General features: G+C 39.5%; 1 protein-coding gene across 4 annotated transcripts; it reads left to right on the plus strand.

The window, feature by feature from the left end:
- The first annotated feature begins 9,118 nt into the window (after nt 1–9,118).
- Nucleotides 9,119–57,532, plus strand: gabrg2 (gamma-aminobutyric acid type A receptor subunit gamma2). Of its 4 annotated transcripts, none has more exons than XM_068715694.1 (10): nt 9,119–9,665; nt 17,301–17,440; nt 23,615–23,682; nt 26,596–26,816; nt 28,395–28,477; nt 30,324–30,461; nt 45,507–45,659; nt 48,016–48,221; nt 49,689–49,712; nt 52,664–57,532. In XM_068715694.1, exons 1-10 carry the CDS (start codon nt 9,550–9,552, stop codon nt 52,943–52,945), a joined length of 1,431 nt encoding a protein of 476 aa, XP_068571795.1. In that variant the 5' UTR covers nt 9,119–9,549; the 3' UTR covers nt 52,946–57,532. The 4 variants fall into 4 exon arrangements, with proteins under 4 accessions (XP_068571795.1, XP_068571797.1, XP_068571798.1 ...); XM_068715696.1 differs by having other exon boundaries at nt 52,667–57,532; XM_068715697.1 differs by lacking the exon at nt 49,689–49,712.
- The last annotated feature ends 14,557 nt before the right edge of the window (nt 57,533–72,089 follow it).

A 72,089-nucleotide genomic window follows, 5' to 3' on the forward strand; every position in this document is an offset into this window, starting at 1 on the left:
TTACCATTGACTTCCATTGTAACTGTTGTGAATTCAAGCTGATCACAGATGCTATTCTCTTTGAAGAAATAGGCAACACATGTTTCAAGCCTACACTTTCAAGCCTACAGGGCAAGAGTGTTTCAGGTAGTCCATACAGATTGTGGACAATTTTGTTCTGTAATTTTTTATAGAGAATATGTTGAAAAAGTTATCGTCCATGGAGTTTAAGGTCCTAAACTCTATGGATGTGTCAACCCTGGCTGTTGTGTATCCTCTTAGTCAGAGACAAAATGTGAGGCCCCCTTCACCATGGCTGAGTAAATTACCAACTGTTGTTGTGAGTAACCAATATGCCAGCTATGCACAATGGGACGGAGTGCTATGGCCTTGGGTTGAACAAGATGTTATGCAAGCATTCTGACGGAGACGCAGAAAAGAGTAATGAGCTTTAGATACAGCCTTCTCCTACGCAATGAGTATTTCAATCCCAGGCATTAAAAACTACTGAGGTGTGTGCAGATGTACTGCACTGATTAGGTGAAGTAGGCCTCATGTTCATGAAAATAAAACTATTGTGCTGAATTATTTCTCCTCTAGTCCTTTCGAATGTCATTGTAGAGTGAAAGGGATGTGTTGCTCTACGCCAGGGGTGTCAAACTCATTTTAACTCTGGACCACATCAGCATCATGGTTGTCCTCAAAGGGTCGGTTGTAACTGTAAGATTGTATAAATGCAACTACTCCCTAACATATTGTTAAATAACTGTCTCTGCATTTGATTATTGTTTATTCAAGCGTAAAAAGATTGTACATCCAGTTATATAAATGTCAAATTATAGTTAAGCACATTTCTGTTATTATAACATAAATCCTTTTAATTTAGGGTTAAGAAGCCCACATTACTCTATCAAAGATCAAACTTTTAAAGAAAATAACACAGACAAAGATCATCAAACAAGTTATTACATTCACTTTGTTCAAAGTTATTTTTGTCCTCTCTCTGCATCACTAATGTCCCAGTCGTCGTCCCATTCATGCAGCTACATCCAAGAGCTCCTCACTGACGGTCAAGTCTGCCTTCAGCCTCTTATAAACACTGATAGATGATGTGTGATGTGTCCGTGTTGTCTGTGCTTTCATCAACAGCTAATGAAAAAGGCAAGTACCTGCTCGTCTCTTCAGCTAGCTGAGTTGTTAGATTGTCTGCTTGTTCCTGAACTCGGTCTGCGATGTTGTTTCTTCACAAACTGACATTTGTAAAAGTCTGAATCTGGTCGGAGCTCACCTGCTCACATACCTTTAGCATGCACTGCTTCAAAAATGCACCCATTTACCCATAGATTTCATGTGTTGTTAAGCCACGTTTAAAGTAATCTTCAATATACTCACAATCCATTTCTATGTCAAATGTAGAGTAACCTATAAAGAGCTGCTCCTATGACTGTTGTGTTTACATTTTTACTTTATATCTCATAATTTCGACCATGGAGATATTTTTATTATCAATTCAAACTTTTCATTTTTTTATTTTTTTTTGGTAATTCTTTTTATTTTTTTTGCTGGCATAAAACGAAGTAGCGGGCCGGATTCGACACCTGTGCTCTACGCCATGAAAATGATGTTTCCTGTGAAAGCCACAGTTACACTTCCATCTTTGTCTCTTACAGCTAATACTGTATGATGAATAGAATTTCATATTAAATGTTAGGCAGTCACTTAGCAGGTAATCTCTATAAACAGATTCTGCAAATGAATGCAGACTGTAGGCAACGGAACAAGATTTTAGTATCGAAAGCGTTCTGATTTCCATTGTCATATGAGTAATATTGACCAGTCATGTTTTAGCAAGCTTTGGTTGCATGCAGGTAAACAGTCCGTGTGGAGACCAGAAGAGGCAAAACAAATTGGCCGAGACGCAATCTCTGAACCCAGCAGCTGATTGAGGTATAAAAACCAACTCGTAAGTTGCTAATCGGACCGTAAACAATAACCTTTGCATGGAAGAAGAAGTCTTAGCTGATAGCCAATGAGTTCCCAGATTGCTTTGAAGGTTCAAAGATTTAATAGCTACTGGTTAAAATCATATTCTTGTATTAAAGGTGTTATATCATCCATATTATCCATACATATTTTTCCCACAGTTATAGTCCAATCAAGTCACCGTATTATCATGTTGATAAAGAATAATTAAAGATACAGTAATGTTCTGCACTCTTATCTGCAGTATTGTGAGCCACAGCCTTTGGCCACCATTACCGCTCCCTTTCGATATTACTATAGCGAAGTGAAACATAAAGAAATACATGACAAAAAAATGCCCTCTTTTCTTAATACCTTAGGTGACATGCTGTCCATCAGAATCAGAATCAGAATCAGAACCGTTTTCTTGCGGAATTTGACTTGGTGTATAACATTAATAGGGAAAAGAGTGCAAGGGTGTTTAGCTGTAAGATTAATCCTGGGGATGTAAGTGTCAGAGTCAGTAGGAGTCCCAGGCTTTGTTAATGACTCCAACTGAAGACGGGAAGAACGCAGCAAGCTACATTAGAGCTTTTTATTAGCTGGGATCAAAGTAAATATGAGTCTTTATAGCTATTTTAATCTCTTAAAAGAAAGAAAAAAATGGAAACTCAGGTCTATGATGAATGGGGGATGGTTGAGCATTAGTGTCCATCTGATGACAAAGTGGGCCTCTGCCACATTTTACAACTACAAAAAAAAGCAAATGGAAACAGAGAGTCCATCATGAAGGTGAAAATACCAGCAACACTTGCAATTTTATTTTGGTAAAAAATGTGGTGCAGTGAAGGCCACAGGCAGAAAGGCATTTGTATTTCACTGAAAAGTTATTCCCTACAGCACTAAAAGCATTGCTGTAATTTTCATGGCGTTAGCATTCTGCCAGGGGAACCGTTAATCTTGATGGCAACTGTTGTGTAATGATAGGGAGATTTACTTATGCTAGAATAATGTATCATACTGTAAGTACATCCCAAAGCAGATAAATATTTTGGCATGTGTGGAAGCATTTCTGTGATGCATCTTTCTCACGCTTCAGTTTTTTTTTCCTCACAAAGAGGCTTTAGAAAAAAAAGGAGACAAATTCCTGAGGGTTCAAGGCAGAAATGGCCTAAAATAACACTTCCCGTATTGCACTATCCCTCTGCTTTAACTTACTTGGCAATGCATGCTCTGCCTGTAACTTGCAGCACTCTCTTATTTTGGCATTTTCTCCCTCATATGTAATCTGTAGTATCTGCATCAGTGACTTTGGGCTCAATTGTGGTTTGTGCTTGATAAAGCCGTGACCCTGAAGAGAACACAAAAGCCTCAGAAATAATACCAAAGCTGAAAGCAGAAACTCCCTGTGATCTACCTTTGGGAGTGGAGATTATACCTGCTTAACGTCAAGCAGACCAAATACAGCCAGCTAAATTTCCCCCCAATCACAGTGGAGAGGTTAGATGCTGGCAGGCACCTCCCAGCCACAGTTCAGGAGCATGTGTGCAAGCCTCATGGAAATCAGAGAACTGAACTTGATTGTTACAGGCTTAGAGCAAATCCTTATGGTTTATTCAATCCATATACAATGGATGGTTTACTGAATCAAAACAATTTAGATAGAGCCAGATACATTGTCTTTTTGAACTTTGTTTCAACTCTGTAAAACAAAATAGAAAACTCCAATGGGACCTAAGATATGATATATATTTCATCACTTGGCTGATGAACTCTCACTTTGATTTTTCTACTCCCGTTGTTCTTTCAAGGCCATTTGTCCTGATCAAATAGAGTAGCTGGATTGGAAGGGAGCACACTGTTGTAGATTTACATTTTGTTAATTTCCACTGTTTTGGAGGCATTGTTTGGCTGTAAATATTTTGAATGAATGGTCTAAAATAGTCATATTGCATGTTACTTGAGACAAACTTTAAAAAGCCATCATGGTGTTAGACCATTGCAAACATTACTGTTTCTGTTATCCGTCAAAACAGCTTCTGAACCCTCCAAATATAGATCGGTTTACGGTAGTTTCACTGTTGATTAGATTGAACTTTATTGGCAGGTTCCTATGGAAACTGTCTAGTCTGCAAGCGGCTACAATGTATATTTCACTGCTTTACACTACGGCATCCTGCCTTACTGCATGTTGCCTGTGGCCCTATATATATATATATATATATATATATATATATATATATATATATATATATATATATATATATATACATACATCAATCATTCATCACATGGGCTTACTCAAGGAGTTTCCAGACACAGTCCACACACTTTACCAGGCTAAATGCAAACAGCGTGAGGGTAAAAGCTTGTTTAGTCTTGCCATTCTGACTGAGAGGTGATTGATTTGGTGGTTTGTGCCCCCTTCAGGTTGCAAGATCTGAGTGCCCACAAGTCTGAATCAGTTCACACCCTCTGCAGCTGCCTGTCCACAGTGAGTGGGCTGTTGGCGTCACATATCAAGCCAATTCTAGTGGTATTATCCCCCATGGTGATGACGTGGTTGTTATTCAACTGCAAACCTCCAGGCTCTGAAACGTAAGCATGAGCATTTTGAAAACAAATGTTGTTAGAATTGAAATGGTAAAAATGAGATTGGGGGAGGGCTAATGGTAGCATAGTAAGGCATGTTTGTGACCACATAGTTGTGTATTGGGAACAGCCAACAGTGAATGAAGCACATGTTCATATGCAGTTCTTATCCTAGGTCAAGGTGGTAAATTCCCCTAGGTTATGTGTTTCTAGTTGAAATGAAGAATAAAAGATGACAGAAACTGTGACAAGCTTGAAGATAAAAAAGCAAATCAAGAGATGCAGAGCTGTTACTCTTAACGGGGGCCCTCATTAAATCAGCAGAGAGAACCAAATGACTCAGCATGACATGTTGGATGAAGAAACAATTTCTAAATGGGATCTGATACGATTTTAAAGAAAGTTGTGCTATACAACAGTTATGGTAAATAAAAGGCTAGAGTCAATTGGACTGAAGATGAGCAAGGTGGAATCCAGTCTGGTAGCATTTCAAATGTGGTTTAAAAATGTTAGTAATGTCAGACCACAGAGAGTGCTTTCTCATGTTCACGTCCGAAAGCTCTCAGTGAGGAGGGATGTGTTTCTTGTGAATCTTTCAAAAGTTTCAAAAGTTGTTGTGTTTTTCTCCTACTGTTTTGGGTTTTTAGATTTGGATGTTACATCACAGTAGTCTGAACGCCAGACCAATATTCTTATATCCAATAGTGCTTACAGTAGATCATTCTGCTCCCACAGCTTGATGCTAACCGAGTGGGGCTGTGACAGCATATGTGTGGGTTGTAAAACTGGAATGATAGTGGAACTGGGCATCTGTGTGTTCAATGGTGCCATTATAGAAGACTATACCTCCACCAGCTCTTTTCTAAAGATGACACAACATATCATCATAGCCAGACTCACACATGCACCCTGTCTGCAGAGAGAATGTGTGCCATGAGAGATGAACTCATTATGGTTTGTTTTTTTTAAACAGGCATGTCACCAAACTAAGCCGTCACATGCCAGTACCGTCTCTGCCCACAATGTACCCAATCATTTTGATTACCCAAATGAAAACCTTGGGTGCTTTGTAACAGGCCGTTTTATATAGATACAGTATATATTATGCTGCATTGTAATAGATTTCATGCACTAAAGCCACTTGCTCAGTTTAACTTACTACAGATATTTGAATCAGGTTGGTGTAATATGTCTGTATAACACGCATTCCACGTGTACGCCAGGGGCCCTATAAGAATTATGAGTAAATGCCAGTAAAGGTAACTACATCCATGTACTTTCTCAATGTTATAAACACACACAAAAGAATAGGTTTCCTGAGGTAGGTCAATGCGTGAGAGCCCAGGTGCACCCGTGATATGGGGATGCTCCAATTTGGTTGAAATTTCTGCTGTGACTATTGGACCAAGTGGATCTAACCTGACATCTCTCATTCTCTCTCTCCCTCTTTTTCTCTCTGTTAGAGAGAGAGAGAGAGAGAGAGAGAGAGAGAGAGAGAGAGAGAGAGAGAGAGAGAGAGAAGAGAAAGAGAAAGAGAGAGAGAGAGAGAGAGAGAGTCTGAAAAAGAGGAACAGAGGTAGATTCTGCTGGGGATATTAACTGGCTGCCTTGTATCATCAGAATAAATGTTGGGTATGAGCCATATAGATTCAAATTAATCATCTAGTAACATGCTTCAATCTAATTATAACTCAACTGTGAAGGTCTACCACCAAAACAAAATACATCCGCATGGGTTAATTAACCGTAACAACTTAGTAGCCACTGGGTATAGCATTCTTCTAAATTACCTCTTCCATCATAGCTAGATCGATACCTCCTACTGCTAACCAGTATCTCTGATGTTGACGCTTGGGTCATGACCTGCATGGCTAGAGTCTCTGACAGCTGTGGTGATGTGGCTGCAGGGCAAAGAGTGATAGCTGGCCCTGGGGACTGAATGATATGGGACATGCATGTGTGTGTTTGTGTGTGTGTGTGTGTGTGTGTGTGTGTGTGTGTGTGTGTGTGTGTGTGTGTGTCTGTTTATACCAGTTTAATTTACAGAGTATGATGAGCAAAGCCTAAAATTCTATTTTTATTTCCAAAGTTGTAGATATGTAGAATATCTATACAGGGATGTCAAATTGAAAAAAAAAAGAAAAAATAGCATGCGAGGGCAAATAGAGGTTACTCTCCTCAGCTCAGAAGTGTTTTAACTGCAAAACTGTTAACTGTGTTTTAAGTATTATAGTCAGATTTATGAAACATAAAAAATGTCAAAACATGCCCCATATTACTATCTTGTTTTCGTTGTTTGGCTTGTGAAACCTATATCTTCAGTCAGAGATCTCTTGAGGTACACTATGGCCAGGTAATACACATTACAAACAGGTTTTAATAATATATTAAATATTACAAGACTTCCTTTCTTCATTGATACTGTTTTTGCGGCTGCTGGTTTACTCTCTTTTAAGGAGTGCTGCATGCCTGATGAAGCATCTGTCAATTTTCTTAAGATGATTAACCTACGCTGAGCCTCACTTGCCACAAATAAACACATGATGGTTATTTCAAATCAGACACAGCTCATCTTCCATGCATGTCACACTGAGGCGGCTACAATCAACTTTGATTGCCACAGTCAAATTTTAATAACTAATGTTTAAAAACAGAAACCAGACAATGGCCGGTTGTCATTCTGTGTGATTGAGTTTATCAGGCCTCAAACATGAAAAACAGTACAAAGGTTTAAGATGGCCGTCGCCTCATGAGACCATAAAAGTGATAATGCAGCATGTTCAACGCCTGTATGCCCATGGAATACATGTTTAGAGGGGAGTTTGGGCTAATGCACCATGACAAGACGATGTCTCGGCTAGCACCTGCTTGTTTCTACTGCGCCTGCTGCTTTCCTTGGTGGAAGCAAACTTGAAAATGGAAACTTGACAGATATGTCCTTGGGTCAGTCAAAACAGAAGACAGAACAATGCTGCTGAGGACATGTGATCTACTTTGCTCTTGTCATTTGCGTCACGCACACAGTCCTAACAAGCACCAAATTAAATCTTTGCATATGTTTGTGTTATTTATTTATCCTGATTTTCCTTCTCTCTTTTAAAGTAGCATTTAAAGACGCTAGACACTTGCCATTCAAGCATGTGTGTAAATAGATTGAGGGGGGGGGGGGGGTTGCAAACAGTTATTTATGAGACAGTGTGGGATTGGCTACCCGTCTGTACTTTAGATTATAAAGACATAGTTTGTTTCTCAAACATCCCCTCAAGGAGTCCTTGGAAAGAATTTACACCACACCAAAGCAGGAGCATTAGCATACTTATATAAGGATAATAAAATGGGTGAGAGCACCCTACGAAGGACTATGAAAACCTCAGTCAAAATATGTCAAAAGACTTGGAAAAGCTCATATATATCATTAAATAAATATGCATAATGACAAAATATAGATATGTCCTGTGGCAAAGGCTACTTAACGTCATTCAGTCACGCAATCAATTAAAGTGAACAATAAATATCAAAGTGAACTAATCAGCTCCTTTTTGGGGATGACAGTGTTTATTTATTTATTTATTGTCAAATCAACTGGGCCGTGGAAGGCTGTATCCTCTGATTTGAGCAGCAACAAACTGACGGAAGCTGTCCTTGGTGCTGAATGGTGGTTTGTTATACAGATGAAAACTAATAGAGCTGTCCAAGGTGCTGAAAGCGTGACTGGACTCGACTCAGGCCTGCGGCTCATTTAGGATTCTAAATAAATGTGTATGGCATAAAGGGACACACACACTCACACAGATATATACACACACACACACACACACACACACACACACACACACACACACACAATTATCCACCTAAAATGATTTGTCTAATTACTTATAGGGGAGTTTCTTTGAAAAAGTGTACTCTAAAAAGTCATTTTGGGTGTTCTTGCTCCTTATTAGTCTGCAACAAATCTAAGGACCCCAGGATGTCACTTAAGAACGTTTTCACATTATTTGGCAACAAGATTACTATCACCATTTTGATATTGTTAAAAATATGAAATATGAAACACCACATGAAACCTGAAGAAGGGTCATGGAAATTGGAGCAGAATGTGCCTTGTTCTTTCTGAGTGTCCGGCTTTCACTAGTTCTACCTTTTTATTCTAAGAGATCCCGTGGATAAATATAGATCTACTACAGTTACTCCAAAAGGGTCTGTGTGTTTCTATTTTAAGGACACAGGTACGCAGCAGGTGAAAGAGGATACTAGAGTAGAGAGAGGATACTGTTTAAACTAGTCCACTAATGTTTGGTTTCCCTCCATGGTAATGTATATGGCCTGAAATCACATGGTTGGAGGAGTTTATTACTAATCAGTCAATGTTGTATTGGAATTTGACTCACTGTATCCTCACTCATATGAAGTTCCAAACAGTTAAGTGATTTAAAAAAAGATATATATATATATATATATATATATATATATATATATATATATATATATATATATATATATATATATATATATATAGTACTGCTATGTAGCATTACAAAATAAAACCACCATTTTTTTCCCACTGTAGCACCAAGCTAATTATTTTTACCGTAGTCAGTGCTGCCCTGCTTCCGCTTGGTGAAACCACGCATGTGTTGATCCGTGCTGCAGCAACGTGCATCAGTTCCTCTCTGACCCCAGTGTTAATCTGCATTCAGGCTGAGTCTCCTGTTTTTTTTTTCAGCTGCTCGACATTAGAGTAGCATATTACTGGGGTTCGCAGTCTGTGGCAGTTTTTTAGGGCCCTGTTTAGACTTACGATTCGCCAACAGACACGCAAAAAAAAAAAAAACAAGCGACGCGAAATCAAGCTTTCTACTCGCATCGATTTTGTTTGGGCTGATTTCCTTTCACCGCACGTCCGCCTGGGGTCCAGGTTTGCAGACCCGCTACCGCTAACGTGCGTAATGTATCGTAGGGAGGAAACACAGTAAATAGACGGAGACGTCCATCTGCAATAAAGAGGAAACGAAGATGGTGATGATGGCTTCACCGAATTTTGCCTCCAAATGCTCGACAGCAATGGCGAAGCCTTCCCTTCCCCTGAAGCTGTTTCTCTGGGTGTTTATTGTCGTTAATCTTCCTACAAGGTAAGCCATCGATGCCGTCCTATGTCCTCTCTAAACCGTGATTCTATGTCGGCTTTTTTTGGTTTGCGTGTGCCTTATTTTAACAACACGTAATTCTGCGGCGCCTCCCATCTCATGCCAACACAACCCTGCTTTTAGTGGGATCCTGGCCGATTAGGTAGCTGATAGAATCTGATTTTATTAGAAAATACAAGGTATGTTGCGCGTATATAGCATCTTTAATCGTCGTTAGATAAGGGAGTGTGATAGACATGTTTTTAGATACCTACAGCGACACATGCACCGCATTACAGGGAGATTATTTATTTATTTATTTTTTATTTTTCTTTATAGAAAACAAAAGCGACGAACAGCTACAGTCTGACTTAAATATTCGGCTGTGGGAATCTGATGAATTAATACCGTGCAATTTTGCAGTTAAACATGTCTATTAACAGGCCAGCATCTCTCACAATATGTCCAGCGTTAGAAATAGCATAGTGGCAAGCTACTTTGCTTGAAGCTAAGGCTACATATAGTCCCTGCTAAGCTGTCTTTAAGGATCAAGTCTATTCTAAGGGCCAGAGCCTGGTTATTAAACGCCGGTGTCGGATGTGGCAGAACTCGAATAGCTTTATTACAAACAGTCGTTTGTAATAAGGACAACTTGAGTATGAATGAGGGTATGTTTCATCTCACGTATCTGAAATTAAAAAAAAAAAAGCATTTCAAAATGGCAGACATTCACACAGAGAATTCGAGTGTAAAGGCACAATAAGGACAAGGATAACACATATGGAGTCATCCTTGTCTTGAACACACACACACACACACACACACACACACACACAAAGGCAAAAGGACTGCCATTTCAGCTTGAACTGAGGTGCAGACTTGAGTTTGCTGAGAGAAGCTGTTTGGTCTTCCCCGTCAAGACATTATTCCTCGTGTGCTAAGATGAGAGAAGTCAAGAGGAAGGATGGCAAGGCTCCTCGCTTCGCTTTCGTCTTTTTGTGCTGCTGGAGGGTGAGAAATGGAGGCAGATAAATCGGACGACGTTCAATCACCGTCATGCTGATCGCAACCTCAATGCTCCCTGCCCCAGTGCCCAGGCTTCATTGTCAGGCCTTTGCATTTTTTTTTTTTTAATTCTATGCACAAGTAGTGTTCACGATAGGCTTGAGTTACCGCGACACCTTGCCCAATTGAATTACACCAACAATTAAGATATATGTGCAGGTTATGGATTTTATAAGTTGTGCATGTGTGATTGATACATTATGAATTGGGATGTGACAGTCTGGTGCTTTTTAGATAATCATACCAAGGCCAAATGAGAGAGCTATATGTGAACACCTGTACGAATGTATGTGGCTCAAAGCTAGTTACCCCCATCACAGCAAGATGTGTTCTCTTTCAAACAGTCCATATACAAGTCCTGTGTTCTGTATAGTTATTGAAAGACAGCTAATTGCTCGGAAAGTTGAATGAGACGTTATTTGCGATTCATGTATGAGACCTCTTACATAAGGCATCGCTCAAGGCCTCAGGCATGCTTTCAGTAATCTATGCTACATTGTGACTCATTGACAGTTACTATGTGTAGTGATGTCTGATTGCATCACCATACATGGACCCCAATGCACAGTCCTCCCTCATGTAAAAGTAGAAGATATGTATCAGCGAATGTTTTTGGCATATTGTTCCTTCAGTCAATAATTAGGCACCAGATGTAGGCCCAGGGTCCGCTAGGAGATTTAGTAAACCCGGACAGTATGGCCAATCGCAGGAGGAAGTGATGTCAGAGTGAGGAAGTGCTCTGCTCAGGTTTTTTTTTTATTATACCAAGTGATATTTGCTATTTGGTAAACTCACCTCCAGCATTTTAGGTTGCAGATGAAATGCATCATTTAATCATAATTTGGGACCCACTGCAATTTATTTTTGTATTAATTTTGTATTTTCTGTTTTTAACTGTTTTCTAACCATAACTGAACCAGAACTTATTTGAATACTAATGTATATTTCCCATGGATCAACAAGAGCCTCTATTGTTTTTGATGGACACGGACAATAAATATACGTACATGTGACATTACAGTAAATCAGATGTCAGGATTGTCGTTTCAAATTCCAATATGACATGCTAGTTTTTATTGGTGTCATTGAAGTCACATTAACTGTCAATAAATCCCATTTGATACATAATGTATACAGCTTCCTCTAATGCCTGACAAATAATACTTCAGTTCTTATAACCTGACATATATGAAAAATACAAAGCTTAGTAGGTTCAACAGAGTACTACTGGTGGTTAACAACATTATTTATTTATTTATTTTTCCATTTCAAGTGAAGAATAATCCTCAATATGGCATAGTTCCTCTAAATCTGTCAGGCTTTTATAACATCACTTCAGCATATTCCTCTGATGTAAAAATGTTGTGTTGTGAATTTATCTCTTGCCTCATCACCTACAATGTCAATGTTGTGTCAATGCAAGCAATGCAGGAATCCAATAAGGTAACAAAAGCATTACAATACCAAATGTAGTTGTGGCTTTAGATAAACATCAACAACAGATACCTTGCCAGCAACATAAACACCCACACAGTTATCTACAGTTGGCATAATTGTGTGTAAAACAAATAATGACAAAGTAATCTTTTTTTTTTTTTTTTTACATGAGACTTCTGGGTCTACAAAGTCAATTTTCTTACTAAAATTAGCTTGTGCTATGGACACATAGTACATTAAATGAAGATCTCAACTGATAAGAATGACTATAGGTTTGTAGTATTTGTTTGAGCTGCTGTAAGTGTAGATACATTGTGACAAATGTCATGGCACATCTGGTGCTAATTGAATAAATTGAACCTTGAGTAACTTGTAGCATTCCAGTTACCAAACCCAGTCATACTCGGTTATTAGTAAATGCAGTTCCATCGATTTAATTGGGAAAACTACAGCATATTAGGCTCAATCAAGCACTCATACACTGCTTCTTGTCACCACTTGGAAGGGGTTGAGGTGAAGATGACAGTCTAAGCTCATAGCTGCCTCTTGTCTTGTTTACAGTTAAGAAAGTCTGTCATATTAATCACCCAGGAGCATTAAGGTCGGAGTGATTTCAGATTCCTGGGATAGAGTTTTGTAAATTAACAGTGGTGATTACTCACATTTACTCAGTCCAGTAAGCACCACATGGAACCTGAAGAAGGGTCATGGATATTGGGGCATAGCGTGCCTTGTTTTTTCTGGGTGTCCTATCTAAAGTATTTTCACTATGGCTTTCACTAGTTCTACCTTTTTATTCTAAGAGATCCCGTGGATAAATATAGATCTACTACAGTTACTCCAAAAGGGTCTGTGTGTTTCTATTTTAAGGACACAGGTACGCAGCAGGTGAAAGAGGATACTAGAGTAGAGAGAGGATACTGTTTAAACTAGTCCACTAATGTTTGGTTTCCCTCCATGGTAATGTATATGGCCTGAATTCACATGGTTGGAGGAGTTTATTACTAATCAGTCAATGTTGTATTGGAATTTGACTCACTGTATCCTCACTCATATGAAGCTCCAAACAGTTAAGTGATTTAAATAGATTACAAACAGAAATGTCACCCCACCCAGAATTGGACCCTACTATCACTTCCTCTGATTGACAAGCATTTCAATCCACCACCCGTTAGACAGGATCTTAATCACGTATTCATATTTAATGTTGCTGCTGCTCAGAGTCTTTTTGTCAAACTTCCCATTTAAATGCTCTAAGGTATTACTGATTGGCCCTTTAACTTGATACACCACATTGGCAACAATACAAATTGACCTAATCTGCCTTACTGTACTTGATTGCTGAAAAAAAAAAAAACTCAACCTTGCATGCCAGCATCAACTTATTTACGGTATTCGGAGTTTAGCCTGTAAATACACTTGTTCTCACTACCTGAGGTCAGGTATAGTAAGCAGAGCAGGCTGACCATAACAGCTGATGTTAATTTTTTTGCAAATTGACAGCAAGATCTATTAATCAGAAGCACATATACATCAATTTTAAATAACTACATTGTGTTAATTAGTAAAAAAAAAAACAAGTGGCCAGTTCATTGTGTTATCTGGTTGTATTAATGGTAGCACCTGTGAGAGGAGGGTTGTGCTGTAGCAACAACGTGACGTGCACAAGTCGTTTATTGTGTCGTTGCCATAGGTGCAGAACCCATTTCACGTTGGTTGATAATTAGCCCGAGCGTTCCCTGCATTTGGTTCCTTTATTCGGTACAGTTGAAAACATGCAAAGACGATGGCTCAAGGGAACTTCATGTGTATGCTAATGAAAGGCACGAAGCTGTTTCTGTAGCTGGTATTGCTGTCATTACCCTACTTAGACCGTCTCATGAATGTGTAGAACTGCAGAAGATGGGGCACTTCACCGCTGCTTTACATGGAACCTGAGATGCGATTTTAATTAACATCTTTTTTGACCGCTCCATATAGAGTCGATGAGAGTGTTTATTGACGATGGCTCTAAATGTGAAGGGGTAGAATGTATGACGGTATCAGACGGTCCTCAATGAGATTTGGTGCGAACACAACAGTTAAGGCCAGTCCTCTCCATCATTACATACGCAGCCGCGAACATGGATATGCATGAAAAACAAACACTAATATCGGCGCAAAAATGCATAACAGCACGCACACATACATACACACTGGTGCAGACCTCTCTGTGGATCTTCAGGTACCGCATTAGTAGGCAAAACCTCAGATCTGCCTGCAGTGGAGAACACATGGCTCTTCCTTTGATCTATTTGTCTTTGGAGCATTTCCATATGCACAAAGTTACACTGCGAGATGAATGCAGCAACCTTTTAAAAAAAACAAACAAAAAACAGACGTTTCAAGTGCTTACACCCTTCTCTGCCCTGTTTATCTACCCATCTGTACAACTATACATCCAGTCTGTCAGTGCCAGAGACGGAGACTCTCTGGATTTATATTTTATGACATCCAGTAAGGCATGTCTAAAAGGATTCACCTGAGAAAAAATATTAAGATTTAATGTTTTAGGCACTAGTATTGTGGTGTGGATGGATGGCACTTAATGCAGTCTAAGGAAGAGTGCTGGTCAAAACATTATTCCTTGCACCCATCCTAAGAACACGAGAAAGCTATTAGAGCCTCTATCCTTGTGCTTTACCATTAAAACTGTCTTTTTCTTTTCTCCACGTCACCATTAATGATTCTTTATTATTTTATTCAGAAGTCCCCATTCTCCAAACCATTTGTTTCACCTTGTTTCTGATGCATTGTGTGCCTGTACACATGTGTGTGTTAATCATCAGTGTTTTCAGTCATCTGAGGCACAACGTCCATGTAATTAGTGTAGTAGGCCTCTCTTTAATGCGTAGGCATACAGGGAAGATCACGCACATAGGAGACAAGTATTGATTTGAATGAACTGAGATTTGAAGCAGACCATAAGTTAGCTCCTCCCTGTTTATTCAAGATATGAAGATACAAGTTATGTCTATACTTTTTTGAACAAGACATATTTTTTTTACATTTCAATCTGTCGTTTCAATCTTTTTCAATTCTTTTGACTCAACTGGTGCTTTTACAAACCTCTTGGAGTTGATATAGAGATTTTTTTCAATATCATTTGCACGTCATGTTCATGCTTTTCTGACTACTCCTCTCTTTCTGTCAGACACATAGCGTGCGTACACATCTCACCCCTGGCCTTCAGCCGTACACACCTTCCCTCTTACTGCAGACAACATCAAGTGTCCTTACACACTGTAGTCCTACTTGACAGCAGCATGTTGTTGCCAGCATTAATTGGCCCTAATGCATTGTCATACCTCCATCTTCTACTCAGGTCTCAGAGCTAAAAGAAAGATCTTTTGTAACGGAGAGACCAAACCATTTCAGACATATCATTTACCAAGATCACGCTTGTCTCTGGGAGAACAGGAAAAACAGCCCAGCCCTGGTGGTATTTGTGGTAGGGGTCTCTTGAGACGTCATTATCCTTTCAGTTTAAGACGTCTGAGGTGAGGAAGTAAACTTAGGAAAATTGGCTTGTGTTCTCCAGCTCTCACTGAAGCTTGTGGGGCCCTAAAAACCTAGTTACACTTTGATAAACAATTCTGCCATCAAGTTACCCAACTTTCCCATCTTAGAACTTTTTTTCACCAAGTTGGAAATTGAAGGAGAGCTTTTGCTGTTTTTAAAGATAATTGTGGAGGTTGTCGTTCAAACTCTGGACCTCACAGTAAAAGTTAATGCAATTCCTTTACATTTCTTTTGTCATGTTAATGAAATGAAGGACATTTTGAGAAGCAGTGGGTAGATTTTAGCTTTTACTTTTTGCAGTAGTGAAACCTAGCACTTTGAATGCTTGTCAAGCTATTAAGACTTACATTTACTTTCAAGCCTTTACTTGAAGAGATTACCACCTTTTTTTTTGTAAACAGTGTCACAGCTCAGTCAATCAATTCGTCACACTAGTCCTTTGTCACATACGTTTTTGGGAAAAGTTGGCCACCTGGATGGAAGCCTACAAATGTCGAAACATCTCACTTTTAAAGAGGGGTCATTATTGAACTTGTTTCAGTCTTGACAGATGAAGAAATAGATGCATCCTTGTGATGAATCTGTCCAGGTGGGCATCTAATGTTAAGAGTTGCTGACTACCTAACCACATTACTTAAATCAACCATTTGCAAGATCTCTCCATGGGGAAAAAGTTAGTACAAGGCTTCCGGGAGGACCAATTTAATGATGAAAGCAATGTGTCACATAGATGAGAGTGGCTCTCAGCTGGCTTGGTGGGGCACACTGATATGCAATACGATATGAAAATAAACCAGTGTAAAACTCAGATAATGAGTTATCTCCTTTAGATCAGCTAACTGCATGTCCCCTCAGACAAAGCATAATTCCCATCAGCAATAAACTCACTATATCTATTATATATCCTCTTAAATTAGCACATATTTACAAGCCTTGTGCCATTTCAGGCTGCGATTGCTTTGTGCTTTGGTATTTTCTGGATCTCTTAAGTGTTCTATGTGAGGAACCAGACTGAGAACCATGGGATTATGGGATGCTTTGCAAATTACAGTGTATGCACAAGATGGCATTGCTGCAAGAGCACACATCTCAGAGTGGAAAAAAACGATATATCTGGTACATAAAGGTGATAACGACTTTTAACGGGCGGTTCAACATGGATAATGGATTAACGATAACCTTATAGTGTGAAAAATGCATGTTCTGTATCACATGTGTTGCACTGAATGTGTATCATAGATCATTCATATATTAACCCTACAAAATGATTGCTTCATTTGACTCTTTTTTTTTTCTGTAACTCTTGTTAGCATTTTTCAGTAGTGCAACTACTTTGTTTCACAAGAAATCCCATAAAACAAAAATGGAAAGGGAAACTTAATCACACATATTTCAGTTTGTCTCTATTAGCTGTAGCGTGATGAAGAAAAGCCCTGAGAATATCCCTTCTGACCCTGTCTCTAAGCTCCTAATATTTATTTATAAAGAAAGCAGAGCACAGCGCAAAAAAACACAGCTTGCTCTTCTTTAAAAGAAATTATTGATTGAATGCATTTATTTTCTCTCTCCTCCTCGCAGCTCCTTCCAGACTGATGACGATGATGAGGTTACCAACAAGACGTGGGTGCTGACTCCCAAAGTGTACGAGAGTGACGTCACACACATCCTAAACAGCCTACTAGACGGATATGACAACAAGCTCAGACCTGACATCGGAGGTGGGTGCTGATTTTTCTCACAGATGATTCGATTAGTTGCAGAATCGCAAAGAAACACACCCACATTTACGGCCCAAATTTGCAGTCAGACACGTATATGCACTCATTATCTGACAAACATGCTCATACCCAAGCACTTTACACAATAACAGTAGAAAATATGGCGTATCATCTGTGATGTCACCTATGGATTTCTAAAAGGATCCTGGAGCCGGCCTTATTCTCACTTGTTGAAGATAATCCATGATTGTGCTGCAGTGTGTACCCAAACCCAAAATACACTCCTCTTACATCTTGCTCAAAATTGTCACTAAGAAATACATAAAATTAGCTAATAAATTAGCTTATTAACACTTTCTCCTTTTTTTTATTAGGCAGCAGTAAGGTGCACTCAGTATACTGCAGATCTCGCCACGGTTTGTCTGCAAAGAGCACTGCTGTATTGTGCGATTGAATGAATGCAACCCACAATTGTCTAACCCCTTGTCTAGACACCAAAAAAACACATCGTAAAACAAATTTCAATCAAACACAAAAACACATATGGGGATGAATTCAGTCAATTGGCTCGAAGTCGTTGTACAAGACATGTTATACAATCTACATTGAACTCATCGGCTGAGTGATGACAATGACACACCATCCAAAACAAGAGATCAAGTGAACCACAAAGTAGTGGCCAAGGACCGATCGATGACTTTCCTGGCGGATAATAATTAGAGGAATTGGATCTTAAAGGGGCAGTTCCACACAAAATCCATAATACATATTTTTCCTCTTACCCGTGGTGCAACGTATCAATCTAGATTGTTTTTGTGTGAGTTGCTGAGTGTTGGAGACATTGGCTGATGTTTTCTCTCAAACAATCCACACCTCCTAACCGTATCAACTCGAAGAAGTAATGCGCATCAGCTAGCTCAGTGGTGCTACATGAGCTAGCATTATTGAGGATGGATGCACAATTTCTTCTGTGCAGTGAAAAGTTTGGTATTGTACAAAGAAGATAGTTCCTACATGAAACGGCTCAAGGTCTGTGGATTATCTTGAGTAACTGGGTCATGATATCTGGAAAGAAACAAATACTTTTGTGGGGCTTTGAGCACCACAAGCCGAGTGCCACCTAGTTCCATTATTTTTCGAGAGAAGGCTGACATTTCTAGTTAGTCGGCATCTCTCACCAATGTAAATTAATAAACAGCACTAAAGGCTAGAGGAAAAATCATATTTTTTTCTGGAATTTGGGCACCCTTTTTTAATGAAAAAAAATCAGCCTTGAAGGAGCTGTGAACGCCTGTGATGCGTTACTTTGCTTGGCCTCTACCCTGATGGCCTGGAAGTACTTCATATCCTACCAAAGCCCAACAATTAAAAATCATGTTATACAAAGTAGTTGTCCCCGGGCGCCTGTCATGGACAGCCCACTGCTCCCTGATACGGGGATGGGTCAAATGCAGAGACAAATGCCCCCCTTAACGGGATAAATATAGTATAATAGACAACAGATACATTTTTTTAATTTAGCCAGTTTAAAAAAAAAAAACGCATCACTAGTGGCGGATTATATCACCTATAGCTATCTAGTTAACAATAATGCTGTGAGTTACTGGTCAAAAAGACAAAATTAAACTTGGCTGTTCCGCAACTGAATTTAGACCCGATAAAATACTATCAAACACCAACCCTAGTCACAGGAATAACATGCCAACACACACCAACTCAGATGGCTCTGACATGTTTATTGGACACTAGTAAATACACACTTTGAAAAGCATTCATTATTTCTTTAAGTCTACTCTACTATGACTCTGTTTTGAATTCTAAATGGCATTCAGTTTAAATCGACTCATGACTTGCTGAAGACTCAAAACAAAATGTTTAGGACTTGGACTCGACTTGGGACTTCATAGCTAAGTCTAGTGACCTACTTGTGACTTGCCTCACCTCTAGTGGTTGCTAGTAATGATGTTAGTCATGCCAACTGATACCCTATGAATATCTCTGCTGCAGATTGAAAAACAATTGGAATTAATGACTTTTTAAATTGCACTGCACTGGATGCTCTATTCACTGGCTGTATAAATTGAACATGGAGGATTGAATATGCACAGCATAGAGTTCATTGTTACGCCACGCTCGGTAGCACAAGGTGTCCTTGTGTGTTTTTTTCTGGTGTCCGTTCTATATGTGTGTTGACGGGCATCCGGGCTGACTATAAATAATGTCTACCTGTGACAATGTACTTGCACACATTACGGTCGGGGTAGCAAGCCTTGTCTTGTCGATGTGACAAAGAGACAAGTGGCTTACTCCCTACAGTTTGACAGACAGCTGGGCAGGGCTCCATTGTCTGCACAACTGCACGTATATCCTAAAGCCTGTCACGTCCATCTGCAAGAGCAGAATATATAGCTATTCAGTACCCTTGGATACTTGATGATTCATGGGTCAGTATTCCTGGTAAACTGGTTTAAGTCAGAACCTGTCACATACTCTTACAGAATAATAAAGACATGCCACTTTATATGCTAGCAGTGAATTGCTTCGCCATTTACTGTAGGGGCACCGGTTGGTGCTGTATTAAAGCAGCAACTGGTCAGAAGAGATTTGAATAAATGCCCTTGCAGGACTTTGCTGTTACGTTGCATGTGGTGTAGCCCCTCAGCTGCTAAGGCGCTCCAAACTTGCCTATTTTTTTTTTTTTAACACTTTAAGGAAATGTGCTGTGGTCTTTGTCACTGCTGCCTCCACTGTTAACCTAAGGAGGGACTATATGTGCTACCTCATCAGCTGCTTCTTCACACCTGCCACTGAGAGGTTCTTGCTATCCCACCCAGGCTTCAACTCCTACCTTGAAGGAGCACCAGTAGGCTTCTCTAGTGCGACAAAAAGAGTGCAATCCCTCACTGGCTTCCCCTCCACAAACATGGAAAATTATTTGAGGTGGAGAAAAACAACGACTAAGGCAGAGTACCACTGCCAAGAATTGACCCGATGCAGCTTTAAAGCGTGACTAATGAATTGTTCAAATTATGGCACAAGATGAAAGCAGCAGAGCAACATGGACGTATACAGTAAGTCTGTTACACTGCTTTCATGGTTTTCCCCTATACTGTACAAAATGTACAATGCTGCATATAATGTGTCACATTTCATGAAGTGCAGCATCTTTATTCTTAAGACTTTAGAAGTGGGCTTGTGCTTTAAATTGAAGAGCAGCTCAGATCTGCTTTGAGGTGCAGCATCAGCCCAGAGAGCCGCTGCGTAGCTGGGCGGCTGGCTGCCACCGTCTTAACCATCATCTTCAAACGCACTATGATCTCGCTCACTGGTGGTATTCCAGCTGCTGCCAAGTTACACAGCTACAGAGGGGTTATAATTAGCTGGCTATACTGTCATCTGATCCACCAACCAATCAACCAACCAACCATACCAAGGCAAAGCAAAGATTCTCCTCCACTCCTCAAAGCGCTGAAATGCTCTGGATTTAGATTCATTGCTGAATGTGCCACAGCCTCCCTTTGAAGTCCATTGTGATGCTCATTTAATTTTAATGCCCCTGGAGTCTACTGTACATATGAAAAGTGAAGCAAATAGGACACAGAGAGAGAGAGAGAGAGAGAGAGAGAGAGAGAGAGAGAGAGAGAGAGAGAGAGAGAGAGAGAGAGAGAGAGAGAGAGAGAGAGAGAGAGAGAGAGAGAGAGAGAGAGAGAGAGAGAGAGAGAGAGAATCCTTAATTCTTAAATCATAATACATCCACGGCTTTGATGGAAAGTCATTGCCTTCTAGAAAATAAATGCATTGCTTCATACAATTTACATATTTAGATATTTAGAGAGCAATGGAGAGGACATGAAGTTGTGCAGTGTATTTAATTAATAGGTCTAGATGATTGCTCATGCATGGAGCTATATTTGGTCATTCTGTGTGAGCTAATTTGATCAGCCATTCAGTAGGATGCCTGTGGTGGCTGTGTTGCATGAATTATGTCATCTCAGACAGCAAGTTAGAAATCTCAGCGCAGCCACTTAATGTTCACTGGCAACTTGGAATCATTTTTCCTTGGCATCTGTTTGTGCATTTATGAAAGACATCCACTTTCCAGTTGGCTATATAAAAGAATGAACCTTGTATTTATTTGGTAATATTTTATTTACGCCATGAATGTACATTTATATGGATTTCGTTTTTTACCAATAATCCAGTCGAGGGTTACATATTTTCTGCATCACATTTTCAGATTCACAATTCAGATTATGCAAACACAGTAATGCACTTATAGTCATAGCCGGTAGTGGAAGTCAACAATAGTGCATTGTGTGTGTGTGTGTGTGTGTGTGTGTGTGTGTGTGTGTGTGTGTGTGTGTGTGTGTGTGTGTGTGTGTGTGTGTGTGTGTGTGTGCACATGAGTTTGTTCAAAGATATGTGTGCAAAGGTGTGGGGGTGCAATGCACATGCATGTGTGCCTGTGTAACCCCCTTCTGTGTAACTATCTGTTACACTCACTCCTGCTCCCATATCTTAACCCAGACTCTCTTCTCAGACACAACGTCCAGTCATCCATAAAGATGCGCATTGTAGTGAAGTGCACGCAAGTGTAGTGATCCAGGGTGACTTGGAGGGTCTGACAGAGCATGGGTGTCTGTTTGACGGCAAGCTTTCAAGTTTCCTGAGCCAAACTGTTTCTGACGTCCGCCCATCTCACTAAGTGTAGGCAGCAGACACCAAGGTGTATTGCATGGCGGGCGGCGGTGCTCAAGCAAAGATAATTGATTTATACATGAAGATTGCAATATTCAATAGTTTAACAAAGGAAAGACTAGGACAGCTCTCCAATTTTCCTTTTTTTGATATTGCCACACCTTTCTTCAGCGTGTATTCTGGCAATTTCCAAACAATACACGCTAAAAAGGGCCGTCTTGCCCCAAACATCCATCTGTCAATATTAAAAAAAGTCAATTTGGAGTGCTGTCCTAGCCTTTTTATCATCTCCATTAAGGATCCAGCACCCAGTCTGAGTTTAGTGCTTGTGTCTTAACATTAAATAGATTACAATTTAACTGCTGCTTCTTTTTTTTCCGTCTCCATTGGGCTCAGAATTGTAGTGCTTCCTCAAACCTTTCAAGTCAAGATATTTACGAGGTACTTCTAACAGAAAAGTGCGTCACTGTGGGAGCGCCCGGCATCAGCAGGTCTGTGAGAAAAGACAGTAACTGATTGGCTATCAAGAGCAGCACACAGGCCTGAAGGATAGAAGGCTAGGAAAGGGATGGATGGGATGTTGCAGAGGGCATAAAGGTATTGTGGTAAATGGGATGGGGGTTTGGCAGTAAATACAGACGATGCATGTGGTTTTCTGACATTGGCAGGAGGCCTGTTTGAAGATGAAATTGTCCCTGCAGGCTCTGATGTCGTCTCCTTGCAGACAAAGGAACAAGGTTTTCTATTTCATTAGCGCTGTCTGACACATCTTACACCTGGTAAAACCCTGATAATGTAATACAGTGTCATTCAAGTAAAGTGGGATCATTTAATTTAAGTCATTTAATGTGAAGATTGTTTTCTACACTTTATGTACATATTGGCCCGATACGTTATAAAACATTAGACTATTTACTTGAAAGTTTTTGCTTGAAATATTAGCTTAATATGTTTGTTTAATATTATATAATGAAAGTCATATATAGTGTTTTTTTCATTTCCTCTATTGGATTTATTTTGATAAAAATCCCTTTTTTTTTTGCATTGCACATCTAGTTTTTTTTAATTCTGAATTGCATTTTCCCATTGTCTTTGATTGATTTTAACATGTGGCTTCAGTATAAAGATGCTGTCTCGTGTTGTGGATGTGATGCCTGATAAAGATCCATGACGAAATGTTGCATGTTCACTGAACTTGGTGCAATCTTTCAAAACTTTCTCATGATTTCATCATTTGCACCTGTCAATCAGGTGTGTATCAGATCAAACTTAACACGACAAAGCACTGAAAGCTAGCCGAGCAGTGATGCTGTCCAGCAGCTTCGCATTCACACTTTAACAACAAGGAGATTATTTCCCTTTTTTTTCTTCATTGATGAAGACAAAACTGAAAGAAAAAAAAATGTCCTAAAACTTGTTTGTGCATAATAAATAGTTGCTCATCTATAAAACTGACTTTCTTGTGCTTCTTTTCAGTGAAACCAACAGTGATCCACACAGACATGTTTGTCAACAGCATCGGCCCAGTAAATGCCATCAATATGGTGAGTAATACTAGAATGTTTTTTGTCAATAATCAGGCATAACTAATGGAGGATATTTATGAAGAAAATGTCTTCGGTCTACCTCCATCCTCGGAGCACACTTCAGCAGAGCAGATGCTTGCTGTCATGCTGGATTGGTTGGTCCATCTAATGACTATGTTGCCCTTCTGCCCTTGTAGTGTAGCAACACAATGCAGGTGTCAATCAGCTACTTAACTACTGCAGTGGCCTTTGCACCAGAGGGGATACATGCGATCCATTTCTTGCATCTGCGTTGCATTAAACACCTTCTTTTTTTTTTTTTTAAATTAGAAATACTGATAAGCAGGTGACCAATTGTGTTGCTCAACACACAAGCCAGATTTCAAAGCAGCATATTTGCAAATGGCTGTGCGAGTTGACAAATCCTAAGACGCTCACACTTTGCGGTTGCCAAGAATTACATCAGCGACAATCCGAGGTGTCACCTGTTCAAGCTCTTTGTGTATTCAAATCAATATACCAGCTTCTGATTTTCCTTAGATCTGGTTTGAAGATGAGGCTTTTTTTGGGGGGTTTTAATGGTGAAAGTGACACATTTGAATTGTGTACTGGTTGTGCTAAATGTAATTGTGTTCACCAACCGCAATGCTGTTTGTTTTTGATAAAGATTTCTTTAATGAAAGGTTGCATATAAAAACTTTTTCAGTTATCTACAAATGTATAACCTTACATTCTGGTGAAATACAGGTTAATAACCTTGCTATTATCAGGGACATGCATTAATATATTGCTATCCATTTTGTAAATCAGCATTGATGCAATAATAGTTTTTCTCATTATTGTTCTGCTAGTGTGTAGAGTACAAATGTTAAGGTAGCAATAGAATAAACCGAATAAAATCATGCTATTTTTTTAAACCGCTTTATTACTTTAAGATGCAAGAAGCTTTTTATGTCCACAAAGCCAAGTCTGTGTAGCATTTGTTTTATTACTCTTACAGCGATGCACAACGGTTTCAGCCAATATGAGTGGGAGCACTGCTTTTTTGTACAGCACCAGCTTCCAAAACTGATATGTATCAGTGTGGCCCTATTAATAAAAATAGCAATTTGACGAGTTGGAACTGAATTTCTGCTATCACTTTCAGATAGACACTTCGTACTCCATGTTTGTTCCTTGATTTCCATTGGTGATGTTGTAACAATGCACAGTAACTAATGAATTCGAAAAATTCAAAACTGAGGAATATTAATAGAATATATAGCTGTCATGCTGCAGTGACGACAAAGAGAACAGTTCATCTGATGGTGGAGAGGAAAGCATTTTTTTGTTGGATAGAAAGAAGGATTAGCAAATCAGAGTCTCTTGCAAATCTCACATCGGCGTTGTTTTATGTGTCATTGTTTTCTGTAGCACATCCCCGCTGAGAACCCACTTCCATTGTTATTCTGCAGAGCAGTCTGCTCTACATGGTGGTGGCGTTCCGTTTCACTTAGTCTTAGTTAAAACACCCACTCTCAATAACTGCAGTCACAGTGAAGTTGAAAGAAAAGCATTGATGGGATCAGTTAGAAAATGTGTTTTTGCACTCGCATAAGGGAGTCTGCGTGTGTGTGTGTGTGTGTGTGTGTGTGTGTGTGTGTGTGTGTGTGTGTGTGTGTGTGTGTGTGTGTGTGTGTGTGTGTGTGTGTGTGTGTGTGTGTGTGTGTGTGTGTGTGTGTGTGTGTGACGAGGGCGTCTCGCTGACATGAAACGATGACTGATTGCTTCACATTCATATGTGATCACTGTGGCTTGGCCGGTGCGGCCACACTTATGACATGACAAATGTGGTAGGTAGATTTTCTGAAGAGCACACGAGCGTGGACACAATTTTAAAATTCTTAATTATGCAGGACGAAGCTTTGAAATATGGCTAATTTGTAACAATAGCAGAACAAATAAAAATACAGTAGATGTTGAGTACACTATGCAGGGCACAGATCCTAAGGCATTCAATCGTTCTCTCATCATTGGATTCGAACTCTCTGCCTGTCCTTTGTGGGGAAAAAAAAGATGTTGAAAGGATGGGAACGTCGCCTGGTGAAAATGTTATTTTTCAAATCTCGTTTAGGACTCTTTGGCATGGATTTAGACTTTATTGTTGAGCTAAGCTTTGTCCGGAAGTTAATGCCTCTATGCCCTCTTGCACACAAATCCCCAGATTTTTTTTTTTTTTCTCTCCAGCTGTACTTCACTTTGAACGTCAGGGCTCAACCATTCCAAATAACAAAATAAATATGAAAGACACGATAAAGCCCTCTCACTCGCCGTGTCTCCTTTCCCTCTCACATTAGACCACATCTCACCGTAGCTTTTCAACTCTCCCCATGCCGCTTTTCATCCCTCATACGTATATTCTAACACAGCTCTTACAAGGACTGAATAGGAGACAGAAGGTTTTGTCAGGCTCAGGACAAAGTGCTGCCAAGGCAGCAGGTTATGAGGTTAGATAATACTTGAGCCAAACAAGGGGAATTATTAATTGCCCCGTTGAACATTTAATTTTCAGGTTGAGGGCTTCAAGATGGTCTTTTTCAACAGAACTCTTTGGGAGGGACAAAAGGACTTCTTGGCCTGAATAGAAACCCTCTTGTCTGAGGATAAAAAGTGCCTGCAAATGTGTTCCAGCATTAAGTTTTTGACTGCCATAGAAAAGTTCCCCTCAGACAGAAGAACCAGTGCTTTTGCAGCCCACAATTCGATTTGATCTCATTGTATATCACAGTTAAAAGCCACGCATTGGTGACAGCACTGGTTGTAAACAATGCTGTTTGCAAGGTTTTCCTGACGGAGACTTTTATCTAGTGTGTTATATAAAACACGTTCAGCTTTTAAACTGAAAGTTGAACAGAACAGTTGGGGTAAAAACCTTGTTTTGTCTGTCTTCAGGAATATACCATCGACATCTTTTTTGCTCAGACCTGGTACGACAGGAGGTTAAAATTCAACAGCACGATGAAGGTTCTACGTCTTAACAGCAACATGGTTGGGAAGATCTGGATCCCAGACACTTTTTTCCGCAACTCAAAGAAGGCCGACGCCCACTGGATCACCACACCCAATCGCATGCTTCGTATCTGGAACGATGGTCGGATACTCTACACCCTCAGGTAACATTTCAGGGATGTCTGCGATAACATATTAGTAATAGAACTGATTTGAGTATTGCTCATTCATCAGTCCAGCAGTTGGATTGATTGTGTGGCAGGATTATTTAATTTACTACTTATTACCATTTTATCCCATTGAAAGCTTAAATTATCAGTTATCATTATCCATACCATTTTGGATCCATTTAATGCTATTTTGTCTAAACCAAAAGATTAAAAAGTGCTTCTATTTTTAGATTTAGAGGATAATGGGGAGTTCAAAATCTGTTTACATAAACAATTAGTTCTAGTGCTCTCGGTTGAATAGAGCAGAAAACAATAGATAACAGTGTAAATGCATGGTAATTAGCCTCGATTCAACGATTTGAGCACTAAAACTGGACTAAGAACTAATGATAACTGTGCAGCATTTCATTTTTGATTTGGATTATTATCAATTTGTTGCCACCAAGGTGCTTCCATCTCTTCCTGGGATCCACCATAATCACTGTGTGTACTTTAGAAAGTATACTGCAGTACCCAACAATTGACGGCCTCTCTACACTACACTGATTCATCGTACTGATTATCCTGAACAGGCCTTGGGCAATTTTAAATTCCAGCATTTTAAATTTGACATTTATCAGCGAAAGTGAAATCTATCCTACTGAAATAGGCAGGAAGTTGTTAGTGGCAAGGGAACACTGTAACTACATTTCCATAAACTAATGTTTTTAGGCACTCTTACACAGCATATGGTTTGAAAATTTTTAATGTTCCAATTCTTTTTTTCAGTAATTTGAGTTTCAGAAATGTTTGGGAAGTTTCTAAAGAAAATATTAATATGTTGCTAAATATAGTAATTGCTTTATTGTTTAATGGCCCAATTTTGCCTGCAGAGCAATTGATTGGACAAATATAGTAGCCAGGAAATTACTGCTCTGATGGGTTGGAAGTACTACACAATGTTCAATGTTATTGGTTGCTCAATATTAAACTGACTGCATACTGGTTATGAGTGTGAAACTCATGAAGCCATCAAGAAACATGTGAAACGGGAGGATAGACTGAAGGGGAAAAATTAATTGTGCTTATTATCATGTTTTGCATGCCATCATAAATACACCGGACGTTTATACTGACACCACAATATATCATCAGTGATAATAAGAGAGAAAGTGAACCTTTCTGGAGTCAATCAAGCCGTGATGGATGTTCTGCTATGCAGAACACTACCCCTCCACTTCATTAATTTGTTAAGGAACTCTGAATTTAACCACTGGTTAATTAGGATGACCGCTGTGATTGGGAGGACAATGATACATGACAATAGCGGGTGCATGGATGGGTAAAGTCATTTAAGGTCATTCTCTCATTAAAGGGAAGTTTAATGACTTTGCCTTCAAACTCCCTCAAGTGTGAAAACGAAGAGACTCGTGTGTGTTGCTGTGAAAACCATCAATTTAGTTTGGTGAAATTCTAATTAATAATTCCTTGTGTTAATATTGATAAGGATAGGGGTGTGATTCTGACTTTAATGAATAAATAAAAAATGAATATATTAAATATATATATGATCCAAATATTGTGTATCTGCAGGTTGACCATCGATGCCGAGTGCCAGCTTAAACTGAACAACTTCCCGATGGATGAGCACTCGTGTCCCCTGGAGTTTTCAAGCTGTAAGTTTGGCCATATGCTGATCCCCTACTGTTTTACCTCTTCCTCTGTTTCATCTCAAACACACACGCTGTGCCCATGAACGAGCAACATATGAGCCTAGCGAAGACATAATTCAAGGAATCATTATGCAACAGGTTTAGGATTTCTTTCAGACCTCTCCAATCTCAAGTAAGACGAGTCACATGTGTATTTAGGGTTAACGTACTGTATGTATGCATGTACACTATTCACAGTATATATTGCACTCTTTGCCAGCTAAAATGCTTTCTTTGTCTTCAAAGAGTTCTTTAATAAATGAGGAAAATAAAACTATATGTAGTTATGTGTTACAGTATGACATATTTGAAGAAAAAACATTTGTTAAACCATTCATTCATTCATTTATAGTATATACATACAGTATATAGGCATTCATTAAGGGGATTTAATAATGGATGTCGCATTGCCAACTCGACCAAAGGCTGATTGATTTTCCCTGCACTTTGTCAATACTGTTCTAAAAGACATCTCAAAAAGTGACACAAATCCAAATGAGTCAGTCCCTCCGAATGATGAGCGGATGGGGGGTAAGTTATGCTAATGAGGCCGCTATGGATCTACAGAGAGATGCACCATGGGATATTCTCCAGAGAGAATGCTTTCTAAATAGCTCCAGAGCAACAAGAAAGAGAAAGCGGAGGGGTAGCAGGCCTAAAAATGGAACAGAAGCATTCATTTAAATTTGATGAAAGCCATGGATGTTTTCAGAACTTTGAAAAATCGCTTGATGTACAGTACATGAGCTCAATCAGAGGCAGGAGGCGGAGCACTGAGCAGTGTGCAGCAATGTATCACGCGGGCATATTTTCTCAACACGTGCCACACAGCATTGTAGATTTTTCCGGGTGCCTGAAGCTCTCTTGCAGCGGTTTTGGGAGAATGCTTTACAGATACAGATGATGCACCATATCATTTAAGTTTGCTCAAAGTGAATTCACAACATTGAGCTCATGGAGCATTGTTGTTCTAGCTTCCCAAAAGCACACTGAATCAATAATTTGTCCTGGATGCATTGCCTGCGAAGGAGCAAACTGCCCGCCTGCCTGGCTGTAATGTGGCAAATGGGCAGTTTCTTCCATCCCCTTCTCCTCTGAGGTTCAGCATTACTGGATGCCTGAGAGCACTTTAGTAATAAAGCCATTTAAAGTTCGAAGTGAGGAAGCTTCATGTGCATTATTCAAGCCACTCCGTTGTCGGCTGCACACAGCTCATATCTAGACTGACGACAACCTTTGCAGGATAGGGAGTTGCAGTTCCGAAATGTAACGTACTGTTAGTTTAAAGAAGCTTCAGTTTTTAATCCAAATTTGGATACCAGACATAAATTCAATAATAACAAATATCATTTGATTATGTTAATGCATCTGCATCGTCTAAGTGAAATGGCATTAGTAAGATTGTTATTGTAATTCTCACGACCAGAGAGCATCCTCTTGATGTAATACAATTACTGGAATCCAAGTCATAGACAGACGTGGATCAATTTTGAGTGTTTCAGCTTTCACTCCACAGATGGACTGCATATTTTGTCAGGAGTCTGTTATATGATGATTCTTTCATGAAACGGTTCCCCTCCAAGCTTACTGACTTTGTCTGTATGGCTCACTCTAAAATAGAACAGACTGCATCTATGCTTTTGTTTTATATTGAACAGTTTTCGAACACATTGTTTGTATAATGCAGAGAACTTCAAGTCTTAAGATATTTCCTTAAAGAAATGAATGTTTGTGTCATTTCTGCACCAAGCTTCTCTCCTCTCCTCTCCTTGTGATAAAGCTCAATGTAACTGTGTTCTCCCCTGTTCAGATGGCTACCCCAGGGAGGAGATTGTTTACAAGTGGAAAAGAAGCTCGGTTGAGGTTGGGGACATTCGCTCCTGGAGGCTCTACCAGTTCTCCTTCGTGGGCCTGAGAAACACCACTGAGATCGTCAGGACTGTCTCAGGTAAGAAAATGATCTATGCTCGTTTCTAACAAGCAGCTTCTTTAAGAAAATAAATTTAAAAAAAAAAATCATTCTTCAATAATTGTTCTTTGCCAGTGGCACATTGCTTGTGTGATAGAAATGATTTCTTGATCAGTGGGGGCTGCATGACACAACATTCATGTCGGGCATGATATATTTAATCTGATGGAGGCAGGAGCATGCAGGCAGCATCACCGTAATGTGATGATATGCTGAAATTTCATTCACGAAAATATGAGAGGCAGTATTATTATTATTATTATTATTATTATTATTATTATTATTATTATTATCAGGCTTAACCATGCATGCCAGTGACTCTGAACACGTTATGAAGTAAAGTCGATGTCTCTCTGACTCTCTCAAAAATTGCCATTCCTCTTCCAAGTCTGATCTGTAAACAATCACTGTTGATCCAGACTGATCTGATGCAAGGGGGTTACAACAAGAGAAACAAGAGACATGACTCTTGATGTTTTATCCACTTTTAGTTCACACTTCTTCAAGTTAAATCCATCATGGCTACCTACTGCATATAGCACTACCCTGTGGGATGGGCAGACAGATGGTGTTGGGTTTGGTGCACTTTTGGCGCACACAAAATGCAAGTTAAAGTTTTGATATGACTTGTCTTGACTATCTCTCCCCCCCGTTTTTTGTAAAAGACTCTCGGTGGCTTTTGATTATGTACTGTACCTTACGGTTCAATTGTGTTAATTTTGAGAAATCGTCTTAGTTTTGTAGCCACTTCTGTCATTAAGAGTATATATTTCATTCTTTCTGAGCCAGTGGGCAACATGACCTACAGTACAGTTTGTGGCCTCTACTCCAAAGATTTTTTTATATATATTTTAACAAAATTCAGTTGACCAGGATTGAATTCTGAGGGTGGGTGGGTTTAAGTGGTGCCTATGAAATAACACACAGACAGGGATAATGTGCATCATTCATTATGTTGTACTTGCTGGATTCCATTCCGAATGAATGCAGGAAGAGGAATGCTTGCTTGAGGAAAAACAGCTGCTTTTCCCTGACAGTGTTGATGTTTCAGAAGACGGCTACTGTGTTTGCATGCATGCTTGTTTGTTTATGTTTGTATTAATGAGATATCGGTATGTAACGCTCTGCAAGGGATTGTTTAGGCTTGTCTGTGGTGTGAATCAAAGAAATCCTTCCTGCAGAGATTAACTTTGGCCAGAGGTGAGTTCAAATCAGCTGCATTATCCGAAGGAACTGACGATGGACATTCAAAATAAGGGTTTATTATATCCCTCAAGTATCCTACTGTTTGATCGATTTGAAAGAAATACTGCCATTTCCGCATTCGTTTAAACCTGGACATTTTGAGATGACAAAGAAAGAAAGGCGTTTTCCCTATAAACACCAATGTAAAAAGTTTATTTTTTATTTTTTTTATTCTCCAACTCAATCTCCTTTTTATGAGATAGTCAATTCACCCTAGTCTTTCTGTTATGTGAGTATTGATTAGGGGGAATGGATGTTTTTTGGCCTTACTCCATCCGTTTAGAATGTGCTACAGGCTGGAAGGTTACAGAAAGTAAAGTCATTGTTTCAGACATGTGACAGAAGGGTCGTTATTCTTGCTTTCTTTTGCAGCTCAGCATCTAATCATTTAGTATACTGCTTACCTTTCACAATAAAAGCCAAGTCTGCCTTGTGAGAAGCACGTACGTTAGCTACACAGACGAGCAGCAAAGAGAAAAAAACAACTGTTTACAGTTTTGAGTTTGATCACAGTACAATTTTGATGCGTACACACAGGTAGATGATACGTTGGCCTCTGCAATGTAGTTTATTATTCCAAGTGTTTCAACAGAAATAGTCATATCACACACATGGACTCGCAGGCCCTGGTTACACTTGTCTTTTCAATGCGACTGCACTCGCGCACACAGTAGCCATGGGAATAACTGAATTCACCCAGTCGTTCTGTAATTCGCCACAGTTCAACAGAATGTCACTGACACATAGTGCTAACACACACACACACACACTTACACGGTGCATGTGTGTTGTAAAACCCGGGTGCAAGTTGATTTAAAAAATGTTTTTTTTTAAAAACATGCTCTTACATTTTCCTTCTGTTTCAACCACAACATGGTCAAGTGACAACATGAAAAGGCTATCTGTGTAGGAGGATGAGCTGTGGTGGAGAATTTGCAGCGTCCTCTGACTCTCCCTCTATCTGATCTGGTTTGTTATTTCCACAAACAGCCATCTGGTCTCTTGTCAGAGCAGAGAACCTTGGCTGTGGCGGAGAGACCTCTTGTCTCATTTTGCAGTCAGTTTGGGTATCTGACCTGCTTCAAGATTCACGAGCACAACATCTGTCTCAAAAAGCAGTCAGTTGGGGCCTTATAATTACCCCGTCATCTCAAGTACTCGCCATGCAGTGGGCAGCACTCCTGAAAGGTATGAAAATGTAGAAATATTCCATAATATGCTGTACCATCAGCAGCTACTTTTGTACATTTTTATTGCAGACAAACATTATTAAAAACATAGTTCCTGGTGATCTAGATATTTTCAAACTAAATGCTTTCAAACACTATTGCATTTATTTGTTCTTCAGTAAATTCATTCAAAATCCTCTTACCATTTTCAATTTTGTCTTGTCTTCTGCTATTACCGACAAATATATATAAATAAATATCTTAAATTACCTACATATAGCTTTGTTTCCTTATTTCCGGGCTTCTGCTTTCTGTGAAATGTACAAAAAATAGTTGTTTTGGTTTTTTATATAAAGGACAAATGATCTTTTTGGTTGTTGCATTTGCACTGAAGGGGTCTTGTTAGCGGGGGGGGGGGGGGGCTGTAGACCTATAGAGCAGTGAGAATGTCCTTCAACCAGACAGCCCTGGGCTCAGGCACTCATCTGATGGTGTGTACAATACTGCGTTGTCCACTAGCAAGACTCTCTCAGCTAAGAGTTCTTTGTCCAGCATGGAAGGTTGTAGTTGGTTATGGTTACAGATATTCTTTTTAAAAAAAACAACTTATTTTTCACAGTATTCCAGTCCAAGCACTCTCAGCAAAACTGAATTGAAATGGGTCAGGTGAGGTAACAGAGGGACATATAATGCTAAGCTAAGCAGACAGGCAGGCAGTGTGAATTGGCCCTATCCAGGCAATGAAGGCTGTAGCAAATAGTCAGAGGAAGAGATTCCTTCTCATTCTGTGAGACAAGCCAGTGTCTCCCAGGCTCAACTTGAACAAAAAGACTACTCCCACATTAATGTGTCTGTGCTCGTATTCTCTGAGTATCTTTTTTACATTTATTTTTTTATGAAAAGTGATGCATGATTAAAGAACGATTGAGTGATATTGTAATTAAAGGGGGTGGGGGCGATGACAAGGAATCTGCTGCTCTCATCCAGTTGTGTTGTAGCTGTTTGTAAAGGCTCTGTTGTTGTTGTTGTTGTTGTTGTTGTTGGGTTTTTTTTTTTGGGGGGGGGGTTCGCTTCCTTTTCACAGCTAGTGTCCAAAGACTTGGTCTCTCAGCATGTCACTTCACATCAGAGCCACCTGTACTGCCTGGAAGCTTATACCTGCATTTACAAACACAGACACACATGCACACATTTGGATGCACGTACACAATCGCATACAAAAAGAAAAAAAAGAAACATTCACTGCCGCTTGTGACAAGCAAGGACCCCTGAAAGGACGCCAGTGGACAGAATAGAGAGAAAAAGAGATGCAGACAATTTTGAAGGTAGGACAGCCAAGGCACTAGATACACTGAGTTAACCCCTCAGTGGCTGGGTTAAGCTTGACGCTGGGAGCTGTGTTCTCACCCATCTGCCAGGCTGGAGTTCAGGGATGAGCATCATAGTGCAGACAAGGACAGAGAGAAAAGAAAGATAACGCAGGGGAAGAGCAGGAGAGGAAAAATCACAGAGGGGTGACAGCAATAAAATGGAAAGGGATGGTAGTTGTGGCGTTTTATTGGTCCTGCAAAGGGAAATTGCAAAACAGAATCCGTTTTGCCAGTTTACAGAGGTCAAGTGTGTCACGATGTGCGGCTTTGGGCAAAATGTGTGGATTTACCGCAGCTTTATATAAACTTGTACTCCAGTTGGATTATTCTTTATTTCTCACACAGATTACCATCTAGTTGACGTTTGTGTATATATTGCATGAATATAAAGTAATGAAACCTCCATCGCTATTTATCAAATTTGATTGAATGTTTCAAAAAAACAGCACAGCTGTTTTCAAATGCTTTTCAAATTACTGTACTGTTACTCACCAAGGGTCTGCTCAAGGGGGCATTACCTGACCGGCCATTATTAATCCACTCGACGAGGGCAACTTCATCCACAGGTGCCTTGCCCGTGTGCATTTGTTTCCTGTCCCCATCACTGGCAGCCATGACTGTTTCTCATTATTTGAGTAGACTACACAGAGGAACACAGAGTTTCGTTGCTGCATCTCAATGGCTTGTTTTTGGCAGTTTGTCATAAGCCTTGAGGAGACTTCGTTTTTCATTGCGAGAAAATGATTTTCTTTGTCTCGCCATGATTTCAAAGTGGCACGCAGCATCAGCCTCAGGTAGCCAGCCGGTAGCAGATGGGTGCTTACAAGGCAAGGAATCATTGAAGTTTATTAAAAAAAAAAAAAAGAATTTCAGTCGACTCAAAATTAAAACTCTTACTGGAATTATTTAAACCCCATTTTGTTTAGGACAGACTCTGCCCCAAGCTTTTTGATCCATATAATTGGTTTAACACTAACCGTGATCAGTATAGGCGGTTCACACTGTATTTTAAATGTAGTGTTGGAGAGTAATATATACACTGTAGAATACATGTAGTGACTTGAATTTACTAACGCACATTCAGAGCTTGACAAAACTATTTTTTGATATTTTTATAGCACCTTGAACACCAATTTAGATCCAACAACAGCGGTGTGGTTGCATTAATACACTATAGTGTTTGATGGATAGAGAGGAGGTAAAAAGGAGAACCAAGATGAATGAGTGACTTGTTTTATCAAAAAATGGGCGATTAGTCATTTTGTCTGTTGTCTGATTAATACAGCCAGTGTGGTGCATTTACATTAACTATCAAGCACTGCCACAGGGATCTCTCCGAGGATGTTAACCATCTTCCCAGCACATTAGTGGAACAAATGAGCTTAGAAAAGCACTGATTAGATTGCAAAGAAGCTTTTCCTATCCAGCATAAAGGGAATCAATGCCATTTGCTGTCTTTCTTTATTGTTTTGTTACTAGCCTCACTTTTCTCAGCAGTGGATTTTGTAAGGGTTTAAACAGGACTTGTGCTTAATTTGTTGTTTCAGCTGAGCACAAATGTACGCTATGTGCATCAGCCAGCAGTCCTACATATCTGTGTGTTTGACAGTATTCAGAGTGCTTTGGTCCGCGCCCGTGTCCATGAATTAATGCATGCTTCTGTGTCCATTTGCCTGCATGCACATTTCAGTGTGCGCTCTCCACTGGATAGTGGAAGTCTTTTATTTTTTTTTTACATATTGAAAGCTATTCTTAGAGTGACCTTCCAAAAGCCATGCCGTGCTGCCCTGTTGTCTCTGTGCGGCCGCCTGTGTGATTCAGTTTGAGTGGAGAACGCCCAGGGATACATCAGTGGCCCTCTACAGATTACGGAGCTCCACAGTTTGCAGATGATTCGTTGATGGGGCGAATCTGGAGGCATTGTGGTTGAAAGGAAGTGGCCCGGCGAGAGGAGGACAGTCAGCCAAACAAACACATGAACGCCCATGCACACGGTATATATGTGTGTGTGTGTGTGTGTGTGTGTGTGTGTGTGTGTGTGTGTGTGTGTGTATATATATATATATATATATATATATATGCACACTCACTCTCTGACACGGCAAAGGATTTCCCTTATAGCATGGAAGACTGCATCTTTAGGCTCTATGCTGCAAATGGGGAACTAGACCATAATTGAATCCTCAGCTACACAAACACACTCTCACACACGACTAGAATAGATACAGTTCTGCTGCGATGCAGTTCTGCTGCAACACAATTTCCTCCATCTTCCTTTTCGATATCACATTTGGGTCCATATATTTTATTGAGGGTCAAGAAGAAAACCATTGTGTCCTTGGATAACATTTCAGTGTTGTGTCAGGAGTATGTAATGATTAGTTGGGTTTCCATCAATGTTGGTATGCGTTACTATTGCACTGCCAAATCAAAAACAGCTGTTCCCTTAAAGAAATCAGCTTAAAAGAGAGGTGGAACAAACGTGTGACAATATTGTTTTGGCTTCAGGAGGTTTGTGAAATCCCCCAGCGGTAGTGTGGTAACGGGCACACCACACACCACATATGAGTTCAATAGCAGAAATTCAAAGCAAATTAAAGGGAAAATGTTATCAAATTTCTCGTAAAAAAAAAGATGCCACCGAGGCAAGGATGCTTGTCACCACCTGCCTGGTTTAATCAAGAGAAGATGGAGGGAGACAAAAAGCAATAAAAACAAAATCCCAATAACTTTGTTTTTTATTATTCTTTTTTTTATTATTTCTGAGACATTGCATCCCTGATCAAATAAAACACATGTGAAAGCTCAAGCATATTGTGCAAAATGATTCCAGTTTCCAATGCATACATTGTCTTGATGAGTAACGCTTCATTCTCGGAATGATTCACAAAAATGTAAAAGGAGATGCTATATGAGATTTAGTAATATGCAGATGCATACAGAGCAGGTAGTGCAGAATACCTCACCCATGACTTTATGCTGTATATGAAAAACAGCAAATCAAATTTTTTTATCAGATGACAATCACTCCATTTTTGCTGAAGGAAAGAGGTTAAGAAGCACTGAAACCATCATCTGTTGCTATAATAGCTTCACTCACTCACTCACTCACTCACTCACTCACTCACTCACTCGTTTTTGTGTGTGTGTTCTCCCTCTTGCTTCTGGGTGATAGTTGTGATGGGCAGGAGCGGGAGGCTAAATGCTCTGACTCAGCCAGAATCCTCCTTTTGTGAAGCTAAATACCAATTTACACTCCTCCCCATTCCTTCTCCCATCTTCCACGCACACACACACACACACACACACACACACACACACACACACACACACACACATCCTCACCCGCCCCATACACAGCAACAGTATTCACATTTACACGGGTCTGCTCTATACAATCCTTCCTCTTCTCCCTTCTTCACTGCTCACTCTTGCAAAAGAGATGATTTTTATTTAGCTGCCCCTGTATTCCTGTGTCCTATTTTTTTACAACCTCTCTCTCTCTCTCTCTCTCTCTCTCTCTCTCTCTCTCTCTCTCTCTCTCTCTCTGTCTCTCTGTCTCTCTCTCTTTATTTCTCTCTGTGTGTGTCTAATAAGCTAGTAATTAAAATCTGAAAACAGAGAACGGTAATATGCCAAAGGAGAAGAGATTGTTTTGGGAAAGTAGAGCTCATGTTCTCCTCTCCACCCGTCTTTGTGGTATGTTACATTGTTGGTGCTCTGTACTCTTAATAGATGTCTGTTGTTATTGGAGGACATACCATAAAGCTCACAGGAAGACAGTGAGGGTCGAGAAATAGAATAATATTCAGTGTCAAAGGCAGCCCACTGCTCCACTCCTACAACGTACTTCAGTTGTACGGTAACCTCCTGCACCAATATGTGAATATAACTGTCCTCATGATGTATGTTTTTTTTCGTCCACATAAAGGACACCAAAGTCTTCCACAGCGCAACGGTAGGGAAAAGAAGCGAATGTTCAGCCAATACCAAAACGGGTCAAAGCTGTTTATGTCCTTCTTGACTTCTGCTGGTGCAGCTGTCGTTCTGAAACATCATTTTTACTTCATGGTGTTGAAGCACTGAAGGGGTTGATGGGGTTGGACTTGGATTTTGACAAGGGGAGAGTGAGAGACTTTGTAAGCCTGAAGGTGCAGGGAGGGAGATAGTCTCTCTCTCACACACACACACACACACACACACACACACACACACGTACTGTCATTTTTGAGAGATGTGCAGAATGGGGTACTTTTGAAATCCTACATTTTACCAACTATTACTACAGCCTAAATGGAGTTTATACATGTACTGCTCGCATCTGCATGCACACACAAAGTGAACTTTAACTGTCTCTTCTTGGTACTCTGTTGACACAGACAGAGCTGGTTTAGAGGCTAAATGCGTTCAAAGTTGATGCCACTCTGTGGAGCAATTGTTCCTGGGCCAAAACCTCATTGCTCATTAACTGTTGTAAAGTTTGGTCCTCGATGTTCTTCTCACTCAGCTTATTGGCCTTGTGTAATATTCTGCATCCCAAGGTTTCTAAGTAATTAGCTATAAGAAATGAGGAGAGAGTTGTGGAACATCTTGTGTCTGGCTGGCTGGTTAATACATGGCATGAGCATAAATCGCAGAATTGCAATACAAGCAAAATGAGTTTCCCATGAATCATAATGACACTGTGCAGCACATCACCTGGATTCTAGGGAAGCACTAAATGCAGTTAAAAAAATAGAACTTAGAATCGATAATATGCTGCATATTATGCTAATACTTGTCAGAGATGCTACATTGTATCAGAGGCCTGTTTCCAGTAAGTCTCGTTAATGTTACAGTAACATTTAATACCATGTCATCTAAGCTTGGACTCGGAAATGTGTTACCTTCAATGAAACTGTTCATGAATCTGTATGAGGCAGTGCATTGTTAATATTAATGCTGGATAGCGAGGATCATGCATGACGTTCGGAACAAAGTGAACATTTGCATATGAGGCTTACTGCTCTGAAAATATCAATTTCTTTAAGTTGGCACATGTTTTTCTGGGAGTGCTGTTTTGGCAAAGCTTTGTGATTATTGAGGTACTTAAAAGAAAATGCTACTTAGTGTGTGCATGCCCAGGCATAAATCAGGGCTATAGTTTTGGGAAATTCATTCAGTGTGTTGAATATGATTAATTTGATTTCAAAGCTTGAAACCAGGGATCCAGAACCCTAATCTGTAATAGCACTAAGCCATTGGCAATGAAGTGGGGACCGATTGTCTTAGCTTATACAGTGTTTGTCTGAGCTCATCCATCGAAGTAAGAATACAATTGCATTGTTGCTATTGTAAAGATCAATACATGGTGCCATTAGGACGGAAAACTTAAAGATATCCTGTAATAGTGAGTCTTTTCTTCTTCTTTTTTTCAGTGAGCACATATGATTCATTAAAGTAGACATTCCAGTAAGATGAAATATAGTGAATGTCAACTGATTCCTCTTGGTATATGTTGTGCGAAACTCAAAAACACCCAATCTAATCAATGCAAAGTGACCTAAATCTTCACAGCTCAATAAGACCATATCGTTGAACAGTAAAATGTTCTGAGACATCATATCATCACATGACAAAGGTATGATAGTTGTTTGAATTCTTAAATTGTTTCTGGTCAGTGTCCTGCAGCAGGTGTGCAGAGTAGAACAATGGAAGCTAAAATGTAAAATGATTCTAGTTGAATCACTCTTGTTATATCTCTGAAAAAGATATTCATACGGTGCAAGATATTACTGAGAACAATGGTAAATATTGTCCACCCATTTCCTTCTGAGTGCTTGTCTGAACTTGTACAGTCATCTGTTCGTCCATCTTTGGTTTCAGGTTGTCCATTATATTTTCACACAAATCATAGCTGAACGGATCCCCAATAGGCCCTCCGGAAAGCTTTTCGTCTGGTGTGCTCATCTCTGGTTTTCTTTCACTGCGTCACACACAGCATCGCATTCTTCTCTTTGCAGCTCATCTGTCCTTTTGTCACCTGGCCAAAATAGTTAAAACAGAAAGTCAGACTAAAAAGGTGATGTATTAAATATGGGGAGAAAGGAGAGTGAGAGTTGAATTTTATAAGTTGGAGCTTATGTAATGAGTGTGAATTGCATCTCTCTGTGACTGTGAATAAGAAATGATGAAGCCATTTTCAGACGAGTTAAGCTGAAACACGGACAACGCACTGAGAGAGAAGATGAATGCGTTGGCCTGTTTTTTCATCATGTGACGTAGTAAACTCACTAATGCAGTTGTCTCCTCATATCTGTAGAGAAGTAAAACAGTTTAGGCGAGGAGAAAAAGTAAACAAGATATTTGTTTGTGACCTGAAAGGGTGGCATTTTTTTAAGACGGTAGCCGCAGCTGGAGGGGAGGGAAGAACTGCCCCATGGTCTGTGTGGTAAATGCTTTGTGGTGAATAGATTGATTACAAACTTATATGGTAATACGCACCACTAAATCACAATCACATCTGGGCCACAAGGTGGCAACAGCCCAACCCTCCCCCTGCATAGATAAACTAACTTTTAAACATGCTTTCCTAACTTTTCCACTTCAAATAATGGCAAGGAAACCAATTTGGCAGATTCTCACTACGAGTCATAAATCCTATAAACAGCGTTGCTCTCAATAATTTCAGAGCTATTAGTGTGTCGTAGAGAGGGATATTTATCGGTCTCTGTCACATTCAACACAATGTTAACAACAAGGCAATCAAACTCTGCAGACTCCTGTCTGGAGTTTAATCATGCTGCTCTGTTCCCGCAGTCACTCACCATGACAATGCTGTGCTTTTTTTCCATCTTGCCACCCGCTGTAGGGCAGCAATAGCTGCAGTAGCCTGTGGAGGCAAAATGCAAAAACCATAGTAACTAGTTAATCACTGGCATATAGCTTCTAGTCATGTCACAGGAACTGGTGAGTTAACATTCCCTGTAAGTATTGTTGACCCTGGCAAACAGCCGTGGCATAACCCTGGTCATTAGCAAAGCTCCTGTCTTTCTCACCAACACACACGCATACACACGCATATGCACACATGCACAATAGCATCCGCTGTCACCCCTGATTTGGTTGACCCTTGACAGGAGAGGAGCTCAGTATGACAGCCTGTCAGCAGCCCTGCAATGTGTCTGGCTCGTCTCCCTTCATTGGATGGCCAGCATGTGCCTCAGGTCTCCCCTGCCCATCCATATCCACACCAATTTACAGCCTGGCTGCCAGCAGAACCATATTCTCATGTGACAGTTTTTTTCTTTTTTCTTTTTTTTTTTCTTCCCTGGTCAGCAATCCTGAATTTCCATGGTTCATTCCCATGAAGTCCCCTGTGGCTGTTCTGCAATAATGTACAGCCACATTTGGATCAGCATTTCCTCTCGCAGCTTCAATACTCTCCCGTCAAATACAGAATGTTGTAACGACATCTGTATTCTAATAATAATAAAACATCCACTTTTTGTGTGTATTTCCACCTCAGTAGAAGGCTCATGCTGGAAGAATGATCTTCTTTTGTTTCCCCTGCTCGTGTGTGTGTGTGTGTGTGTGTGTGTGTGTGTGTGTGTGTGTGTGTGTGTGTGTGTGTGTGTGTGTGTGTGTGTGTGTGTCTAAATTCTGTTGAGTGCGTTGTCTCTGCGGCTTTTAACAACAAAGTAACACAATTCTGATGAATGATCATCCCCGCCAAGTTTTTATTGCTTTTTTGTAGATTACATCAGCTTGTAGTAAATCGCTTTTGCCGAGGAAATGTGTGATCCTAATGAAAATACTTCAAACCATATCTTAATGCAAACAATAGATTTGAGTTGTTGTCTGCATAGTTGATTTCTTACACAGCTGTCATCAGCATTTTTCATTCATGAAATATAAACAGAAAAGGAGCGGCTCGACTTGATAGCGACGTAATTACAGCGAAAAGAAGATAGGATTGGAGAAATTTAAACTTTTGGTAATAGAGAAGCAAAGAAAAGAGGCCAAACGGGAGGCCTTCGACAGAGATCCGATCTCTGAGTGTGTTTTTGTTACTGAGGGAAATCAGCACATGTAGTTAATTATGAAAGACTTAGGACTGCAGCTGCCTGTAGATCACAGGAGATGTGGGTGTCGTTGGATACATGCGAAAGGCTGTGAGATCATAGCACCATGTATGACAGCTTCTTTATATTCATTGTTGATCTAAAGAAGGTAAATTTGACCTTAGCGGTAACACCCTTGAAGAAGAGAGCTTTTATATAGACCCTGTGAAGATGGCGTGCGAACGCTCCTGTGAACACGCCCTCATCTGCTGGCGTTGACAGATGGGGTGTTCGAGCTGAGGTTGGTTTGAGGGCTCGCGTTAGGATGAATGCAGGCACGAAGGCTTGGATGCTTTGATATCACAGCTGCAGTCGTATGTGAAATAAACAGGGACCTTTCATCCCACACACAGGCGTCGAGTGCGTGCAAGTGTGAACCGTCATCTAACTTGCCATACAGCACTTTAACGTGCAACTTGAACAAAATGTACACATTTGAAACAAATTCAAGAGGACACGTTGAATCTGAAATAATAAAAATCAGGTTCAACTTTTTTATCATTTAATCAATTTAAAGCTCCTATGTGCAGTGTTATTAAATATCTAACTTTGGCCTCTCTTAGTGGTGCATTGTTTTCATTGCCTGATATCAGGAAATGGTTTTACGCTATATTCAAATTGTGAGCGCCGCTGCTAAAAGTTCACACGATCAAAATACTCTCTTGTTTCACCGAGTGCGGGTCTTCCCCTGTCGTCCATGGTCGCCCATCGCCCAAAAGCAGCCAACCTTAGGGAAAAGTGGAAACACAGTCTTGGCAATGCACATTACCACATGCTGCTACACCCCCACCCACCACACACACATGAACTGCACTGGTATTCAGCCGGGATTGTATACTTCTTTTACAAACACAAACATATGCCATCCGAATATTTTAAAAGATCGAAGAATCAGATAAGAATTTAACAAGTTAAGATTGACTCAAACAGCCAATCAAATATAAATAAACAACATCGAACACGGTCCACTAATTGTTTTTGGGATTGTTTATCTTGAACTCTTTGCTCCCCATTCTGTAATGTTGTGAAATCACTGCCAGACACTTAAACCAGTGAGGGAACTGGAAAGCCTTTCGTATTGAGTGGAATCAGGAAGTCATTAACAAACTGATGCATTATAGAGTCATAATGGCAGGCAGGCTGATACAGATATATCAGCCTGCCGGAATGGAGGGCATCGGTCGATAACAACTCCTCAAAGTGTCTTCCTGGCAAGTGCTGTGCCCCGTAATGAAACTAGCGAAGAGATGCATAAGCCAGGAGGGTCTTTCGCCAGCCGACCTCACCCCTGTGGTGGCAATCCCATTATCATTAAGTGTCCGAAGAAATATGAAGGAGGCTTCGTGTTGCTGACCGAGCTGAAATAAGTGTATTAACCGGCAGTTTCTCAGCTGTCAGGGGTCTCGGTTTTAGGCCCCTGCTAATGTAATGTTAATAAAAAACAAAATAGTGGGCTGTGGGACCCCTGAGAGCAGCCTTCATGTATCTCCCGTACTCCTACAAACCGAGGCGGCGCACTGTAATATACCGTGCACCTGCCTGCATCAGCAGAAAACACACATGGTGATATGAACAGTTATGGTTGTGCTGCTGAGGTTATTGCACTTGGTTTATTTAATGGTGCTATCAATGGCTGGGTGAACAGAGGTGCATGGTGGGATGAATCTCACAGACTTGGTCCCTATCCAGGCACTACGTGGACTTACACACACACACACACACACACACACACACACACACACACACACACACAGAGTGCACATCTTAGCAGAGATAACACACACTGACAGTCTCATCTCATTCCCTCATTGTTTCTCATTAACACACAAATACCCAGATGTTGGCTGCTTTTCAATAAACTGCAGTATGTGTTGTGCGCATGAGGGAAATTATTAGCCAGCTGTTCAATCCCCAGCTGCAGAGACTATTCAATGTGCTGTGGGTGCCTAAACACACACACACACACACACACACACACACACACACACACACACACACACACACACACACACAAACACACACTGTAGATACATGGCTGAGAGAAAGTAGTTTTGTGCCCTGCATGTTACAAGCCATAGCGAGAGGCCAGGGGAGGTTTCCGACACCGTTAACAGTCCGATGTTAATCAATTAGCAGACAACTGACTGAGCTGGAGGGCAGCAGTGAACTGCCACTAAACCCAGGGAAACTGACAGACAGGTACACGGTTAGACCGCTCAAGAGGACAGTAACCGTTGGCAAGCATTGCTGCATAGTCCGGCTGGCAGGAATGCTGCTGGAATATTTTTGTGATGAATTTGTTCTTGTCTTCCTGTTTGGCCCTGGTTCAATTCACTCTTTTTGCTGAGGTGTTAGAAGCCCATTGTGTGTGCGTGTGGTGCAAGAGGGTGCGCGCACGTGTGCGTCCGTGCTTAGCATGCATTTTAAACCGGCAGGCCAGATGATCCATATTGTCAGGGTCAGGCCTATCTGGGCTCAGCTAACCTCAACCTCTTAACACCTAACATCTGCTGGGGTCAGACAGCCAGCCAGCCCAGGGATGGCTCATCATCAGCTGGACGCTAGTGTTCATGGTCCAGCTAACTACTGGCAAGAGACGAGGGTTTGTTTGAGAGAGAGAGTGTGTGTGTGTGTGTGTGTGTGTGTGTGTGTGTGTGTGTGTGTGTGTGTGTGTGTGTGTGTGTGTGTGTGTGTGTGTGTGTGTGTGTTTCCAAGCAAGTCGGGCTCTAAGCTCTCTCTGAAACTCTCCGTTTCATTTTAGATCTCCACTTGCCTTGGGCATACATGCTGTGAAGATTTTGGTTCCACAACATTACATATTGATCAGCCCATGACTTATCAGCTTGTTTAATCCATGCTTGGTGTTTCTGTGTTAACAGCCTATCATAGCAAGATAATATCTACTAATACTTGAACCGTACTTTTTTAAACATCAGTGCAGGGCGCTGTTGGATTATTTTGTCCTTGTCTTCTAGGATGGATGTGAAAATGAATACTCAAGACTAATCACTTTGCATTTTTTATACTAAAGTAATAAAGTAAATTCTATCCCATAGAGACACTTTACATCCCGTATGTTTTGTGACATATTCCACATGCCCTTACTCTGTCTTTCTTTTCTTATTTTTCTCTCTCCAGGAGACTATGTGGTGCTGACCGTCTTCTTTGACCTAAGCAGGAGAATGGGCTACTTTACCATTCAGACCTACATCCCATGCACCCTGATTGTTGTCCTCTCCTGGGTCTCCTTCTGGATCAACAAGGATGCTGTACCTGCAAGGACATCATTAGGTAAACGGGAAAGGAAAACTTTCAAGTCATTTCTGCCGCACGGTTTTTACCAATTGCTGTACATACTGAAATCAGTTATACAAAAGAAAAAAAGGTAATTTAGCAAAAATAATAAAAAAAAGATAATTTTCTTTTAGACCCCACATCCCTCTCCTCTGCAACTGCTCATGAAGCCTTGACAATGCCTTTGCTGTAGTTCATTTTTATAATCATTCCACTTCGAAACACATCAAAAACCCTGTGGTGGTCAGACACTACCTCAAACTGAAAAGCAACCTGCCTAAGCTTCCTCATTTCCTGCCCTTCTCTCCTTTCCTTTTTTCCTTCCTCCTCCTCTTTTCCCCTCTGAGACAGGGCAGCTGCTTACGAATCTAGTTTGTCTTGATTAGAAAAGCCTATCCTGGCACATATGTTTTCATACATGCCTTAATGAGGCATTAATTATGCAATACAGCAGGGAAAGTGCAGAGATGCAGCCTCAGCAAAATAAGAATGCAGGTGGCCTCCTAACTGAATGCAATAAGGAGTCACGGAATGAAAAAAAGAGGTCAAGAATGAGGATTTCAAGGAAATGTATCAGCTTTTTGAACTTGCCCTTGGCATCCATTGGACATCTTCAGAAGTTCATTCATGATGGAGTTGGCTACATATTCCTTGGTCAGCTTTCCATTTGGCCCCTTAAGGCTCTAAATCCTGACCTCAAGTCAATGTGATGGGATGATTAGCGAGCATAATTCAATGTGAAACAATCCCTGCAGGAAGAAACCCTCTTTCTACCTCACCAGCATCGTTACTTTGCCCATCATTAATCTGTCTAAAAATAGCTTGTTTGGTTTTCCCCCTGCTTATGCAGCTCCAGCCATGATTTGCAGTCTAAATAATAACACTTCTAATTCCCTGCTAAAATTGTACCAAGAGTCAAATATTTTAATTTCCGTTGAAAGATGATACAGAAGGTACAGGAAGCCAGGTGGTTAGGAGGCGGATTAATGCAGATGACATAATTCCTAATCCTTCAATGACATCCAGAAATATATCAATTCACTTGCAATACTGCGATGTTATTCTTGACTTACAATGACGTCTTTCTGTCGGCAATGACTTTAAACATAAATCATCTCCTATATACAAGGCGGTACTCTTGTATGAGGGTTGTGATGTTGCTATTGATAATAATGTTATATCAGTGAATTTATAAACGCATTTCACCTCGCCTCGCCTCCATCTACAGCACATCATCATTAGAGACAGAGTGCGAAAAGGGGGAGAGGGTTACCAGATGGTGGATAAAAGAATCTTGTACGTCAGTGTGATGGTCAATGGCAGCTCAACCAGTAAAGTATGTGGATCAAGGGGACAGCAAAACAGCTGCTCACTCCGTCCTTATAGGCGTCTAACTGCAAGAGCTTGCTATTAAACAGCAAACACTAATCCTCTTTAATTCATATATATATATATATATATTGTGTGTGTGTGTGTGTGTGTGTGTGTGTGTGTGTGTGTGTGTATATGTATGTATGTATATATATATATATATATATATATATATATATATATATATATATGATACATATGATACATATAAATTACTTTTAAGTCACAGTTTGTTATTGTTGAGCAAAATAAACCTCCAGCATTACATTAGAAAATAAAATACCAGAAAATAAATATCTCACCTTACATCATATGAATATGATATGCATCTCCGTGAAAATTTGAACTACACTGTACAGTGATTTTTGTTTTTTGTTTTCTCCCCTTGGCATGTGCGTTTCTAAATTGGAAATGTACGTCATACGCAGCACTTGGCTATAAGTTTTGAGTATTTTAATGCATTGAAAAAAAACTGCTTCTCATCTGTGAAAATTATTGAAAACCTCCACTCCTTTGATCTCCTCTTGGACTTTTGCTCGTTTCAGCTTCCCTCCCAACTGCGAAACTATTTTGGGGAGAATATCCTTTTGGTGACAAATGCGACACTATCTTATTAACTCTTCTTTACGCGTCTGAATAAATGTCTGAATAAATCTGTGAGCATCGTGCGGATCATGTTCAACTTCACAACAGATTTACGAGCACATGAAGTACGGCAAGATGATTATATTTGTGTTATAACTAAAATTGTGTTGCCTTTTTGTCAATATTATATTGTACAGTATGGCAACAGATACAGTAAAACACAATATAAAACATTTTGATGCAGGGAAATTACTATTTTACAAAAAAAAAAACTTAATTATGGAGCATTTTTAGATGAAATAAGAATTCAGAGTGTATAAAAAGTACAGAAACTGAACTTACACATTTCTTTTTTGTTTTGAATAATTTTCTGTGTTCCCTCCGATCGCATTACCAGGAATCACCACTGTGCTGACCATGACCACGCTGAGTACTATTGCCAGGAAATCCCTTCCAAAAGTTTCCTATGTGACTGCCATGGACCTGTTTGTGTCAGTCTGCTTCATCTTCGTCTTCGCCGCACTTATAGAGTACGGCACGCTGCACTACTTTGTCAGCAACAGGAAGCCGAGCGCCAAAAAGGACAGGAAGAAGAAAAACCCGGTGAGCGTCTCTCTGAAACTAATTACAGTGATGTTTTGTTTTTGTTTTTTTAAGAGGACACTTTCAGAAAGTTTGGTCAATTTCTCAATGTAGCTACAAACAACATTTTTTTTTTTATTTCTATACTCTATCTTTGTGTAATATCTTTACAGTATCCTTTTATTTAGGTGAAATGTCAATTTCTCCTGACTCTCTCACTGTCCCTCCCCCACAGTATTACACTTCGGGGATTAAGTCTTGGAAAAAAGCTAAACACTGCATTCCCAAGGGAGCCTCTTCCCAGGGGCCACCACACAAATTACTCAATGAGCGAGGCGTGCCGCTCAAACCTTTTCCTAATCCGCCACATATCTGTTACACTTGTAATTTAGACCCATGTCACATGACAGGAGAATTGCAGTCATGTGATGTGAGCCTTAAATCCCCCAAGAGATCATGGCAGCTTGGTTTGAAGGGACATGATTTCTCGTCATGTATATGAGCACTTATGGAGCCGAGAACATTTCCTCTCAACAGCAAGACTAGCACTTAATCAGCTAGAATAGAAATGACGATTTTGCATGACATAAGTGATTAGTAGACAAATTAACAACTCAAAGTCTTCTTGTTTAACTGAAATCCATCTTTGTAGTCCTGTAATTTTTTTTTGGGTGGGTGGGATAGGACTTGAAAGATATTAAACCTCTCCACTAAGTTTCCTGTGCTTGGATGAACAAGAGTGTTGAAGTGGAACTTTGGGAAAGTGAGGCGCTCTAGTTTCAGCCTCTGTAACTAAGGTTTCTAACTGACTCGTGGACGAATGAATGACTAATGAAGTGGAAGGTGTCGTGCCAGTTTGCCATCTCAGAGGGGCTTTTCTAGGTTCTCCTGCACGACTTGCCAAGATATAGGAAGGAGAAAGTATGCAAGAAAACGAGGTCTTTGACTGAAATTCATTTGATATTCATGAATTGTTAAAAGCATGGAAAGAATAGGAAATCGAGGAAATATAAATAAAGAACTTCAAAAGTGTATCTTACTTGTAAGCCGTGTTGGTTCCTTGTGATCTTCTTCTTAAGATGCAGAGGGATTTTCAACAGCAGATGTCCTCCTATCATTTTATTTAGTTTCTTCTAGATTACCGTCATACATTATCACAAGGTGTATTGTTACATATTAGACTTAATCTCTCCAGTGTGGCATCTGTGACATCTTTCCTAAGGTGATGTTGGCATAAGAATCATGTGAAATACATGTATCCCACCATGCATCTCCCCCTCTGTATGTTCATAACATGTACATCTACAGTATAATTCTTCTCTTTCCATTTTGAGTTAGCCAGTAGAGTGATTGTAAATTTCACACATTATCTTGTGTTTACTTTTCTTTTTATTGATGTTTTCTGTTCTCTGTTTACATGTGTTCTTTGTTTTTGTTTGTTACTCTCTTTCAATTCCGCATATTCTTTGTTTCCTGTCTGGACAAAAGCTCCTCCGGCTCTTTTCCTCAAAGGTATATTGCCTGTGTCTGACTGCATGTGTCTGCTGCATTTTGGCTCTTTGAGCCCCCAGCACCTCACTGCTTTTCTGTCTGTTCTACAGCAGATATGCCTCTCTTTATTCCCTCTGTATCTACCTGCATTCTTCCTCATTAGTTAATAAATAGGTATCAGAGATGACATTAAAAAGGAGCGCTCTGCAGTGCACAGTGCGGAGGCAGCCAGCCTCTTCCTTACTTACGTACTTATGGAGTTTTTCAAATTTAAATAAGCATCCCACACATCCCCTGTCCAGAGGAATGTAATAGTCCAGGCCCAGCGTGGACTCATTCTGGCTCCCTCTGTCCTCTTTCACTCTTTGTTGTTGTTGTAACCACAGTGATCTAGCAGTAGCTGCAATAGCTTCCTGTTCCTTCCCTTCTCCTGCCAGTAAATCTACCTGTGTGTTTGTTGGGCTTCTCAACCTGACGCTTCCTACAGAGTCAGCAGAGCCTTAACAGACTGAAACAGACAACCCCTGCACGGTTAGGTCTAATTCGAGATGGAGGTCCGTTCAGAAGATACATGCCAATCTTTAAACACACAAAAAGCATCCAGGGTGGGTGGGAGCTAGCAAAGATCTGAATTTCATCTTACACACCATTCAAGGCAAGAAAATCTTCTTTTACACATAGTGTTCCGCATCAATATTGTATTGGGAGCAATCATTGTACGGTCAGATCAATTTGATTTTCAGCCTACACATGGGTCTAAATGTACTGCTGAAGAATCCACCTTTACTTGTACACAACCATCAAATATTCAATTTAAGTCAGATAACCAAGGGCTCCTCCAGCAATGATCCTGAATGATTCTGCCTTTTGTGGTCTCTGAGAGGTTGTCTAATTTCAGCCAGTTAAAGTTGCCAATGCCACTGTGTTGTTTCTTTGTCGTTGTTTTTAATTTATTTCTTGCTAACACCGACACAGCACAGCCCAGCTTGACCAGGTCATGTGGCAGGATGCTGTTAATGCTCCTTCTGCTTGAGCTTCCACTGCTCTTCCTCCAGTGCAACCAATCCCCTTTGAGAACTGAGTCATAACCTGTTCTGCTAATCGCCCCATTACCTCAACATGCATTAATACGGACAAAAATGGCGAAACTAACTCAAAGGTTGTTTTGTTTGTGGTTATATATCGTTTTCAAAGGGACCACAGGTTTGTGCACTAGTGCTGGTCAAGACGAGAAGTCGTAGGGAATGAATAGTTCAATCAAGTTTAAGTATGTTTAAGCTTGTTTGAGAATGCATGCTAACAGATCATTCTCAAGCTGAAACTGACCAATTTTATTTTTTGTAGCAAGCATGGCTATTGTAGATGCATTAAAATGAGGCCAAAAACATTCATGGAGACAGAGTATTTACGGTTTTGTGCACTTTAAAAAAGAACTTATTAACATAGAGCATTATAAAGACAATACATAAAGAACGAAATGACAGCTCCTGGTATTTTTTTGAGGGAAAGTGGTGATGTGAAATTCTTAGAAGTTGAACTTTGCTCAACGCACTGTGTCATTTTTAAATGATGAGCTTGACACTCTAGTTTATCAGCAAGGTCAAGGAACCTCTGCCAAAGGGGGTGGGGAAGGTGGGGGGGGCATTTATCCTGCCAAACAGCCAGAATTCCAATTTGTGCGAAGGTGGCATGGTATTTCAAGATAAAAGCTGATGAAAGCAGTCTGTTTGAATACTAATTGTCTCCCTTTAGAATGACAGGGCCACAGACTTACTGATGTCCTATTTTAGGAAGAAATAAAAGGCATATGCCCTCCAGTGGTGAGCACAATTTGAAAAGGAGGTTTGTTTCAACCCATTTAGTGACAGAAAGAGTGGGCTGGAGAAATATTGAGCTGTGTACCGCACATCTGCCACCACATGCTCCTCCCTAAGCTAAGCTTAATGATGTATCATAAGCCAGTTACTACCTATCTTATGAATGCATTTCAGAAAGAAATGCTTACAGCATCCATACAGGTCCAAATTATGACATTTTGTTGAGTCACAGGGCGTTCGAAACATTTTAAAGTAGTGCTTAGAACATGTGACTCACAGTCATCTGTTTGCTACAGCGTTTTCACTGCATTTGTAAAGGTTCTCTATACGATATTCAGAACATTAATATAGCATCAAACAACTATTCGTATGTAAAGATTTAGTAATGTCTACCTGAGCAGAGAATGAAGTCGTGCTCTTCTTTGTGTGTTGTATTCCGGGCTACTCTGTGCTCTGTTTACATAGCAGTGTGGCTGCACGTGCCTTTTAGTGCATGTTAGTGCATGTGAGCCCCACTGGTTACACTCTACATCCTACTAGACGATAACGCCGTCCCGTCGTCATGGACGTGTAACGCCCACCTCCCGTTTCCCCTCAGGTTAACACATGTTAGCTCTGTCATCACTGCTGATGTTGTTTGCACTTTTAGTGCTCTTAGCACCATTCGCTGCGAGCCGCTGACTCAGCCGTCGAGGAACTAAATATGCTCTGAATTTCGTATTGACCTTTTAAATGTTGTGCAATAGCATAATAAAAAAAAGAATTAGGTATTGTCCAGCCCCAGCTTTAAAAAGTATAGCTGCTAAGTAAAGCAATATGGACTACTGTACTAAAAATATTATGGCTGCTTCAGCCGCCAGCCCAAAAGTGTAATCTGCATCATAGGTTCCACAGGGACGACTGACCCTTTGCCACTATGAGCCTCACTAATTACAACTACAGGTGGTAGTTATGGCTCAATTTGTATTTTCTGACATTGAAAGGGTCCATTGGCAAATTGAGGGTGCAAATTACATTTTGCTGACTAATGACAGAAATTGAAGCGGGAGACAGGAAATGGCAGCTGAAATTAGGTCCCCTTTTATGTCAGGGAGTTCTCAATTACGGCACTCTGGGGCTCTGACAGCTAACTGTGTCATTTTGTCCTGTTAAAAGCAGACACCCACGGTAGACATCCGTCCACGCTCGGCCACAGCCATCCAGATGAACAACGCCACGCACATGCAGGAGCGAGACGAAGAGTATGGTTATGAGTGTCTGGACGGGAAGGACTGCACCAGCTTCTTCTGCTGTTTCGAAGACTGCCGCTCCGGAGCCTGGCGGCACGGCAGGTTGCACATCCGTATCGCCAAAATAGACTCATATGCACGCATCTTCTTCCCCACTGCATTTGGTCTCTTCAACCTGGTCTACTGGGTCTCCTATCTCTATCTCTAGGCCTGGGTGGGTTTCCAGCCTTATCATACAGCTCATTTCATTCTACATATGCTCTGTGCCAGCAAGTGACATTGTGAAGGAGGGGACCCACTGAAACACCCACTGATTTGATTTAAAGCATTTCCTTTTAATTCCTTGAAATTTTAGCTATTTTATTTGAGAACTTTAACAGACATTGCAAATGTTGTAGCATTACATTTAACTGGTATGAAGGGGTTTGTAGATGTGTTGTGAAATCATTGATTGTGTAAAAGCAATTAAGAGGATTCATAAGGTTGTTTTTTTTCTGGTTTTATGATATGATTCTGGACTTTTTATTTGGAATTCCTTCTCCATTTCTTCACAATGGGTCGTCTACTAATTGCTTTATGTTAAGACAAATGCATCCCTTCCATAGAAAACAATTGAAATGAATGGCAATTCAGATCACATCAAACGCCTGAAAAAAAAAAGAAGAAATGTGTATCTTATCATTCCTTTTCACTTTAATTTTTCACTTAAAATACTAAAACACACAATCTGAAGCACTTTAATAGAGCTATGTTTGACTGTGATGCTAATTTAAGTAATTCATTTAAATATTGGCACAATTAAACATTGTATTTTTCATGTGTGGTCAGACGGAGAGACGATGCTATTTATGGAAAATGCTCAACTGTACAGACACTGTATATAGTTTACTATTACATAGTGGTTTACATTTATTGCATGCACCTTTCAGGCCAAAAATCAACATCTTTTATGGTCTTCTGTTGTTGGCTATAGAAAAAAATAAATAAAAAATGAGCACTGTTGATTAACATTTAAGATTTAATTAAACTATTTTCTAGAAAAATTGGAAAATGAAATGATAAAAATGTGCCCGGTTTATCCTTTTCAGTTGAGGAATCATCTTTGCATACAGGTAGGAGGATCAGCCCAGAATTTCAGGCCAGACAACTGGTTTAATTATTTTTCCTCACAGCTTTTAGCTTACAGTATAGACAACACTGACCTCTCATCCGCCCCTACATTTGCTGTTAAAAGAGTCCATTTACATAATGACACACTTTTGTTGTATTTTGGTTATGCAAGCTTTTACAAGAGAAACTGTACTAAAACAAGTAATGTTTTATTTTAAAATCATTGTTTGCCCTTTACATTACCAGAGTGAAAGCTGCAACAGTGTAACCATTGTGTGAGTTTCAAACATATCTACACTTTAATGTGAATGTCGATACAGACAGCTGTTGGGTATTTTGAAATCCCTGCAGTGGGACAGGATTCATTCTATGTGTCATTCTGTGAGCAACAAAACGAAAGCAAAAAAACCTGAAAAAAATATGAATTTATATCAAATACACTAAAGAACTTAATACAAGTACAAAAAAGTATCTTCTTAATTTGAGAAGAGATGTGTAAACTTTATTATCAAGCATCTCATGTCCTATCTGTTTTAGGAGAAACACTTTGAGAATGTAAATTATTACATAGTGAGGAAATTGATTCACTGGCTAAACATAATTTCATTATTTTTGTATTTGCTTTGACATTTTCCCTATAAAATTAGCTTGAGTGCCATAATATGAAGAGTGTGAAGCGAGTGGCTCACACAGTGAAAGCATCTGAATTGTAAATGTTGTGTATGATAACATGTAACGCACATGAATTACAGCCACTTACAGATTACAATTTTGATAGACACCGGTATGCAACAAATGGAGACAGTGCTTCAGTATAATTTGTAAACTCAAAAAGGAGTGGGTGTATATCACATTATGTAAATAAATTATGAACAGAAGAAAACACTCATCCTGCCCTTGGGATTTTGTATAAGGGTATATATTTTGTAATTTCAGCATTGTTACAGTATATCATCATACAGTATATTAGACTTATTGTATTATGCTGGACTGACCATGTAGAATACCTTGGGGGTAATGGGGTATTTATTTATTTATTCATTAATGGTATTTATTTATTTATTTTATTTGAAACAAAGTATTTTATGTTCATATAGCCCCTAAAAAGAAACACAGAATGCTGTCATTTATATCAAAGATACATTTTTGTTTGATGTGTCAATGGAGCTTGAGCTTATTTATCTTGTGTTTTCTATGTTGTGATCGATGTACACTACTCTCACAAAGGCCTGTCAAACTGTTATATCTGTTGAATTTGTGAGTTGCAACATTACCTTTTTTTGCAGCTTCTGAGTAGTTGACTATTTTCAGGGGGGGGGGGGGGGGACAAAAAACAGTTCCAAGCCACCAGAAGAAGAAGAAGAACATTTGCTTAAGTGACTATTAATTATATCCACCTTTTTCCACCTCCGCAAGGGTTTTCATTGGTCTTGGTATTTGCCATCTTTAATAAAGCATCAGTGATATTAACATATGCATTTACCAGATATTCTCATATTTCCTGAAGTTCTTTCCCTTTTGTATTTAATGGTGGCCCTGTTGTGTCCCGAAGCTGCCACTTAGTAGTCTGTCTTCAATGTGCACATACTCCATCTCTGACATCTTTAGGGACGTAGGTGTGTCAATAGCGATGTAGAATGGTCATCATCAGTGTTCTGTAGTTTAAAGTGCCAAACTGACACACATGCAATAGAGAATATGAAACTATAATATCATTTGTGAATCCACTTTTACTGCCTTATAGTAAAAACATATGCTAAAAGTGTGTGTTTCCTTCAAGGAAATGCTATGCAGCAAAAGTTGGCCACACCATATTTCCTCAGACATTTTTCTTCTTTTGTATGTTTTTTTGTTTGTTATTGATATGGTACTGATCCAAAAGCATCGGGACAATTGTTTGAATGTAGACCAGACCAATAAAAACGAACCATTGTATCACGGCTAACACAAAGACAGTTCTGGTTCTGACTGAATCGGACTTTATCAGGATGCTGGGTTTGTAAGTAACCAAGCATATCTTGTGTTTGGATAACAGTGTGCAAAAAAACAAACATACTATATGACATTTTATTATTTCCATCATGGTAAAAGTTTCTAATTTTTGTTATGTTTTTGTGTAAATTCCGAGCTATAAAGGCATGTTGGATATGTTTTCACAATTGGGACTAATTCAAGCACTGTTTCTTCTGGTCTCAGTCCTTTGCCTGCATTGACTTATTTTTGACAAGGTGATTTTATTTATTTTGGGACCCACAAATGAGACATATTATATGAACCGCACATGTAGATATTTTCCATTGTTATGTATTTTGTCAAACAGATGAAAACAAAATGATAAACACTGGATTTACGGAGCTCAAAGGTATCCAAGAACTAGGTACATTTCATATGATCCTCATACATACATTATGTTAGTTGTTCGTCATCTATGTATATTGAGTATTGTTAAAAAAAAAGAAAAAAAAGGGGGGGCACTGATCAATTCTGTTAGGGTCTGCATTATATACTATACATGTACTGGAAAAAAAATCCTTTTCATAAGGGAATGGCACATAGCTGTGGAATTTTACAATAAAATTGTTGCATTTATCACCGGCATAGGTTCATCATTATTATGTATTACTGTATGTGTACTTGTGGTTGTAATATTTCATTGCTATGCTATATTTTTAATATATATGTGATACCATGAACAGACAAGCAAGTATAATTTCTACATTAAAAAGCTTACTTGAGTAAAAGTATAGTTATAATTTCATACAGTTTGGTAGTTTAGCCCTATGGCTCCAAAACTGGGGGTCGGGATCCTTCCAAAGTGTCACTGGAGCCATGAGATGATTAATGGGTAGGGAAGAAATATTGTGAAATATTGTATAATTTTACCTTGTGGGGCCTAGCACAGGTGTTTAAATACAACAATGAGAAGTTTAAAGGGGATGTTGAAAGTGTTCCTTTCTACCCCTTTTTTTGACAACTTCTCAAGAACTCCGTTTGCTTAGCAGCAGACATTTCCGGCACAATTAGACACAAACATCAATTTGTAAGGAAAACCAGCTGGTTGTGAAGCAATATGACATTTCAACCAATGGGGGGAAAAAACATACCAGTCAGTCTAACTTAGTGTTTGCTAACATATCATTAGCTTGGACTGGTTCATTTTCTCCGATCGGTCATGTGTGTGAGTGAGTGAGTGAGTAAGTGAGCACCTCAGTGTCGGTCCACAGCTGATCTTGCATACTGCTGCAGCAAACTACATTATATTTTGGGTACCAGTCGTGGCTGCATGTTCATGGTCTGCTCGTGGTTGCCGTGACTCACACTTTCTGGAAACACATTCTATGGCCTTTTTTATACTGGTAATGAGTGCCTGCTGACTCCTCACTCACTACTCTTTACCGGCCACTAGTGGTAGCGCAACTGAGTGCATCGCCGACCCCCCCATCCTCTCCTCTGTGCCCACAATGGGGGATTACAGTTTGCAGTGTATAACAACTAATGTTATGGACAGACAGTGTGTTTGGCTAGCAGATCTGCCAGTACACGTACCTCTGCGGGTCACTTTTATTGTTTTGGACGGTGTATTTGTCTAACTGCTGAACGCTAAAGGAACTACCAGAACGCAAACTGTACCCTGATCACAGTTTGATGAGTTTTGTTGTTGGCCATATTATATGAAGTTTATTAAACAACGTTTAGCTGATTACTTCCATACATTTGCTTGTTTTTGAGTTTGAATGAAAATGTGTTTTACAACAGTGGGTTAGCCAATTTTTAGTTGTATTCAATCAATCACACACTACAGCAGTGATCTTTGCAGACGCCTCCCGGCACATATCTGCACTCTAATGAGCGCACCTTCCATGTTGTAAATTGGTTTGACCGGCAATTCAGGAGTTCAAGTTATAGACTGAGGTTGATCATATCAAACTCTCAAGAGTCTAGCAATGCAGTGTGTATGATGAAAAGGAGCGGTTGATAATAATAGAAGATAGATTAAAAAAAAAGATAGAAATCCAATGTTTTTATATAAAGAGGCTAAAATAAAGAGCTACAGAATTGTATAAGCACCACAATGTAGTAATACATAGTACAGTAGTACAGTAGTCACTGGCTTCCTCAAGGCCAACAACTGCTGATATACTGAAAAGTATTCTCCTCCAAAGTCAGCGCTGTACAGATAAATTACTTAATTTTATCCAGGCAGGTAAAACATAAAACATGCTCCAAGCAATGTCCTGGCATTGATACTAATATTCACAAAAATTGCAGAGTAGATCATTTACACCCAGACCGACTGCATGGCCAGTTACTAACATACTGGAACCTTTTCTCAGGCAACGAGTTGTTGAAGAAGCTGTAATTAAAGTAGACCACAATAAACACATTTATCCAATTTCGTTGTCTTTTGATGAAATGTCAAAGTGTCTTTTTAATTACATGGTAGAAATGAGGATGACATATTGAGACATTTTAATAGCTATGTCTGCAAATTGTCCAAAATGGACTGATCATTATTTTCCCCTTGTTGGAGCAAAAACACATCTAATTGTCCCGCCCTCCTCTTCGTCAGTTGGCCAAATCAACACTTTAGCACTTAGCACTTATCTTGATTAGCTGTCAATGTTGAAACTGCATGTTTTCTGAGGCTGAGGTAACCATCATCCATAAAGTTTTGTAGCATAATTTCAAAACATAATACTGAGTAATCTGATCTGTTTTATGGAAACAGCTAAGCACATTCGTTTGGCATGAATTAACTCTACCAGAAGAATGTTTTCATTTCAGAGGACATTTATTTTTATTTTTATGTAGGAATAGCACAGTCTGTTCTAGCCTCGTCCAGTGACTCTCTTCCTTCCAGGAAAGTGCACTCGAACCAGAGTGGCAGTTGGCTGATGGGACCCTGTGCTGGCACCTCTCCCTCCACTGGGCAGTGTGGCAGCTGCAAAGGACAGCCATGTGAATCCCTCTGATTATTACACAACCGTCTGCAATGTACCACAGCACAGAGCTGTCACAGCCCTTTCATCAGCTGAGGTACAGGCTCTTCAGCGAGTACAGAGCTGGGATCGCAGGGAGTCCTGCATGAATTATGAAGTCTGCACATGGCTCACTTTTAAGGACTTCACCCTTGTGCTTTCATCACTGTGCGCACAGAGATATCCAGAATATGCATATACTGCCTCCTATTTTAATCATTCCGCCTCGGTGATGTTTTCGGGTCTCAATCCATCTGTTCCATATTCATGGATGCAATATCTAATAAGAATTTAGTGTTCAAAGGTCACCGTGATCTCACATCACAATTTCCTGGTCAAAACTCAATAATTAATTTGTAAATCATGACAAAATTTCACACAAATATGTGTAGAAAATGATGAAGTGATAACATGTTATACCCAAAAGGTTGAAGGTCAAATTTACTGTAACATCACAACACCTTTCTAATGCAGGAACAGGAGAAGAATGGAAGGTTGTGACCACATTTTACATTTGGTTGCATACTGAATCGGTGACTCTAATCTTGGTGCCCACATTGAAATTGTCGTGATTGTGTAGATCTTCTGTGCTGCCGGGTTGAAAATATGTGTGAAGCATCCACACATAAGAAGGCAACTTAGTGCTGCTTCTCAGCAGCCCACTGCTCCCAATTGGCTAGGGATGGGTTAAATGCAGAGGCTAAATTTCATATATATATGTACAATGTATAATGAGGATGATAATAAACTTTAAGTCATGACTTTCGAAATGCTATACTATGAGTTTTTAATGTCTTTTTTCGACATGCTATACCATGGGTATTCAATTAAAATTCACCGAAGTCCATTTCCTCACACAAAGGTCCGGAACGCCACAATAATGTCTAACTTGCGCAATGATTTAGTACCATATGTATTGAAGTAGCCGAACAGTTAACGTCTATAGAAAGTGTAATGGTAATTTTTTACGTAGTATATATTTCTACTCAGTATATTGTATTCATGCATAAGTAATTTTGCTCTGGACTTTGTTGAACTTCACCGTGTCTCTGTTGTGCAAAAGAATAATTCTCCCTTGCCTGTTCACATAGATAACTAACTGTGTTGTATGAGAATGTTCCATGCCAAGGCCTTTGGGCTGCTTGTTTTGGTTGCTGGCCGTTTGTTTTCACTTGTTGTTCCTATCAGTCTGAGACCAAAAGTCTGAGACCGAGATGTCTGTAACATCGGCCATCGGCCCCCACCTTTGCTCATTCTGTATAAAGAAAGCTTGTTCACTTTTTTCAAGGTTCTTCCTCACTGACTGTACGCATTCTGTTGTGATGATTGAACCTTCTCTGCGCAGAGAATAAATACTTAAAAGACAACCTGGTTTTTGGTATTATGTATTTCAGCATTAGAAGACTCACGCAAAGCGGGTATAGGATTTTTTTCCACCACAAAAGTGCAATTGAGTAATATCTCAACAATATTTATTGTCAGTTTTCAAATTGAACTGGATGAATTATAATTAATAATCAAATACATGAATTTAAATAAATTAAAATATGGACTGGATTAAAAAATTAAATACATAACAGAAAGCTTTTAAAAATGGTGCATCTTAAAATAAAATACTTAATTTTAGAAAGATGAACTGAATTAACCTGCAGGTTTAAATTCAGTTCATTCAGGTGTGAAGTCGTGTCACCCAAAAAAGCCACAATATTATATTCTTATCTTCTAAAAAGAGAAATTTGTGTGCAGGGACTTTATCTGTGGTTATTGAAACCACTTGTTTCAGCTCTATTCTCTATTCCTCTCAGTCATAAATAAGTCTATATATGTAGTATAGCATGTTGAATAAAGTCATAGTATATTATGTCAAAAAAGTCATAAAAGTCATGGGATAGTATCTTGATGAAAATTTGTAAAAATAAAAAGTCACAGTATAGAATGTCATAAAAAAGTGATAAAAACGTGATAGTGTAGTACATCGTAAAAAGTCATAGCTATAGTTAGCATACAGTACACGGGATATATATATATATATATATATATATATATATATATATATATGGGATAATATATTGCATTTGCAAACATAGACAGCTTAACAATGTAAAAGGATAATTTGTGGAGTTACTTGCAACAGCTTAAACTTTTGTTGTGACTTGTTGCATGTATGATTTAAAATATCTGCAATCTGCAAAGCAATAGACACAATTGTTTTTTGTAATATACAGTGTTATTGCATTACTGCTAATGGGTCATAATGTGTGGAGTTTTGTGAAAACTGTGCCATGGAAAACATAGTGAATTCATAAAAGGAGACATTATCTGCCCTTGAGAATAGAATAGAATGCTGGATGGAACACGTGTGTTTTCTGACACGAATAAATTAGAATGTTGACGTGTCATCTTATGCATGAAGCCAGATGCTTGTGCAAATTCCTCCACAGAAAACACCTGGACAGGTCTGAGAGCAGTCCACGGCAAAACCACTGCTCATAATTTCTAGTAAAGTTGTATTTTATTTGACTGTGGTCAGGCTTCCTGGGGGGCTCCCCACCCAGCTTAGTTATGCTGGGATGGAGGTCACTTGTAGCCCTGGCTTCTCGGAGCCACTGCTGACGGTGAGCGTTTGAACTGTGGGGAAGACTCAGTCGCGCTCTTGAGGAAGTCTGCGTGCCAGTCTGCCTCAGAGCTCACTTCAGGCTTCCGGTGTGTCCGATGTAGGATGCTGTGGTAAGATACTCGCACCAAACTCCTGTCGTGTAAACCAGTAGCATATCTGACCTGTAACTTTGGATTCAGAACAGACTTTGTCTGCTACCACTGTTCGTAATTTGGCCCAGGATGTTTGGTGCCACCATAATGATTTAAGGATTACCAAATCCCTCCTTCAATATCAAATTGTTAACATTGATTGTTTACTTAGAATTAAGTAGACTTAGTTAGAGAGCTTTGCTTATAGGAGTGATATTTTGAAATAGAGTATTTATAATCATACAGTTGTAAAATAATTAACTATGTAAAATCTTGTGATTTACTCTTACTTCCTACATTAGGACAGTGTTTTCATGCTCTCATTCACTCACTCTTTGTGCTTTCTCGCCTCACACATTTCCATGGATCATGGTTATATCTGGACCCTGGTCCTTCCTCCTGCCATGGCCCTGCTGACTCCCACTGCTAATATCATTTTTATTATTACTCACATTACTATTTTTATTACCAATACCATTAACGCACATTGCTGACTTTGCTTCTTCACCAGAGTCTCTGTGCTTTCTCGCCTCGCAGGTTTCCATGGATCCAGGTTATACCTAGACCATGGTCTTCCCTCCTGCCATGGTTCTGTCATATGCATTGAATGAGTTGTAACTCTGTAAATGTTGTTCATTCTGTACACATGACATCTATTGTGCTTCTGTCCATCCTGGGAGAGGGATCCCTCCTCTGTTGCTCTCCCTAAGCCTAAGGTTTCTTCCTCTTTTCTCCCCGTTAAAGGGTTTTTTGGGAGAGTTTTTCCCGTTCCGATGTGAGGGTCCTGGGACAGATGATGTCGTATGTGGACAGATTGTAAAGCCTTCTGAGGCAAATGTGATTTGGGGCTATACAAAAATAAATTGAATTGAATTGAACTTGCCCCTACTGTTTTCAACAACTCCACAGAAGACACCTCCGCCTATTAGTGATCATCATCATCTCCCAAGTTATCACCTTCATCACTCCCTCCAAGGAATGCAACTTTCTGCATCACACTTTGGCCAGCAGTCATACATACACATACATCAAGACCTTACACCTCTTCACAAACAAACCTAAGCAAAGTTGGAATGCCAGCAATGTACAGCATGTAGAAACTACTTTGATTTGGTATTTTCTCCAAACGTAAGCTTTTTAGGAAGTGACGTCAAAAAGCCGCCTCTACAGTAGACTTTCTTTTGTATCATGTCTCTATCCATTTAACTTTTCTGTTGCTATTTGTTGACGCAGTTGAGCTATATTTCCTGGAATCATTAAACATTATATCTGAAGTATGAGGTTGGGGTGAAGTTTATTAAGTTGTTACTTGGGCAGAAGTCTTCACCATCCCACATACAGTATAAATGAAGGTTGCTTAAGGTTGTCTCAACAAAGGAAAACACTGGAGAGCAAGAGGCAGGGACGTGCACGTTTATTTCATTATAGCATATAGGTGAATGGCTGGCTGGCTTCTAACTCCAAATGGGATTTCATGGTATACATCATTATTTATATACAGTGATAGCAACACAGTGGCAGGTGGATTTGGATTTCTTACGAAGAAGTCAATTCATGCCCTGACAACAAAATAGAAGGTGGATTTTATTTTGAAGTCAAGTGACTAAGGCTGCAAGATTTAAGAAAAATATGTAATTGTGATTTTTTTTTTTAACTAAAAGTAATTCATATTGTGATTATTATCTGTTATTATTATCATTATTACCTCTAAAAGATGAATGATGCAGTTGCTTGTTATATGTGCAATTGCCAATTTAGCTCACATTAAGTAGGATATCGCATAACTTAATGATCTCTAAATATAATCATGAGATTTAAAGTGGTGTTATATTCATTGATAGGAGCTACTGTACATAATGCTGGTGCCGTTAGCTTAGCAGACTGACAAGATGTGTGGCTTCACAGAACCAAATCCCAATTGAGGGCTTGTGAGTGTTGGGTTTAAAACTATATGAATTGCTTAAAGTTTAACAGTCGGAGATTCCTCATCATTATAAGCCATCTGTCAGTCATTTAAAGTTACATACAATAAAAACAATAAAAATCACAGAGGTTGGTATTTCAGAAGAACAAAGAGTCAACAAAGTAAAGACACCAACAAGAACTTCATGTTGTTGTCAAGGCATTTATGTTTCACAGCAACAGTTGTCAGCAATGGCAAAATGCTGTCACGTTATAAAGCTGGTTCACAAATTGTTGATCACACAATGTAAAATTGTGACTCTTATGATTTGATAATTGCACACTAAAATTTCCATCTTGAAAGTATTAGTTTAGTCAGTATTAGATAGCATTTGAGTAAGCATTTAATTTTGCTGAAGATGGTTCTGTGTTGAAGGGAATCACATTTTGAGTTATTCGACAATACCAGACTTAATAATTACAGGAAAATAATGTGATTTAAGCAAGTTGAGTTGTATTTCATATGAATAAAATGTATATTTTGGAGCACATCTGAGCTAAACAGAACAACTGGCGTGATGCATTAGAAAACATTAAAAAGACATTAAGAAATACAATAGTAATAAAGGGGCATTATGTCTAAGATTAGTAGTCATGTATGGGAAATTAAAATCCATTCAACTTTTTTTTGTAGTGAATAATCCCACTTTGCTTCTACCTCCCAGAGCACCATGGACCCTGTGCATCTACTCTATTCCTTTTTCAGCATGCTGGCCCTGCAGCGACAGAAAGCTGCAGGTGTAGAGATGTTTAAATCTCTAATCTCTCACATTGACTGACTCTTCGCTGTGACTAAATCTGTGAAATTAGAACACTCATAGCTTTGGGTTACTCTGCAGATAGGAGTACAGTCTAGCTGATGTTGATTGAAACAGCCTAAACAAGTTTGGAGACATTCCTTATTTAGAAAATAGTTTGAATTATCTATTCTATTCTATTTATGGCTATAATAAAAGCTGTAATCCTTTTTGCTATGATTTCATCTATCTATCTACGCTCTACTTGCAGCACATACACATCAGCTCCCAGTGTCCCTGTACCACCTGTTCTGGTGTTTCATTCCCACTACTGTAGACTCACTGGTTTGGCAGGTATCCTCACATTTTGTTTTCCTGTGCATCTGCATCATCTTTCTGGATTTTTAATATTTAGGTCTGGTGAAATAATTAATGAAATAATACTGAGTGAAACATGAGACCCATGTCACTCTCATCGTTGTTTGCTCAGCATCGAGCAACTATAAGACATAATCAAAGCCTGATAAGTCAAGCCAATACCATTACCAGGCTTGTTTTGTTTGGAGATGAACTGTAGCAACGAGCTTTGACAGAGTTAATGGAGCGTGCAAACAGGAGTGTCCCCCGCAACAAAACCACATCACTTTGTACCAGGATATAAATTGTTGGAGAGAGTCAAATGTTCTGTGATGCGAGACATTTGACAGCTATTTATAAACCACACGCTCACGCACACACAGATTAAAAAAATGTAATAAAATTTAAAAACACATGCAGGATGGTGATAAGAGTGTTGTTCACAGACACAATAAGGACCATGGTGCACTGACCCTTTCCACTTGTATCCTCTTGAGCGTGTAGCTTTACAGCCAATTTAAAAAAAAAAAAATATGTGATGGTTTGGATGGTTTACTCCAAATTCATACCAAATTCTTTAAAAAAAATCTGAACTTCCATCCATTTTAGAATTACCAAATAGGGTTGAAATACAGATACCGTGACTGTAGTCAGTCAGTAAGTGTTCTGTAAAGGCATTTTTAGCTGCATGACAAATAACGAGGTCAAGCGCCAATCAATCATATATTTTTCTGTTCCCAGTGCTTTTTACCGACATAATGGCTAACATGATTTTTAGCCGAGTGCTTGAGCAACTTTTCAAAGGTAACTCTGCGACAATGTTGCTTTTTTTGCTCTTCGTGTGAACATAACATTTGGCATGAGAAGTGAGATTGGTTAGGGTTCGGGTATGAATGTCACAGGAAGCTAATCAGAGGAAGAGTAGGGCTTGTTAGGTCTTTGCTAAAGAAGGATTTGTAATATCGCTGGTTCCATCACTCTGGCGTGGTTACAAAAAGTTGCTATCCAAGATGGTCTCTTTATAGAAGATATTCCTGTTATACTGTTTTGAAAACATGGGGTCTTCAGCTTTCAGGATCCGTAATCAAACTGTGTGTTGTCCAAACTATGTATAACTGCAATGTACATAGTTTTAACAATAACGTTGCACAACTATAACCTTCATTAATATTTTTTAAGATCTTTTAGAGAGAATCTATGGAAACTTCCTCGTCTATCTACAATAATATGTTTGGTATCGCTGGAAACTAGAAATTTCAAGCTTAAAGCACCTAAACGTTTCGGATATATGTGTATATATATATATATATATATATATATATATATATATATATATATATATATATATATATATATATATATATATACACATATCCAACATATAGGACCACCAAAGGACAATGTTAAAGATCTCTCAACATCAAATAGCCTACTCATGACCAGCAATGTTTAGCAGCCCCATTCTTGTAAACATTGTACATGCAATCCAAAAGTTTGTTTTGAATATTGGCTGAACTGCCCTTACAAAGGAACCATTACGATGAGCATCGTAATGGTTCCTTTGTCTGGATATGAGACCAATTTTACACAGGTTATTATTCTGCCAAGAACATACCTGTTTTCTTCAGTCTGACGGTTATATTGTTCACGCCTGTACGCACTGTGAAGCTAAGAGGCAACGCTTGTTGTTCCCAGGAAGCCTACCTTGATGGCATTATCTACATGCGATGCACAACTCTTGTGTTTTACCAGCCTTTCTGAAAGAGGTTTTAAGTCTTTGAATTCACTTGCGGTTCAGACAGTTTCCTCTCCGAAAAGAAGACAAAGAAAGTAGAACAGGGCTTTTTTGATATGCTAGCAGTTAACCAAGTTTTCCTTTTGAACCACATCTTTTTTTTTTAAATCTTTTTCTTCTTGAGATACGATTAAGACATCCCGTCTCCAGGGGTAGAGTGCTAATCATAGTGTAGTTAAATAATCCACACAATTAATTACTAATGTTGTAACCTTAATTTAAGTACAATATCAGTCCCTCTTTAGCTAGCTTGCAAGATGTGTACACCCTTGCAGCACAAAAATCAACCAATGGGATGCCTCTAGGGGCCCTGGCCATCAGGCCCCACTCACAATTTGAAACTTCACGTTGAACCAACCAACCAACCGTTGTGCATATGTGCACATATGGTTTTTCGGTCCAGAGCGACATATGCAGTAGGGCCAGGTCTGCCGTGTCCCACCAAGTGGAAGAAGGCAAGCAGCATCAGGCACTAAAACACAGTGACACTCACCACAAAGCAATATGTTTCTAGAGAAGAGATTTAATTCAGAATATGATGAAAAATTGCTAAAATGTTATGAAGTAAAATTGAGTTTGCCATTATTCTGTCTGAAATTGAGAAAAGCCTATGACTTATTCTGTACAACAGCACCCTCTAATGGGGCCCTGCCCTGCAGGCCCCAATGCAAAAATGCTAATGCTTGGAGATAATGGTGACATTGCCTTAGAAATTTAGACTATAGGTCAGGATATAAACCTTATTTTTTTTAACCTTATTGCATTTCCATTTACTCAGGAATGGTAAAAAGAATAGATTTACTTACAATGGATTTATATTTCTTAGCATCTTGCCATTCAAAGGAGACCATGATATGCATATAAGCCATATGGTTGAGGAGCTCTTCCTGTTTCATTTTGTGTATGTTATTGTAGGCGTTTTGTCCTAGGGCTCAGTGTTTTAGTTGCCTGACACTTACCATATAGCTATTTACCAATTTCACTACCACCAATTCCTTAACATATTTTGCCTTTGAAGCAAGAATTGAAAAACATTGTAACTGATGAGTCAGCCATCTTGACAACAGGTTATTTTTTCTTTTCCAGCCGCTGCCATCCAGTAGCAAATGTATGGGCCCTAATTCAAACTGAGTCAGATTAATACTACTCGTACCATTTTTAAATGCAGTGTCAAAATAAAAGGTGGCCATCAAAAACACAAATACAAAATACGTCTTTGAGCATACATGGGTTGAAACACTGGCATGTCGTGGGCATGAAAGATGATGTGACAGGAGAGGCATGAAAGATATGTCTATACCCCACCACATAGACATTAACAAAACACACACACTAAACCACATGTTCAACTACCTTCGGCAACTGTCTATTCTAATCCATCAACTGAGTAAATCAGCTGATCTGCCTGGTTCAGTTTATGGTAACACAAAGGGTGGTCAGGTTTTTTGAATCACTATCACAATGCTCTGAGTTTTGGTGTGTTTTCAGTTTCACTTCATAAGGCATTTGGCAAATGGTGGGGAAAACCAACATTTTGGTGGTTAAGGTATTTTAGAAACAGCTTGTTAACAGTGCTTGAGTTTCAGAAAAATAAAACAATGAGCCTTAGCTGTTGGCTAGTCAATTAATGAGCAGCCAGTGAAGTTAGACTTTGTAAAAGAGCAAAAACCCCACATAGACTGAAAACACTTTCACTGTAGTGCAGGGACTAAAACGGCTAAATCTGTTGCCACAAAGGGAGCCATCCAGTGTGACATGGAGGTTGATTATGTTATGCTATATGATATATACAGTATACTGTATACACTGAATATTTATACTAATGTATTTTAAAATAAATTACAGTGGATTGTGTCCCAACACATTCAAGTTGCTGACAAAATTAAACTATGAAAGCAAACTATCCCTTCAGTGTGATTTTATCTTTATTATTATTTAATTATTTTGTCAAAGGGCAGTGTGTGTATTTGCATATTTGTGAGTGTTGTTGATATGTATGTACATCCTCTCAAATAGATAAATACTCCTAAATGTGTGTGCATGCGCTAGACAGCTGGTAGAGCACACTTCTCGACCATACCGCCCTTGACACTAACTCTCTCCACGTGACTGCTCCTGCCTGGGCTCCCTGAGGCAATGTCGCTCCAGCGTCAGACCTGTCTAGTCGAGAAAACTGGATCTCAATCTCCCCACAGGGCTTAAGACCCATGGTTGTGTGCCTTAGATATCTCTTCCACTGGCTGTCCATTCCCTCCAGGTCCCAGTGACTCATCCAAGCACACAGCTGAGTCATTCCCATAGGGTGCACAGAGACAAGACACAGGCACCAACATACTGCAAAAGTGTGTGACATTTGACTTATATTTAGAAATATATTTTGAATAGCTTCACTTCAAATTACATTTTGTAGAGGTTGAAATATTATATTTGGTGTAGGAGAGCGTATCACATTGGGGGAAAAAAACATGTTTGTCTAGGAATGGGTCAGTGGGTTAGCCAAGATATGCTTACCCACCGTCTGCATTGTAAGTTGTTTATCCAAAATGCCCTCCCTAAACACTCCCTCTAGGGCCTTTTGGAAGTACCTGAGGCATTCCCAGGTGACGTGAATCCTTTCCGGCCTGTCTGCCCTCAGGGTTTGGTCCCAGTTGGATTTTCCTGATCAGATGCCTGAACCAGCTCACCTGACTCCTTGGGTGACTACGCACACTGCCGGCAATCCTGCGCACATAGCTATATGGCCAATTTATACAGTACATTAGCTTAGACAAACATGCACACACTAACATATTTGGATCCACACATGGATTTCCTAATGAGCATCACATAATGAATGATCACCCTTTCAGCGTTTCTGTTCCATTAGGGACATCATCCATGTCTGCACACTCCATATACAATGGATACATTTCACACACATATGGTATGCAAACACCGTCATGCTCACACATACACAAACTGTAGACATAAGCACTGATGCATGCCTAGAAGTATCATCTATGTGATGTTTAAATGAAGACCGCCATCTTTCAGGAATTCCTGTCCGGCAATTTAGCAGGCCGGGGAGCACGATGAAGGAGATGGCATCTGGAACATTGGCTCTTTATACAACAGCTGGACAGTATATTCCCTATTATGTTGTATACGTGAGTATTTGTTAATGTGTGTGTGCCTGTGTTTAATTGTGAACTACACCACATGTGGGGACAATTTTTAAATTCCAGCCAGTTGATTTGAACTTGCATAACCTGGTACAAAATGAAGGGTAGTTTTGATTAATTTCCATTAAGTTTAACTTAAATGCTTTCTGTTTTTAGGAGTGGAACAGTGACTCAGTGGTAGCCTTGTCCCTGCACAGCAAAAAGCATCTTCTCCCAGTGTATGCATTGGTTTTATATGGCTGCTCCTCTTTCTTCCCCCAGTCTTAAGAAATACAGGTTAGGTGAATTGTAATCTCTGAATTGACTCTATATGTGTGAATATGAATGTGAATGTGCCCAGATTAATCTTTCAGTGGTGCCTGTCAAATATATACCCCACCTCTTACCCAATGCATGCTGGAAAAGGCTACAGCAACCTCACAACCCTGAGCAGGATAAGTAGTTTTGAAAATGAATGGACAGATTGACGTTTTCATTGGCAGATGCACCCTCGGGTGCATCTGGTTAAGATGTGTCAACTATGGTTACGATTGGAATTAGCCTAAAAGGAATAAGTATAAACTGAAGCAATGTCCCCTTAAGTGAGCTAAAACTGTGTGTTTGTGTGCATATGTGCAAAGGTTTGTGCCTCTTTTTGTCTGCTGCATACGTGCAACGTCTGAAATTTGTTACAAATTTTGCAAAAAGTTAAATCTATATGGTGATGAGACAACAACAACAACAACAACAACAACAACAACAACAACAACAACAACACCACCACCAAGGTCAACAAGTGACTCGCTATGTCCCCCTCATACGAATAGCATTATCTTGAAGCCACTGTCACAGTCATGAGGGAAACATGTTGTCAGCTGTCTGATATAATCATTCATAAATACAAATGTCACAGCGGATGTTGGGATGGGCACATCCTTTGAATTCAAATGACTGTCTGTGTCAAGTCGGAGGATAAATCACAGGCATCGACAAAAGGTCAGGGGTTTGAGGAGATTTTTTTTTTAATTATTTACTCTAGATCTAAAAATAAATCCACAGTCCTTGGGTGTTGGATGGCCTTTAGGAGCATGCTAAGGAAAGCCGCATTGACTGATGAGATTCCCCTAGATGCAAAAGTGAATTTAATCCAATTTGCTTTGATTCGTTACTTGATTTTTTTTCTGTCTCAATGTACTGTATGCTTGGTACTCAGTGTCGAAAAGCATAGTAACAATAATAATTTAAATAACTAGAAGAAGTGGGAAAAAAAAGGGATGAAGAGAAATGACTGAAATGAAAAAACTGTGAATTTATTGTGCAATAGGTAGACCTGAGATGCCTGCCTGAACCTTTTAAAATGAGTCTTTAGAGCACCAACAGATGGATATGCCAACTGGTATATTAAGGCTATTCAAACAGTGTAACACAACAAGCATTACACAACTCTAAAAACAATCAGCTATGACTCAAGCATGACTTAGTTTAATTGAATAACATCAGTGCTCTGCAGTCTGCCCATATGCTGCTTGTCTCTGATGTGAAATAGAGTGCAGATCGAAAAAGCCATAGAAGCGTGCAAAAAGGGTTTGGGTTTTGCACTTTGAACTTCATCAAACAGCTGTCCCCCCTCACCTTGGACTATAATGAACTGTGTGTGATGTTCGACAATGAACAAGAAAACAACAAGCATTCAACCCACCTCTATCAAGCATATTCTCCTCCTGCAATCAACCATGATAACAACAAAATCTGAGGGATGTCAAAATATAGCCTAAAAGCAAGCATGAAAATAAAAGAGTAAAAGAAGAGACAACTAAACCAAAAAAAAGTTTGAGGACAATTGAATGAGCCAGCTGTTAAAGCGTGTTTTGTCATGCACAACCAACAAGCATTAAACTTCAGTTCATGTTTGCATTGCTTGAAACAACTGAAATGAATATAACAGCCAACATTATATAAGAGAGGAAAAAACATAATTCTGCTGAAAGTCATTCAGAGTTGACTGAGTGTGCTTGCTCTTCCGCTAACTCTGATTACATTCATCTAAGTCCACATCCACACCTGGAAGCTGCCAGTTCAGCAAGAGTTTTCTACTGTTGATGAACACCTCAGCTGGAAGAGTTAAAGGTTCTGTGCATCACTCAAGGGCAAACGGTAAAAAGGGGAGTGTTTCATTTTATCAACCCTAATTCTTCCAGGCAATTCATGATTTTGCACTCAATGCTCTGACAAAACAACCAGCTATATCTAGCTGATTACATATACTGTAATACAATGCTGAACTGTCCGACAGTAGCAATTAAGAGTGGTTACAAAGGAAGCATATCTCCCCACCTGTCAGGAAGAACAAATATTTGTGTTTACGGCAATAAAGCCTCATATTTAGTCATTTCCCTCCTGGTAGCTGCAAAGTACAACCACAAGTGTTTATTGTTGCACCTCACTTTATGTTTTTTGTTATTTTATTTCTATTCTGTAAATCTGTAAAGCACTTTGTGATTAAGCTTGAAAAGTGCTAAATTTA

Source organism: Cebidichthys violaceus, unplaced genomic scaffold (assembly GCF_023349555.1).
Source record: "Cebidichthys violaceus isolate CVI_PGR_0920_01 unplaced genomic scaffold, fCebVio1.0.p SCAF_20, whole genome shotgun sequence".
Classification (NCBI taxonomy): Eukaryota; Metazoa; Chordata; class Actinopteri; order Perciformes; family Stichaeidae; genus Cebidichthys; species Cebidichthys violaceus.

Coding starts and splice junctions, on each gene's coding strand:
- gabrg2 (XM_068715694.1), top strand. CDS start 9,550: ATGGTGATGATGGCTTCACCGAATTTTGCCTCCAAATGCTCGACAGCA. Junction 26,817..28,394: donor CGGATACTCTACACCCTCAG/GTAACATTTCAG, acceptor GTGTATCTGCAG/GTTGACCATCGATGCCGAGT. Junction 30,462..45,506: donor GATCGTCAGGACTGTCTCAG/GTAAGAAAATGA, acceptor TTCTCTCTCCAG/GAGACTATGTGGTGCTGACC.